The sequence below is a fragment of the Theobroma umbraticum genome, unplaced genomic scaffold (assembly GCF_002168275.2).
Source record: "Theobroma umbraticum cultivar Fairchild unplaced genomic scaffold, ASM216827v3 scaffold_147.0, whole genome shotgun sequence".
Lineage (NCBI taxonomy): Eukaryota > Viridiplantae > Streptophyta > Magnoliopsida > Malvales > Malvaceae > Theobroma > Theobroma umbraticum.
Window position 1 is genome coordinate 8048877 of NW_018397259.1, and position 70008 is coordinate 8118884.

At 31.7% G+C, this 70008-nt stretch overlaps 8 protein-coding genes, 1 long non-coding RNA gene and 1 other non-coding gene across 14 annotated transcripts; 4 read left to right on the forward strand and 6 right to left on the reverse strand.

Moving 5' to 3' along the window:
- Nucleotides 1-4304: 4304 nt before the first annotated feature.
- THA1 (threonine aldolase 1) lies at nt 4305-10536 on the reverse strand. Of its 4 annotated transcripts, XM_021427582.2 has the most exons (12): nt 10437-10536; nt 9327-9947; nt 8664-8810; nt 7696-8143; nt 6663-6774; nt 6308-6358; nt 5975-6046; nt 5763-5895; nt 5566-5624; nt 5170-5270; nt 4670-4736; nt 4305-4577 (listed from the first exon to the last, which is right to left on the reverse strand). In XM_021427582.2, exons 4-12 carry the CDS (start codon nt 8136-8138, stop codon nt 4539-4541), a joined length of 1077 nt encoding a protein of 358 aa, XP_021283257.1. In that variant the 5' UTR covers nt 8139-8143; nt 8664-8810; nt 9327-9947; nt 10437-10536; the 3' UTR covers nt 4305-4538. The 4 variants fall into 4 exon arrangements, with proteins under 4 accessions (XP_021283257.1, XP_021283260.1, XP_021283259.1 ...); XM_021427585.2 differs by lacking the exons at nt 9327-9947; nt 10437-10536 and adding an exon at nt 9045-9274; XM_021427584.2 differs by lacking the exons at nt 9327-9947; nt 10437-10536 and adding an exon at nt 8950-9274.
- Nucleotides 10537-11224: 688 nt separating this feature from the next.
- Nucleotides 11225-17430, reverse strand: LOC110415832 (cell division cycle 5-like protein). Its single transcript, XM_021427579.2, has 4 exons — nt 17043-17430; nt 14097-15810; nt 13256-13537; nt 11225-12270 (listed from the first exon to the last, which is right to left on the reverse strand). Exons 2-4 carry the CDS (start codon nt 15102-15104, stop codon nt 11542-11544), a joined length of 2019 nt encoding a protein of 672 aa, XP_021283254.2. The 5' UTR covers nt 15105-15810; nt 17043-17430; the 3' UTR covers nt 11225-11541.
- LOC149527287 (cell division cycle 5-like protein) lies at nt 15368-17219 on the reverse strand. Its single transcript, XM_089783426.1, has 3 exons — nt 17043-17219; nt 15695-15810; nt 15368-15641 (listed from the first exon to the last, which is right to left on the reverse strand). The coding sequence occupies exons 1-3, from the start codon at nt 17217-17219 to the stop codon at nt 15368-15370; spliced, it is 567 nt and encodes a 188-aa protein (XP_089639552.1).
- A 2171-nt stretch (nt 17431-19601) lies between the features above and the next one.
- On the reverse strand, nt 19602-23832 carry CJD1 (Chloroplast J-like domain 1). Of its 2 annotated transcripts, none has more exons than XM_089783389.1 (10): nt 23576-23832; nt 22860-22962; nt 22658-22762; nt 22434-22511; nt 21647-21702; nt 21213-21270; nt 20843-20968; nt 20615-20710; nt 20356-20409; nt 19602-19985 (listed from the first exon to the last, which is right to left on the reverse strand). In XM_089783389.1, exons 1-10 carry the CDS (start codon nt 23680-23682, stop codon nt 19914-19916), a joined length of 855 nt encoding a protein of 284 aa, XP_089639515.1. In that variant the 5' UTR covers nt 23683-23832; the 3' UTR covers nt 19602-19913. The 2 variants fall into 2 exon arrangements, with proteins under 2 accessions (XP_089639515.1, XP_021282767.1); XM_021427092.2 differs by having other exon boundaries at nt 19602-19972; nt 20338-20409.
- Nucleotides 23833-26986: 3154 nt separating this feature from the next.
- On the forward strand, nt 26987-27059 carry TRNAR-CCG (transfer RNA arginine (anticodon CCG)). Its single transcript has one exon. It is a non-coding gene; the product is annotated as a tRNA-Arg (tRNA).
- Nucleotides 27060-27991: 932 nt separating this feature from the next.
- LOC110415205 (transcription factor MYB14-like) lies at nt 27992-29422 on the reverse strand. Its single transcript, XM_021426779.2, has 3 exons — nt 29016-29422; nt 28790-28919; nt 27992-28556 (listed from the first exon to the last, which is right to left on the reverse strand). The coding sequence occupies exons 1-3, from the start codon at nt 29146-29148 to the stop codon at nt 28082-28084; spliced, it is 738 nt and encodes a 245-aa protein (XP_021282454.1). The 5' UTR covers nt 29149-29422; the 3' UTR covers nt 27992-28081.
- Nucleotides 29423-39125: 9703 nt separating this feature from the next.
- On the forward strand, nt 39126-40860 carry PPCK1 (phosphoenolpyruvate carboxylase kinase 1). The gene is made up of 2 exons (XM_021426985.2): nt 39126-40055; nt 40322-40860. The coding sequence occupies exons 1-2, from the start codon at nt 39278-39280 to the stop codon at nt 40366-40368; spliced, it is 825 nt and encodes a 274-aa protein (XP_021282660.1). The 5' UTR covers nt 39126-39277; the 3' UTR covers nt 40369-40860.
- Nucleotides 40861-50205: 9345 nt separating this feature from the next.
- On the reverse strand, nt 50206-55807 carry LOC110414790 (serine/threonine-protein phosphatase PP1 isozyme 3-like). The gene is made up of 4 exons (XM_021426193.1): nt 55275-55807; nt 52619-53178; nt 51991-52260; nt 50206-50625 (listed from the first exon to the last, which is right to left on the reverse strand). Exons 1-4 carry the CDS (start codon nt 55447-55449, stop codon nt 50602-50604), a joined length of 1029 nt encoding a protein of 342 aa, XP_021281868.1. The 5' UTR covers nt 55450-55807; the 3' UTR covers nt 50206-50601.
- A 7931-nt stretch (nt 55808-63738) lies between these two features.
- On the forward strand, nt 63739-64323 carry LOC149527288 (uncharacterized). Its single transcript, XR_016351178.1, has 3 exons — nt 63739-63850; nt 63953-64045; nt 64313-64323. It is a non-coding gene; the product is annotated as an uncharacterized LOC149527288 (long non-coding RNA).
- Nucleotides 64324-64754: 431 nt separating this feature from the next.
- Nucleotides 64755-65797, forward strand: LOC110415958 (uncharacterized). Its single transcript, XM_021427751.2, has 2 exons — nt 64755-64880; nt 65159-65797. The coding sequence occupies exons 1-2, from the start codon at nt 64755-64757 to the stop codon at nt 65795-65797; spliced, it is 765 nt and encodes a 254-aa protein (XP_021283426.2).
- The last annotated feature ends 4211 nt before the right edge of the window (nt 65798-70008 follow it).

A 70008-nucleotide genomic window follows, 5' to 3' on the forward strand; every position in this document is an offset into this window, starting at 1 on the left:
AATAATACGTAACATTCAAAAAGATAAAATAATTGAATATATAAATGAAATTTATTATATTTAAGAGGTATTTTAATAATAAAGAAATTAAAATTTTGAATAGGAAGATATAGCAAAAATGAGGGGGGAAAAGGGGTGAGAGGTGGAAGGGGAAGCAAAGCAAAATGTACAGTTTTACACTCTTTCAATACTATGTTGAAACAATGTTTAGTAGAAGAAAAAGTTTAGAGACTTTTCACTTTTACCATGCAAAGACGTAAAGATGAGTCAAGGATCAGCCAAGAACGTGAGCAACATTGCTAAGGAAAAGCTAATTTGATTCAACTATTCGTATGTGCAGTAGCCTAGAAGCCTTGATTCAGCTATACAAGAATCACTTTTTGGTGTTAAAGGGGATCATTATCACTACTCTACATCTCTAGAGATGCCTTCTACCACTTCCCAAAGTCACGCTACTTTTAGGGTTTCTCCCTTTGTAAATAACTTATTGTAAGACTATACGTATAGTTTATAAATTACCCATTTTTCCAACTTAAATACAAGATCAATCCTTGCAATTATCCACACATAAAATTTATCATCAAACCGATGGATTTGGTACCATACAATTGTAGTCCACATAATCTTCTTTGTCACTAACAAAAATCAAGCCAAACCCACAAACCCACAGCTCACAACCACCACCAAAATTTATTAAAAAAGAAAAAAAGGATAAACCACCCAAAATGCTACCTAAAATTACCTATAAATTAAACAAAATGACCAATCAAAGCCAAGGCTCATATCAATTTTGAAGCTCTAATATATGTAAAATCACCCAAACTTTATGCTCAAATCCATCTAATCAATACAGGAATAGAAAGTACTTTGAAAACAGCTCATATATATATATATATAAAAATTGAGAGGAGAAAGAGAGACGATGGGATGAATGTGGATAAACATCAACCAACCACTAACTCAAATTCTGAAATGAAATAAACATTAAGATATACCCATGTGTTTAACCAAAAGTCAAATTTCTAGATGAAATTGGTAACAATAATAATATCAACAGTATATATATATATAGCTTTGAGTTATTGATAAAACAATTTTACATATTATAAAATTTTTTTAGATCTAACATTGGTTCTTTATTAATATTAGGTTGTACGACACATCAATTATAAATACTTTGAATCTATATACAACAATATTTATTCCATTCAAATGAGCTCTTTTTGACCAATTTGAGAAAAAAGCATTAACATGATAATTTTAGTTTAAACTAAAAATTAAAAAAAACGGTTTAAGTAGATTATGAAAGAGTTATTATATGATGCATGCTACTAGTATTATTTTTAAAATTGTTTATTAAAATAGTGATGGTGAAATTTATTAATTTCACAAATTAGTTTAAAAAGTTAATATAAGTCTATTTAAAATATATTTTAATTATTAACTAAACATGTGATCATTTTTATTTTTAAAAGTTGTTAAGAATCACAAAAATGCAAAAAAAAAAAAAAGAAAGAGGAAAAGACCATTTCACCATATCCTTTGGTAAAAGAGCATCTAGGGAATAGAGAGGGAGAAACAACAATCTTTTCACACTCTCTTTTCTGCTTTACCCTCTTTCCTCTTGCTCCTAAAATTTTGATAATGGATATTGGTTACAGATATTGGGATTTTCTAAACTAGAATATCTTATTTGGAGTAAGCCAAAGGAGCCATGATTGTCATAAGCCAGGATTGTTTAGAAATAGAAAATAGAGTTCTTCCCACTTAGAGTAAGGAACACAGCTCCTGCATTTGGAATCTCAAGCCTACAATTAGGGCAGCACATGCATGCTGATGACTGTCAATGAACACATAAAAAAGAAAGAAAAGATGGACTCTCCATAGCTGTTGGAACCAAGGAGAGTAGGGGGTAAATAGGCAGCAAAGGTAGGGCAGGTTGCTTTCCAATTAGCTTGTACCAGGAAAGGAAGCAAACCCAAATTTTACCCTCACACATGCAAACTCCCACTGTTTCTTTGGGGTTTTGTTGTTCCATTTTTAGGGTACACTTTCATGCATACAGAAGAAATGCTACTAATCCAGCCTTATAATATCTTGTCTGCTTATCTCATTTGATGTGACAGTCTTTTCTTTTTCTCCTCATTAATCTAATAAACAACTTGTTACATGGGGGTGGAGAAAGGATCTAAAGTAGGTTTCACACTTATTTTTGCGATTTTCTTTGTTGACAAGAGGAGACAACTATACTTTACATTATGTTCAGGTTGAAATTTGGATATCATCTTTGTTTTCTTTAGTATTTTTTGTCAATTACATTGATTTAAGTATCTTTACTTTCATATATTCTTTATTTAACTGTTTTGTTCATTTACATGATCCACTTGGCATGACATAATCGAAAAAAGTCTGTAATTGAACCAATCAGAAAAAAAAATGAAACAGCATCTCAATAGATGGAGATATTTCATCACTAATAATAATAATAATAAAAATGAAATCTTTGTTTAATTTCAACATATATAATTTTATTTTAATCATTAATACATGTATATATATATAATAAAAAAAATGTCAATCACTTGGTTTGATTTATGAGAAAGTAGAAGGCATCTCGCCCTGTCTATTTTAACCTTAGATGATTGTCGTTTTGTGTTTTGATCATATGAATGACTCGACATTTTAGGCTACAATGGCTGAATGACATGTCCTTCATTTCCCTTTCTTTCTTTTTATTTTTTTAAATAGATTTTTGTTTTTCAACAAAGCTGAACGACATATGCCAGACCACAATGGGTATTACTTTTTACCAGTATCTAATTCAATTTATAAAGTAAATAAATGGATTTGAAATTTTTAATATAAAAAAATTTACTACTCAAGAATTAATTGGTTTTAAAGTTTGAGTAATGACCTTTATCTATTATTGACGAATTATTCAGTAGAATTCATAGTTTTTATGTATAAGCTAATACTCTTATATCGATTTATTTAATTCCAATAAACTTTTTAAGTATTTTAGTTGGTAAGACCGATTAATATTAAATGTTATTAAATATATACAAAATAATTATCACATTCAAAAAAATATAAAATTACACGAAAACCTACATATGATGAGATTTAAAATCTAAAATTCGATAAGTTTCAAAATCTCTTCTTTATCGTCGAGGCAATGGTCATCCGACACGACTTAATTTTGTTTATATCTTAATTTGAAAAAATGAATAGAACGAGTTTTATGGTTAATGGCCCATTTGTATAATCTCTTTATGATTTTAATTGTGAGAAAGTGTTTTTGGTACATGAAGAAATTTGAAACGTTATTTTTAATTGTGAAAAATTTTTAAAATTTTACTTTTATTTTTAAAATCAAAGTCCTATTTAAACAGATTAATGGTATCAACCAGAGGAGGCTCCTTTTACTTCTCATATTTCTTATGAATTTGATTATTGTAATTACATCTAATAAATAAATAAATTAATCAGTGAAAATAAAGTTAAATCATTATCACTTACGATGAGAATTACACTTAAAACCCGATATTTTTTTTTTCTTTTTTGGTCATTAAAACTCATGAAAGATGGTCAATTTTGGAAGCTACAAACGCTCAGAAAGTGATTAAATTTTGCTATCATTGGCAAATAAACAAGTAAGCATTTTAATTGGTAAACAATGAAAAGCAACAAAAATTAGGAACCTTCATAGCAATCCGTAGGCTTTCATGGGGCAGTGACTCCACCTGCAAAAAAAAAAAAAAAAACCCTTTCATGGTTGAAATCTTCAAGTTTAAGTTTGTCATATTGCAAACTACTTAGACTCAACACAAATATTCTCTCTCTCTCTCTCTCTCTCTCTCTTTTTATCTTGGTATGGTCAAAAATTTAAAAGCTTGAAGGTTAAGTTTGTCTTGCTTAGTTGTGCACAAAGGTAAAGCACAAATTCATAGCCTTATGGCATTCCTAAGTCATTGTCACTCCATTACATTTACACGCTTGTTCATCTTACATGCACGTCTCAGAATCTTCAATCACGCACCTATACTCCAATCACTGTAGACTAGTACAATCTATTAATAATCAGCTTGAGGTGAAGTAAATCAATTGATGATATTCACAGGTAAGCCAGGCCCAATGTCAAGTCATGTTTAATGGGGCTTTTATGTCTAAGGCCACGCACAAGAAATATTCTTGGTGAGAGCCCGAGAGGGGGCCAACCTCCCCCATGGTCCCTAAATCCTTACATCTGTACTTGGTTCATTTGCCAATTCTTTCATGTAAAGTTTGAAGAAATGTTCACCAAATATAAGAACACTAGGCTTTATTATTATGGCATTGTCCTTGGTGGTCTGGTTTACCAAGGTGAAGAGACAATGATGATGGAATCTAAAGCTTAATACAAATGCATGTACATAATTATGGCATCTAGCAGAGTTCAAAGATGTTATGATAATCTCTGATCATGTTCCTGAGTTCAAGAGGTTCCAATGAAACATCGGGAAATGATATTCGAGTAAGAGGGTTTGGCAGTTTCCCACTTAGTTTGCATTTTCTTCGTGCACTCCAGTTAAAGCTTGCTGCAATAGTTAAAAGAAGGAAGAATACGTAAACAATAAGATAATGGAAAAATCATCAATGGGACAGGAGGCGAGAATGATGTTTTGAGAACCTGAAAGCATGACAAAGTGTACTGCACATCACTTGATGAAATTTGGTGGTGGAGGACAATTCTCATCCTGAATGAACAAAAAGACCAGCATTAGCCAACTATCTACCCTTAAAACTCGCAGGAAAGGCTAGTCTTGGAAGCCTTATTTTACTCTTAAGATTGAATACTAGCTCTGATAGTACTTTCGAATTTCAATAAGGTAAAACGCAGCTAATATCTAGATTTGATACTTTCTGTTTTAGCTAGTTGAATTGAATTAATTGTTTGCGGTATGAATATCTGTACATCCTGTAATTCTTATGTACTCCCTGAACGTTCACCAGTATGTTACAAGAAATAAGTACATTTGGTACCTTTTGATGGGGGGAAATTTCAGATATGTTACTTCGTTTCGAGTAATACATTCAAGTTTAATTAATATCTCAGGAATCAAAAGCAAGAAGAATATATACAGATAAGTTTTCCAGAATCCTGGGAGATCTTTGAGGGAGTATACTGACCTGGCTGGGCCCTCTGGCATCACAAGTACACCATGTTCCTCCAAGTTCTTGTATAGTTTCTCTGCTGTGAGTTTTGATCCCTCCACTATGTCAAAATATATCTGGTGACATAAGGTAATAAGAATCTAAGCATGGTAAGCATTGAAAAGCATTTTTGTTTGTACCAGTTGGCAAGTAATGTCCTGCAGTATTCTGATGCAACTTTTATTTGAGGAATTTTTGTTATTATTATTATTTTACATTTGATATTCGTTTTTTCTTGGCAAACACTGGCTAGTCACTTCTATTACTCTTCAATAGATTGAATCACAACTCCAACCACAAACCTTCCAATCCAGAGTGCATAGCAAAAGAATAGATTGTCATTCATGTAAGTTTAGTAATTAGCATACTCACGATATTGGTTTGCACAGCAGCTACATCCACTCTAAGACCTTTAATTTGATTTAACCCCTCTGAAACCATAGAAAATCAGAATAAAGTCCATGAATATTACAGGTAAGATCAAGGACAGAAAGCACCAGAGAAAAGTAATGACTGTTCTTCCAAACCAAAAAGTTTGGCAAATTCAATTAAGTAAACCGATAGTTTACCTGCTAACACCTTCGCCTTCTTATGATCACCCTCAAGCTTTCCAACATTCTCTTGCAAAGCAACAAAAGCAGCAGCACAAATAAAACCAACCTGCCTCATCCCACCACCTAAGGTTTTCCGAAGTCTTCTAGCCTTAAAAATCAGAAAATGGAGTTTGAGTATAAATTGTGTAGTTTGCAGAGATTTTTAGCTGAAAAACTTTTGCTTTTACCTTGGTGATAAAGCTTTTGGAACCAACAATGACCGATCCAACTGGAGCACCCAGACCTTTTGATAGACATACCTACCACAAAATCAATGGAAATAGAAAAAGGTCTCTTACTATAACACACTGGATACCAGATGAGATAAAATGTCAAAATCCATCATCTGTAGATTAAATAATTTTTCAGAATAACGTTGTAAATTTGGCAAAACAAAAAGCTATAAATTAACATGAAGTATGGGTTAACACTCGAAGGTTGAAATAACTAATAAGCTAATAAGAAAACATGAAAAGATGCAGGAGCTGAAATAACCAATAATGTTGACACAAGAAGCATACCGAGACTGAATCAGCAGCTCGTACAAGCCTGTGAACAGGAACTCCAAGTGCCTGGCAGACCAACACTTTAGTTAGATGCTTGGACAGAGGATAGTTGCCACATATAGATTTATTACACAGACACACAGACAGAAGGCAAGTATTCTTTAACATATTGGTAAAGAAGAATACAGTTTAGGCATATAAGCTGTTTTAATTTCTTGATTAGAAGTTTTCCTCAAAATTTGAACTTTAAACACAAAATTCAGTGCAAGAGGAATAAAGTTCCTTATATGAAGCTTCATATTGATGATAGGCCTTCAAACCATACAAATGCAAGCAGGAATCTGAAGAAATTTACGAATGTTTTACTCACTACGGATGCATTGAAAATGCGAGCCCCATCAATGTGAAGCTTCAGACCATGCTTTGTGGCTAGCTCACCAACTCTGTCTGTGTATGCCACAGACAAGCATCTACCACCAGAGCTGCATCGAGTAAACGAAAACTATTATAAGACATTACAGCCAACAAGGGATAAAGTGAAAGTGAAGTAATTGGAAAGGGAGAAACAAATCATTTAAGAACTTCAACTGACATCAGTTTCTTAAGATACAACTAATTAGGCAAAATCCAGAGCATTGAGAAAAAAGTAAACCATAAATCATGTTGTTATTATCACTTACAAAATTTATCGCATATATTACATATATGACCCATACTTCAATGTAGTGCCAATGCAAAAGCAGTTGATATACAGTGATGTTAATTAACAGAAGGAATACAATAATGTTGCCTTCTATTTAGTTGTCATACCAACTTTCTTTTATCCTTTTAAAATCAAAATGGAGGCCAAGTCTTCACCTTCAGTAAAAGTCTTTTTATAAATATTATGAAATTGTCAATTTTGCAGAACAACTAACATGGACTTAAACTGAGGGAAGAATATACTAATATAATATCTGTAGAAACAGTCCCAACTTGCACCCAGGATACTCCTTTGTCAAAGCTCAGCCTACCCAGACAAAACATGGATAAGGAGAAAAGTTAAGAAACATAAAGGAAGCAACTTCCCTTATATAAGCAAATTGTTGGTTGCGGTCCCTCCAATAAGAGGGTAGGGGTTTCAAGAAATTTATAGCACTGATGAGTTCCCTTAAATACTCATATCCTAAAAGGGATATTTCAGCCCCTGAACGCAAGTGGGAGCAGCAATGAGAAAATTCTAAGAGGAGGCGTGAAGCACATAATTAAAAGCCAGACCCAGTTCTGCCCTATTCAATATAAAATTGTGAAACACAAGGTGGAGGTATAGCTATAGAAAACATAGAAAAATCAAATTATTTAAGTGCATGTGATATTTGTCCAACAGAAGTCAAAAGAGTATCATAAGAAAGAGTAACTCTTACTTCGCATGCGAATTTTCCAAGCAAATCAGCCTTGTAGTTGGGTACACTAGCTCTCCTCTTGGGTCTCTAATGGCGGCTTCAATCGAATTGATGTCCATTGTTCCATCTTCATTATTCTTCACTGGCCTTGGATGTACACCTCCAATTGTTGAAATCCCACCATTCTCATAAATATGGATATGCGAATTGTCTCCAAGAATGACTTCACTTCCCCTTATATCACAATGAACAAGAACACTGATGAGGTTACCCATAGTGCCTGATGGGACAAATAAACCAGCTTCCTTGCCCATGATGTTTGCCACCTCTGATTCTAACCGAAAGGCAGTCGGGTCAGCACCCAAAACATCATCATCAACTTCAGCAGTTGCCATAGCAGCCCTCATTGCTTCAGTTGGTTTTGTGACTGTATCAGATCGAAGATCCACCATTCTGGTCACCATTTTTGCTGAAATTAATCCCAGAAGAAAATTAGTCCATACCCTCCAAAAGAAATAAGGCAGTTCAAAACAATCTAGTACTCATTACCCCAAATCAATAAAACAAAGCAAATTGATCCTTACAATATTTATTTTATGCAACTATTCTCAAATAACATGTGAGACCAATTAGATTTCACAGGAATACAGCCAAAATACTTCTTTTTTCTCATGGAGGACCCAAGATGACCCTCAATTGAAGAGTAAATTTGTCCTAGTTGTTGTTTTTCTAGAGTTGTTCATTTGTTCTGGTCAAAGAAACCAGCAAGGGGTTCAGGATGAGTGATTTCCCTGCCATAACCATTAAACAGGGAACTTTGTACCATGCCAACAACATCTTGAACTAGTCTCAAGGAAACTCAAGAAACCCATCCATTAAAAAAAATTCAGAAAATCTTAAAACCCATTAAAGAACATGCACGTGCGCTCACTTTCCTATCTTCACGCATATAGAGAGAGACAGAGAGATGAGATATGTCCTTATTTTACCTGTTCAAGCTCTTTTTCTTCTTTGCCTAAGAACCCAGAACAAAGCACTCCAAAATTTTCTCTCTTGCTTTCCCAGAAAACTGAAAATTCTCCAACTAGATTTCAGCAAACTTCCTTTGCAGAAACAATGGAGTAGTTCCTTAATCTCTTCAAAAATGCAAAAATCATTAGAACATTTAACAAACAACAAAGAAATACAATAAACATACTACATGCAAAGGAGAGGAAAAAATTACCAATGAAAACAATTTCAAGAACTTGGGATTATAACCCCGCAAACACTCACCTTTTATAGCGAAACTCAAACAAATTGATTTAAACAACAAAATTAAATGCAATAAACCAACTTGACATGACATATTAATACAATAATTTTAATACCTTAATCTTCCCAAAGTTCAGACAGTTTTATACTTCTAAGTTATCAATAAAATAAGATGACTGAAAAAGGGCTGAACAACAATTTAAAAAATCCAACCAAACCCAACTTTGGAAGTTCCTAGATTTATTTTTTCTCATTAAATTTCAAGACTTTTATCTGTATGCATGAATCCAACCAAACCCAACTTTGGAAGTTCCTAGATTTGTTTTTTCTCATTATATTTCAAGACTTTTATCTGTATGGATGCATGTATTTAAGAGTATGAACACGCCTAAACTTACCTACTGTGGTATTGCACTGATTGAGCTACACTAGTCATGCAAAACCTTAGGAAAGGAGTTGAAAGATTCACAAGAGAAACATGAACTTGTACAAGTGGCTAGCACCCCAAGAAACTAAACCTATTGAATTAGTATTCAAATCCCATTATTTTTTTCTTTTAATGATTTCTATATTTGTTGAAAAAGAAAAAGGAAAAACATGGGAGGTTATGATGTTTGATTCTTCCTTTTGATGTTTGGTTGTCCTGAAAGAATCCACAACTATGAGTGGGCCAATCCAGCTTTTGTCTTTATCTTTTAGCTTTAACGATAGAACCTTGCGTTGGGACGGTGCTGGCAATTGGAAAAGGGGAAGCTCTCTTATTACTATCATCAAGAAGAAAATTTCCTTTTGGCTTTTTCCCATTTTGCTGGGATTTGCACGGCCTTGACGACCTCTGGTTGACTTCTTCTTTTCTTGATGGTTACTTCACGTAACTTTTGATTAGGGGCTAGATTCTTTGAATAAAATTTTGAGGAATCTATTAATGTTAGGCATCCACGAGCTTCTGTTTGATTGTAACCAATGAAAAATCAACTTCACATTGGGAAAACAACCCCACACGGGGGACAAAGATAGGCCTGGTTCAATCAGTTTGTACACATGCATCAGAGAAACTCCATACAAACTAAAATAATAATAAATATATCAAAGGATGACAACCATACTCCATACTTTTGCTACCCCAATTAAAATGAGGAGATTGAGCAATATGGCAGTAAAAAGTGTGTATTGTTGTTAGGATGGAATTGATTAATTTGTCAAAATCTTCTCTTTTATGATTTGCTATGTTTTGCATGTATCACATTAAAGTGTGACATCATGCACCTACTAAAAAAATAAAACCCCTAAGGCGGCTAATAGTAATAAATTAAAATGTTTGTCACAACTTGAAAACTTAATGAAGGTAGGACATTATGCCAAGTAATTCAGTCAACTAAGCCAACCATAACCATTTTCAATGTTTGAATGGTAAGAACATGCATGATAACTTCAAGCATTTACAGCATAGAAATAACAGTCTTGAGAAAAGTAATGAGGTTCTTGTGCAATTATAGTTGACATCTTACCTGCTTGAGACTAAGAGGAGGAGAAAATGTTCATGCAGATTGGGAAGAGATACATGGATGGAAAAGGGGGGGAAAGGGATGGTTATTTATGGGGCTAAAAAGGTTAGCTCAAGCAGTCAAAGCTTATCCAACAAGAAGTGTTCGTTTTGGCTTGTAGTTTTTTGGGTGGGATTGTTGTCTTGAATAAGGCTGCTTGGAAATTGGAACTTAGGTGGATGCTGACGAAGTTTGGCCATAGCGAATCAAAACAATAATACTTTCTTTTTGATGAAGTAGTGAAATCTGACTCCTCCCTTATGTGGCCATAACCAGATGACGACTCAATTGGATAGAACTGGCTTTGACTGCTTTCTAATCTGTTCTCAGAAAACAATTAAACAATTTGCTAACTAGAATAATAAAGTATAATGTAGATTGCTAAATCAGATACAACACTTTCTTTTACATTTGGGATGACCCTTGTCACTCAGAAAGCTGGTTCAAACCCTCAGGGGGATAATCTGGGCAAGAGGAAAATGCTTCAACTTTGCTTACAACCTCTACATTGGTGAAAGAAGAGGGATCCTCACAAATTATTGGGGATACAAACAACCATCTAGCCACAACTTCATTGCCTCTTGTGAAAACAGATAACTGGTTTTCGTAACATGCAGGTGAGGCAAGTCCCTCTAAGGAAAGAGATTTGTGTCAAAGCTACCATGGAGAGGTCCTTCATGTTTAAGCCCTGGACCTCCTGGACCTCCAATGAACAGATGATCAAAAATAAAAGAAGGGTGAAGATCATTGGGTCAAAAAGAAATACTAAAACAGTTCCTCAATCTAATAATAATCACATGTTGAACATTACCGGTATTTCTTTTCTAGGTCTCTTACAAGAGAAGCAATAAAAATTATCTGGCACTTGAAAATACAGGGATGCAAACATTACAACAAAAAGCTCTGCTCCAACATAGCTAGCATCCATGGAATTTTTATCCCTCATGAAAGTACAGAAGCAGATATGGATCCATCAAACCCTGAATACTACTTGTTGAATGAGGAAGAATTTCATGATTTAGTCTCTCATAGTCAAATAAAACTCATCACTTGTTCAGAGCTAAAACTGCTATTCTTCCATTCCAGTTTGTTTTTCAGCAGTATCTCCACCCAAGACAGAAGAATTGTCAACCTTGGTGTGGTCAGCAACACCTTCACCTTCAAGCGTTTCTTGTATGCTATCCTGTTTGGTAGAGACTGCATCAGGATTTATAGATTCAGCAGCAACCTCAGAACTTGTTACAATATCCCCAGTCATCCCATCAAGTGTCTTACTGATATTATCTTCTTTGTCTTCCACAACTAAAGGCACATTAACAGACATGCTTCCATCTGTCTCTACATCTATAGTAGCATGCTCTTTTCCTGAATCAACATTCATAACAGCTTTCAGGCTTGACTGCTCATCAAGAGACAAGTCAACATGCTCCGAGGAAGGTACAGGCTCTGAAAGTCCTGTGCTTGGCACAACAGCTGGATTTGCAGCAACGGCAGCCTCAGACAACTCAAAAGCATGATCCTTTCCAGCAGCCTCTTCTTGTTTTTGTGCTTGTACTCTGTATACATTCATGAGGATTTGTATCCTTTCTAACTCAGCTGCGAGATTCCCGTAGCGTCTTTGCAAGGTTTGTTCTAGCTCCTTCTGCTTCTGAACTTCCTCCCAGAGACCATTTATTCTGTGTGATGCTGCTAACTGCTCCTGCTTTTGTAATGCTTGAAAACACTCTAGTTCTGTTCCTGCAGTATCCATCTGCTTAAAGGTTGACTCAATCTGACGCCAAAGAGTTGCAGCCCGTCTCTGGTCATTGAAATTGTCAATTATTTAGTACAAAACGAATTAAAATTTCAAACAAGTTCCATAATGATACCGTTCAAAATAAAAAAAAGGGTTCCATAATGAAAAGCATGAATATTTCCAATATAGATTACATATCTCAAAGAATATCATAATTTAACGAATTATTCTTTAACTACATATTACATTTAGAACAAAAAATAGTTAGTTCATTAATTCATTTTCTAGAAGCTTGATAGGAGCAACTCCCATTTCCATTTAACATATATATAGTTAGAAATCACTAATAAACGGTTTGTTAACTCAGTTTCTCCCTTTCTATCAATACAAATGAAATTTCAAAAAAAAAAAAAACAATTTGTTTCTCAGTTCTGCATTAGAACTCACAAGAACGATGACCTACATTCTGACCAAATACACTACTGAAAAGGTTTCAATCATAAATAAGGTTAAATATCAGAAATCCACCTGAGACTTTTAGAGGTTTTCTATACCACATCAAAAGTCACTAGATTGTAGAAACTATGGAATAAAAAAAACACACTAAAAGAAGATACAGTATAAGCCTCTCCAGAAAATCATAAAATCAACCTGAAACAATTAATAATAGGGAAGAAGTTTTAAAACAACCTTTTGCTCAGACACATTAAACCCTTTTCTTTATACAAGTACTTTTTCCCATGCTAATTGTTCAATCCCAATCCCATACTACTTCAATCCAACAAATATATGGTTCCACAGCCCTACTTCCACAAAGGATCTCAAGGCATCAACATTTACTGGATTCAAACACATTTAAAGAGGACATGCAGTATAATGTCTTCAATAAATGCTATTAAGCACTACCAAAATTCTCAAAGAAATCTAATAACAGAAACTGCAGGATAGAGATTATAACTTGCAAGTGACAAGTTGCAATTAAAATTAAAATAATGGTAGTAGAAACAAATTATTTAAGACAATGATTAGAATATATTCAGTGATGTACCTCATAACCCTGTGTGAGAACACTGAACTTCTTCTCCATGCTTTCTGCCTTCGACTTATCATTATCCAGCTTCTTTTTCACATTGTCAAATTCAGTCTGCAGGGCAGCAAGTTTCTCCATGTTTCCAGCAACACTTGATAGACCATAAGCATTACGAGTAGGGAAGTACATGAGATCGTTTAGGCAAGTATTATGTGCTTCCACAAAATCATCAAGGTATTCATTTTCGTGCCCCATTGCCACACGAAGAAATTCAGCCTCTTCCTTTATCAATGAATCAGCCTGCCAAGAAAAATCCAGTCATTTCTCAGTTTGCAAAAAGGTTCATCTATAATATTACAAAAGTCAAGCATAAAGACCAATAGTGATAACAATAACAATAATCTCAGGTTCTAGCTGACAGGGACCTGAATCTGAAAATTGAGTAGTTGTTGGTGTTCAGCAGTTTGAATATAGAGTACAAGACCTTACGTGCTCTGGAACAAGTAAGACATATGTAGATTGCGACATTCAGCAAAATTTTAGACGCCAAAACATTTATAAGGTGGAAGCAAATGAAAATTGCTTTTCAACTGCTCATATGAGATTTTAGGTGGTTTGATGTGTTCCTTAAGTCCAATCAAACATTAATTAAAAAAAAATCTGTGATAGGCATTGTTCATTGTTCATCACACAACTCAACTCAATTCTATAGCAAGAACCAAAATCAATAATTTTTACATTAACAAGCAACAGCAGAGTATAATGCTAATGTCCCATGAATTCACCAAGGTTCTAAAACATTAACTGCATATGAAAAAAGGAAATAAAGGCAACATAACCAGCGAAAAGCAAGACATACCTCTTTCATTTCATCTTCTTCGAAATCTTCTATACTAGGAATAGATCCATTTGCAGAACGCTTGGTAGCTTTCTTCTTCCCCTTATTTGCCTTTTCATCAAGTGGATACTTAGCATTGTCGTGCTCCAGCAAGGACAGAAGCTCCTTTCTTATCATTTCATCAGCCTGCTCAATTGAGGTTGGAGGAACAAAGGAACTTTTGTCTCCATCAGTCCTCAATAAAGAATCTCTAATCAGTTCAAGGGAAGCACTAGGAGGTCTCGGAAGCTCCCTTTGCAACACTTTTGATCTCTTCTTAAGCAAAGCCTGCAGCCGTGCTTCTTCCTCAGCCCTTTCTCTAGCTATCCTATCAGACATGTCTTCTTCAATCTTCTCTTCTGGTTCTTCATTTTCTTCTGACGGTGGTTGGATGACTATTTGGTACTCATTCTTTGGCTGTGGAAGAGTACCAAGTCCAGATCTCAAGTTCCTTCTTAGATCAGGTTGTCTCCTTTGCTCAAGTTTGGCACTGTCATTCAGATCCATATCTTCGTTTATGTGGAGCTCATCCCTGATGGGAGTTCCTTTAGGGGTCACACCAAAAGCATAGCCATCCCTTGATGGTGTCATTCCAATTCTAGGAGTAAGTCCTGCACCTCCAGGAGTCATTGAAGGAGTCGACATTGGATTTGGTGTTTGGTTCTCCCATTTTTTAGGAGTGACCCCTGAGAAATCTGAAGGGTGCAACTCTGGATTTTCTCCACCAAGTAAGGGTGTCTGTGACTCCCTCAACCTAGCCAGATTTTCAGCTTCCATCATGATAGCATCACCTTTTCCAGCAGGTGTTCTTTGTGGGGTCCGTAAAGGTGTCATTCCTTGCCGTGGTGTCTGGGAATAATTTGCAAGAAGAGCACGAGTTGCACCACTCCCTTCAGCCAGTTCTTCATTCCCTGCAAGAAGATCACTGGCATATCCCATCTTTGCAATCTCCTCCAATTCATGGTCAGAAATCTGAGGTGCCGGAAGCATAAGTTTTGATCTTTTCCTCACAGTTTCTGGGTCATTCAGCTTGTTGGCCTGCAATATAGCTGATGGGGCATCCTGCCTCTGTGCAATTTTATTTTTTGCAATATCCTGCTTTCTTAGCTGTGCTTCTATATCAACTCTTCTTTTTCCCTCAAGTTCTTCGATGGTGGTTGGAAACTTAGGCTGTTCCACAGGTCTATCTTCATCAGCAACATCATAAAAGCCTGGAGGAGGCCTCTTCTCAAAAGGAATCTCTGCATTATAATCTATTCCCTTCCTTTTCCTCTTCCGTTGCCTTGTATCAATTCCAGCAGCCTTAACTCCCTCCTTTTCTGCAAAGAAGCAAGCCTCCTCGCTTCTTCAAGCTGTTTCTCCCTCGCTTTCCTCTTCGCCTTCTTGCCCCGAGTATTAGCTAACCGAGCTCGAGCTTCAGAAAGCATTTCCTTCTCATCCTCGTCCATATCAACAGGATCAGGACGCGCAGGCTTTGATTCAGGGTTCGGGTCAATCTCTCCAGGACGCAATTTCCTTGGGTCACACCTGGTTCATAATTTTCATCCCTAGCACAAGCTGCATCAAGGAGTTTCTCATACCGCTCAAGACACTGAGACGGAGTCCGACCAACAATTGGTGCAATCGTTCTCCATTGTGTTGGCATGAGCTTTGCAAGATGAAGCAGTTTCTCATCCTCCTCTCTTGTCCACTCAGTCTGCATATATCACAAAAACCAAAATGATCAATTTCCAAATTCTTATTTCTTTCAGAATGAATGGAAAGAACAATAGAAACAATTTGATTGTGTCTTCTTCTACTAATAGTTTTTTTCACCCCAAGGAATCAAGTAATAACACTTAAATTAACCATAGTGATCAGCCACAAAGAAAAATGATAATACCGATTATATGTTTAAGCAAGAATCCAACTTGCAATTTGAATACCAAAAGATTCAATTCCCAAATCTTCAACTCTTGTTACATTTGCCATGTTTTTATGCTTTCAGAAATCAGAAGCAAAAAACTACAAATAGTAAAATTTCTAAATAATTAAGATAAAAATTTTTTAAATAACCAAATGCATGGTTTTTATTTATATTCGATTGTGTGCTACATTTTATAACTATTTGCTTATCTTTAGTCAAAAACTCTTTTGGCTTTCACCATTCAAATTTTTCTTTGTATCTTTTACTACTAGTTCTTTTTGGTCAGAATGAATGGAAAGAACAATACAAACAATTTGATTGTGTCTTCTTCTGCTAATAGTTTTTTTCACCCCAAGGAATCAAGTAATAACACTTAAATTAACCATAGTGATCAGCCACAAAGAAAAATGATAATACCGATTATATGTTTAAGCAAGAATCCAACTTGCAATTTGAATACCAAAAGATTCAATTCCCAAATCTTCAACTCTTGTTACATTTGCCATGCTTTTATGCTTTCAGAAATCAGAAGCAAAAAACTACAAATAGTAAAATTTCTAAATAATTAAGATTAAAATTTTTTTAAATAACCAAATGCATGGTTTTTATTTATATTCGATTGTGTGCTACATTTTATAACTATTTGCTTATCTTTAGTCAAAAACTCTTTTGGCTTTCACCATTCAAATTTTTCTTTGTATCTTTTACTACTAGTTCTCTCCACCAAAAAGAAATCAAGTAATAAACACTGTTAATTACGCTTAACTACTTAAACGCTAATTAAGCTTAACTACTCGAACAAAGAAAATACTAATTTAAGCAAGAACCCAACTTTCAAAATCAAAACACTGAAAACCTTCAATATCCAAAACTGATTTAATATTTTAAGAAGAAACCCAACCCTTAACCCAACTAATCTGACCAATATTATGCAAAGAAAATTCAAAACAACACTCAATTTTGAAAGAATCCCATATTAATAAAGCTAAACATAACTAAAAGAAAAAAAGAAAGAAATTTACCTTTTTGATAGAAGGGTCGAGCCACTCATACCACCGAGCCTTACATTGCTTAGCAGATTTACGAACAAGCAAAGAAGAAATTCGAGCCCATTGATTCTTCCCATATTTCATAACCGCCGCTTTCAATATCTCATCCTCCGTGTTCTTCCATACTCCTCCTTTTATCATAATCCTCATCTTCGCTCACCTTTCTTTTACTTGCTCTGAGTTAAAGGATTTAATCGAAAATAAACAAAAAATTAGACTAAAAACTTTTCGATTGAAAAGCTCTGGGCTTTAAGCTCTTTAAACCCTAGCTGCTGCTTCCTCTTCTTTTTGTTTTATTTTCTTTTCTCTTTCTTTGCTTGATTGCAAATTGGTTATAACTGGGAGCCAAAGCAAGAGGAAGGGGATCTTATTCATATTTGTATAAAATTTTGATTTGACCCCTTCAAGTTTGTATAATTAATGTAGGACCCTCAATCCATGACAAAGGTGTGATAGATCGGGCAATTCGTGTGTTAATATGTGATATATATATATATATATATATATATATATATATATGATTGTTATGATTAATATATGAAATACACAATTAAAATAATTAAATTAAAATATATTCAAGTAAAATATAATTTTATTATTTAAATTCATAATAAAAAATTATAAATATCATAATATATATAAAATATAATAAAATTTAATATCAATAAAAATGTTAGTATTTATATAAATCAATAAATGATTCTTAACTATGTACTGAATATTTCTACATAATAAATAAAAATTATTAAATAATTAAGTAACAAACGAATTCTAGATTATACGAATACACAATAACACAATTAACATATTATGCTTTAGATGTGTTAAGCGAATTTGAAATAGTATTGACACGATTAATACATGAAATATGATTAGTTTAAATCTAAACTCGCTTACACCAATGTCGTGTTCATATCGTGTTGTCGTATTATATACAAATTATCAAGTTTAAGGTGGGGCTATTGGCACTCATAATTAACACTCTCCCATTAACAATTTATAATTATAATTTCCTAAATTACCTTCACTTAAATAATTTTTTATTTAAGCTAATTTTTAATTAATTATATTATTATTTATCTATTCACATTACTAGTTAATCTTAATTACTTTCACTTTTTGTTTACGCATTTTTAAACTCTGCAAAGCTTTTTTTTGTTATTTGTGACCCTTCATTGTTTTCTTTCTTTCTCACTAACAATTAATTCATTAATTTTAGATGAATTTAACAATAAACAGCGTCAGATTGATGATGAAAATATGAACTTCAATGAAATCTCTTGCTCTAATGGTGAAATTAGCTCGGAATTGAAGTTAAATTCTTATTTTGGCATGCTTTCTTCTTATAGACTATTGTTTTCCTTGTTTAAATAATTTTTTTGTTTTTTTATTTTAGAAATTTTGCTCAACATAAACTCTTTTTTCAAATTTATTTATATAGAAAATTGTTTCGTATTTGTTTTAGTTGAGATGTACAAAGTTTAAGTTAAAATAAAAAATTGATGGAATAGATAGAAAAAAAAGAAAATTATCATGAATGTTTAAATAAAAAAAAATTATCCCAAATTATCATAAGCAAGATTAGATGCGGGATCCGTAATAATTTCAAATTTTGGTGCAAGTTGAAGTCTCTTAGATTTGAATGCACTCAATAGTTAAAGTGAGTAGCAAACTCATCTCCTAACGATTTAATAGAGTAAATTATCAAAGTCTAGTTGTTTTAAATATGAGTTTAATCGAAGGGTTATTTGATAACAAAATTGACGATTGTTAAATATAGATTCAATGAATAGACAAACATTAAAATATTAAGTAAAATTTAACTTTAATGAAAAAAAATTATTTAAGTGAGGGTAATTTAAGATGGGCATCCGCCTACTGAAATTGTAAACTAACCAAGCTAGAAACGATTTTTGGTCCAAGTTAGCTTGACATATTTTAGTCCGACCCATCCTTAAATAATTATTTTTATTATATATATATATAAAATAATGACTCCAGTCCAAATACTACTGTTTAAGTAATTTTGTAATTTTTTATGTTTAAATCATGTCACCCTTAAATTATAAGTTCAAGTTGTTCCTAGTAATTAATTTAGATTTTTATATAAGTTTTAACAATCAGGATTAGGAAAATTTGTTTTGTTGTTCTTACTTGAAGGTTGAAATCCCAGAATAATTTTTATATTTCAACCCAATAAATAAATAAATAAAATTTTAATAATTAAGTAAAATGAAACTTATAAAAAACATATTATATTGCATTGTACTATACATATCACATACCACATATCCAAGAATATATTTTTGATACTTATCAATAAGTACATTAGAAAATAGTCACGTATCAATTTTTGTAAATTTTAGAACATATCATATGATACCTATAGTATTTTGTACTAGATTAGCATCTATAATATTATTATGTTTAACATTTTGTCATTTTTATAAGATTTTTTAAAAAGTTAAATCTAATTCGGGCCCCAAATCTTAATTTTTCTTGGGACAAAAAATGAAAAATCCATCCTAAGCGTAAGTAAAAGCCAATATAATTAAACTGGAAAAGGAATAAAAATAATTAGACAATAGCAAAGGGAAGAGAGTTTGCAATTGATGTTTTCCGGGCACTGGATATGGAGGATTTAAGACCAAACAGAACTACAACTAGCGACAGGTAAGTGACATTCATGTTAGAATCAAAACCTATGTTTCCCTCTTAATTTTCAACCTTGTAAGATTTGTATCTTGTTTGCCAAAATTGGAGAGCTAAAATTAACAGAAATGAAACAAGCTCCTCAACTATGAACTGCTGAAGCGTGCCTCGATCTCCAACTAAACTCATCACCTATAGTATGATCCCATAATGTACAGAGTGACTGCTGATGCTGTCGTGATTATGAGTTCCTGCACACGAAAACTCATCACTAGGCTGAAGCAGAAGACTGCCCACCAGACTGAACAGAAGCTAATTTTGTATATCTCTAATGTAAGATTCAGCTTGGACTTGCAACCGATAAATGATACATCGAAATTGTAGTTTCCAAAGGTTGCAAAGAACATATTCATACATTTGTTAAACATATAATCTAAGCAAAATGTGAAAGGGCACAACTTTAAAATAAGGCTACAAGTAATGCCATAATTAACCGATGTAGGATAATGCCACTTAAAAGTGTAATCATAATGCAATATGAGGCCTATGAAGTCTAAGGTTGAACGTCAGTTCATAAAATAAATCTATTATTTATGACACAGCTCAATATTCTTACCTGGTTGTTGTAAAGAACAGCAGGTATGTAACTGCCAACATACTCGATCAAATTCAAAAGACCAGTGTATGCCTGTGAGAAATTCAATCAAAATGTTATTGATGAGGGTACAAAGAGGATAAAATGAAGCTAGGAGCAAGATGTTTCGACTGACAAGAATGAAGATGTGAAAGAAACTCATATAATCAAAAAGGAAACATCTAATTTTTAAGACCAAAAGGAGCAAGGTTCTAACTGGTAGTGAAGATGGAATTAGAAGTTGAGCAATATTTCATACCAGAGAGGACAGAGCAACACAACCAAAAACTAGTGCAAGAGAACGAAGAATTCTTTTTCCCATTCGCACTCCCCGCCCATCATCTTCGCCTTCTTCCTGCAGTTAACATCAACGTCAATAATCAACAAAGTGAAGAAATGACACTGCTGCTAGGTAGACGGTACTCGTTATAGGGTACCACAATTTACAAAAAAGAAGAGGCAGTTAAGCTCTTTAAATATGGCTTACTGTAAATGTTGGTGATACTGGTGGTTCAAAGGCCTTCAATTTTTCGAAAAGTCGATAAACAAATGCAAAAGCCAAAAACTGCAAAGGTTTATATTCCGCATTGCGCTTGACTACAATCCAAGCTGTCTGCGTGGAAATAAGTGAAACATGAGTTAGAAAGAAAATGAGAGAGTAAAAGTGTCACAATTATTACAATGTCTAAATCTGATTGTTCATGTGCCTGAATTACAAGTGCATAACAAATATAAAATTGATGGTTTACTACACAGATTTCATATGTCTCCTTTCCTTAGTATATAAAATGTTCTCTAAGGATTCGCTACAAAACTGGAATAAGGCTGCCAAGGATCCATCAATCTATTCTACTTACAAATACAGCAGAAATTGCCAAGTTGATGCGTGTATCTTGTACACTAGACTTGCTGAACCTGAAAGCACACCATAATTCCATGTCAAGAGCATCTCCAATGACTAAGATTACAGAATACCACTAAAGGCGTCATAATGACAAGTGTGGGAGAAAGATCTCGGCAAAAAATAAAATTTTCTCAACAGCCACCACAATTTATCAAAACAAAGTAATGGACCAAACTTCACAAAATTTTCTAACAAAATCTTCCACTTGTAGATTAGTGCAGGATGGCTATCCTTTCTTATGCCCTAACACAAGAGTAGCTCTCTCTTGCTTTCAAAATTATCAGCTGTCATGAATGCACCCATGTGTGGTAAAGACTAAAAATGAATAGACCATTATGGCAGCAAATCAGAAATAACTTAGTATGCTATGTGTAGGTAGCGAAAAACCTTGGCCCCCAAGGTACAATTGGCTGCTTATCAGCATATTTGACATCCTTTGAAACCTGAAATTAAAAAATAAAAACAATAGATAAACAGATCAGCTTAAGAGAAAATAAATGGAACAAAATGGAATACATACAGATGTTATTTCTCACACACATGAACAGAATAAAACCAAGTTGATATTCTGACTAACTGCAAATGTCATACAAAAAAAGATCTTAGTAATTAAAGATTAAACATACATGCCATGAAAGCCTACTCCTCGTTTCATTTATTTACTTGAAGCATTTTAAAATCTCCCTCTCAGATTATGCATAAATATTCAGATGATGCATAAATATATATGTGGATGAACCCATAAAGAAAGCACTGATATGTACACAACCTACTGGTATAGAACATTGAATAGTTTGCATAAAAATCAACCCGATACACTCATCCCAAAAGAAAAGCCGCTGCCCCTTAATGTCTAAAGCCTCCAATCTTTCATCAAATTTTTTTAATCTTACTTCATCTATATATAGTATCACAAAAGCTTAGGAACACCACTTGTCCTACAACAAAAACCTTTAAAACCATGGGAAAGAAACAGATTTAGTGTTCAGTCACGCAAATCTTCTCTCCCATAAAAAACCACATATACACAGTTACTGAACCATTTTAGAAAAGGTGGTATCTAACGATTTGATTCTAAAATCGTCAAAGATACAAATGATTGAAGGACTGAATACATGATGTAGATTTCAAAAATCAGACAAAGGTATTATATTAAGCATCAACAAATAGATACCTTAAAAGAACCGTAAGTCACACCTTTCTTCCGATTCATTAATTGTGCCATCATGAGTTTGTCATATGCCTTCTCAAGCTGGAAATAATGCATTCGAAAACAGAAAAGGGCAAAAAAAGTAAGCAAAATTTCCATATCTATATTCTTTTTTTGGAAATTTAATATGCTAGGATGTGCGCATTCTTTCCTAGCAATATTTTGATTTTAAGGGAGTTGTAACCTACTAGAGCAGCAGTAGCCTCATCACCTCGCTTGTCAGCCTCCTTACGTTTTCTTGTATATACTTGCTTGACCTTTTCAAACCCCTCAATAGGGCTCACGCCGAGAACCTGAAACATACAAGCATTTGAAACACCCAACAATCCAGTCACTAATAACTTGAATTTCAGATCTGCAAATGATCAAACTGGCAAGAGTTTGACACACCTCATACGGGTTTAAGTCACCGTCTGGACTAGAACTCCCAGCTGCAGATGAAGCAGCACAAATCACAATCTTAGTCTTTGGAAAAGCAAATCTCCCGGGAAACCTGATCAATTCAAGGGCTTGGCGCTAATGTTAAACATTCACAGCATTGAAGAACAAAATAAGCTTAAAGTCTAATTATCACATGTTGGTAATAAAGTTCTTACCTAATGCTCTACATGCTTATAGTTTATAATTCTAAAATCCATAAGCCAGCTAACCAAAATACAACTCCAATGAAAAAAGAAAAAGAAAAGAAAAGAAAGAAAACCATTGCTTTATGGAGTTTCAGTGGCAACAAGGGGAAAAAAAAGTTAATTTGTTTTTCTTTCAAATGATATTCGGTTTCCATCAAAGCCAAGTAAACAAATAATTAAAACAAGTGAATTACAATTTGAAAAATTCAATATCTCTTAGACCTTTTTAGCTTCATAAAAATTTCAAAAGCTTCAAATGAAGAGTAACACTATCATTTTGGCTAAATTCAGCTAAATTCAACTCACTACCCAATACCAACAGAACACTATCTATTTCACAACACTAAAATCAAAGCTTTCTTCTTCTTTTTTCCTTTCTTTTCCTCCCCTTTTTCTCTGTTTTCTCAAAACCCACCACCAATAATTGGACAAAAGTAAAAGAGAGTGAAGACAATGAACAAACAGAATCATTACTCTTACCTGAGAAAGGAAGATGAGGACTTGGAGATTGAAGAGTTTGGGATACAATTTTTTGGTGAAACTTTGGGTTTTCGGCAGTGAAAAACATTGGACATTGACAATGCCATTGGATTCGATTTTCAGTTCAAACGAACGAATTTTTACTTTTGTTTATTCAAACTTTTGCAGAGGGTTTTGTAGGGTTTTTTGTGTTACGGACTACAGTTTCAAAGCTTCCTTTCCTGTCTCGTGCTTTTCCAATCACAGCCTGGTCCGGAATAGAGCCATGTCAGCTATTATCTTTTCTGTCCTAATAATAACGGAGTATTAAAAAATAACCTAAGGTATTTTAAAAAATAATTTTTTTATAATTTTAATTATTTTGTAATTAAATTAAATTATTTTTAATAAAATATTTTTATATTTAAGTGCACGGCTTATAACATGACGTGCACATGATATTATATATTATATTAAAAAAATATTATTAAATTTATATAAAAATATTTTACACGTTATAATTAAAAAAATATTATTATTATACGTCATATATAAAAATATGTTACAAGTTATATTGAAAAAAAATATTATTACACACCATATTTAAAAAAATTTATTACATTTTAATGCTTAAAATGTTATTATTATTTACGAATCAAAATTTTAAATCTTCTCAATTTTATTTATTTTATTTATTTTTTTATAACTTGGCAATAAATAAAGTGTTTCTAATATGTTTTTATAAATCAAAACGTAATTTTCTTAATGTAAAACATCTATTTCGGCTAAAAATTGAAAAAAAATTTCTTTGAAATTCTAAGTTTATAAATTTCAAATTCTTGAGTTTATTAATGTTTATGCCATAAATAAATCCAATTAAAAGCTATTTCAAACATCTGTAATAATTTGTACTATTTTAATTTCATCCAAAATACTTAAAAATCAAATTCTCCAAATGACCACTTACCCCAAGTATATTAAAACCATCTCTTGACATTCTAAAATTGCCAAAGAGAAAAATTAGAAGCACAATAGATGAATGTCAAAAAAAAATATTAATAAAATTAAAAAGAGCTGGATAGTAAGAAAGAGAAATCGGAAGTACATATGGATATGAAAAAATTATGATAAATGATTTAATTTATTTGAAATAGTTCCAAAGATATTTTTATCAAGTTAAAGCTAAATATAGTTAAAAATACTTAATTTTTTTTACGTGCTATTTTTTAAATTAAGTTATCAAGATAGTCATTTCTCACAATTTTCTCTTGTAATATTGTAAATCCAAATGCAGATAAGGATGGCAATGGATAGATTTTAATCGGGTACTCGATCATATTAAACTTGATTTATGTGGTTGTGGATAGTTATAAAACAATATAGATAGATTTTGGATAGTAAAATTAATATTCAATAAAGTTTTTAGTAAATTTTGACTTAAAAGTCATATAGTAAAATTTTTATAAATTAATATTTAATAAATTAATAATTTTAATTAAATAATATTTTTGACTGATCCGTACTTAAGATCAATGTGGTAAATTAATAATTTGTTAAATTTACAAGATAATACATTTAAAAATATATATATAAGTCCCATTTAATATATAAATTAATAATCTTTTTATACATAAAAAATTATATATATATATATATATATATACACATAATTCAATTTTGAGGTCTTTGTAAAATGACTTCAATACTACTTGTTTTTTTTTTAAATTGATGTCTTATTGCATCTCATCTCTAACTTTTCTTAATGCATTAAGAAACTCTAATATAGTTTTTTTGTATTGTATAAAAAATCATGCAATGTAATTATTACTCTAAATGCATCTTTACGCGAGACAAGCTTCAATAATCACAATACATACTACATATATTGATTAATTTATTTAAAAAAATAAAAAAATACCTTGATAAATTTATTTTTATTAATTAATGTATAAATTAATAAATTATTAATTTATCGATTAAATAATATATTGATTAATTAATAAATTTTCATTCTTGTTCCACCTTCGAATTCTTATTGTCCAGAAGTGTCGTATGGGGCACACTCCTCATCTGGTTATTTTACAATGAGCTCTGCATATGATCAACTATGGGAGGTTTCTTGTCTGAGCAGTGTAGCAGAGGAAGGTGAGTGGAATTTTAGCTTGGAGTTGGCCAGGCCCTCAACGTATATGTGTGTTTTGATTTCAATGTCTTCATAATAAAATTCTCACAAATCAACGTCGAAGAATGTTGATTGTTGCAACTTGTTCTTGATGCAGATTGGAGGAGGAAACAATTCTTCATTTGCGTTGGGATTGCCCAACTGCAAGTTCCCTTTCTCTTCTGTTATTACCTCAAAATGAAGTTGATAACTTCTTTTTTGCAACTATGGGTGAGTGGTTTTCCTTTAATCTCAGGAATTATAAGATGTATGTTTGTGGTGCTCTTTGAAAAGCTGTATTTGGAGTAAGCTATTGGTATTAATAGAAGTAGAGGAATTTAGAAGTATTTGGGAGCCGCTTAATTCCTATTGAAAGTCGTATCAACATGGTAAAAAGTATGGTTACTGCAATAAATCTTGCCATGAATATACCGAATGTGCTAGGTGAGAATCTACTTAAAAAACAAGAGATCCTAGTGGGGTGGTCACCACCACCATTGGATTGGATTGCAGTTAATATAGACGGTGCCTACCGAGACTCTATCCAAAATGCTGCTGCTACGACTTGGGAAAGTGCAATGCATACTGAGCAGAATTATGGAGTGTATCGTGCTCTTTCTCACGCTTGGGGGAGAGGATTTCGTAAGATTGTATTACAAGTTGAGCAATCACTTTTTCATTTACACATCCTTGTGCTCACTTAAACCATATTCGAGCAATTAGGGAAATCCTATATCGACAATGGGAAGTCAAAGTAAATCAATCGAGAAGGCAATAGAATTGCTGACTTCATGACAAATAGAGGTTTTGAGATAAGGTGTAGTGTTCAGTTTTATGATTGCCAACCAAGAGAGAGGCTGGTACCTTACTTACTAATGATATGTGGGACATTTGTTTTCCTCCTATGATTAGATAAATAAAGTATTTTTTTCTTAAAAATAAAAAAGTAAGTTATGAATGTTGGGTTTATTTTATAAAATTAATGAATTTACTTATTTTTTAAATGCATTTATATAATATTATATTCTACTTTATCAAATTGAATTGTTTAGTTGGGTTAGGTTGAACTCGGGTTTTTAATCAAGCACCACCCAAAGAAATTGTTTTGGATAATTAACAAATATAACTAATCAATTTCTGGTTACATTCAATTAAAATAAAAATTTTAATTTTTTCTATTACATTTTAGCAATAACAGACGATTGTGAGCCTAATCCTAAATTTAGTAATCCAGATCTATGAATGAATGATGGGATGTCCATGGCCAGCTTGTTCGCGTGGCCTAATGGATAAGGCGCTCGCCTCCGGAGCGGGAGATTGTGGGTTCGAGTCCCACCGTGAACGCTTGGTATTTTTTATCGTAAGCAATAAGATGTTGCCACCTAAGCATGTTGAAGCTTTTGAGTACCTTCTTCACAATTCATGAATCATTTCTTCTTTTGGTCATAATTTAATTTTTGTTGTTTTGATTATAGTATAATATTTTTCAAACCTCCTAGCCTGAAACCCGTAAGCTAAAATCAAATACAACATATATTTCACGTTAATTTTATAATGAAATTATAGAAGACTTGTTATGGTAAAAATTGATCCTGTTAAAGTGATGTATATAAATTTTATATAATAATCTATCAAATTAAATCTCTTTATTTTTTAAAATTAACAATGTCAAACCAATCACTAACGATGTTAAAATATTTTCGTTATTTATATTGACATGCATAGCACTTGATTGTAATGATGTAATATTAATTTCACAATTTTCTACATAATTGGATAATAATTGCTCTACTCTATTTATATAAAAGGGAGTAAAGTTTCCCATCTTTGAACTTTTAATCATTATAAAAAATTTAAAAACCAACCTATTCATTATATGCAAAATGCAAAAATACCACATTAGTAACATCATAATGCCACATTAGCATCATATTATCACTTAAAATTCGTATTTGTATTTAATCAATGTTATGTTGGCAAAATCATAACATCATTGTCGGATAACACGTTATTATATTTAATGTTAGATCATCACAAACATGCCACATTAGTACACTCGATTGCCATATTAGTATATATAACGGAAACATTTTAACACTGATAATGATTGAATTAATATTATTAATTTGAGAAGTATAATGACTTAATTTTTACAAATTATTATATAAAAAGTAAATTCATCACTTTAATAGGGTATATGGACTAGATGTGTAATTTGATCAAAAATAAATTTTGATGATTTGAATTATTTCTTAGAACATGCGATAAAAGGAGAATTATGGAGTTGCTGAACTGTGTATTGGCAAAATTTTACTTGTATGTCTGTATAAACACAAACAAACATGCAAAAAGGAGAAAAATGACGTTTAAAAAAAACATGGGTAATTTGCAAAACTACCCAAACTTATCCTATTTTTCCCATGGGCTTCATTCGAGTTTTCCATGAAAAGGTTGTACCAAAAATCCCTGTTACCATCAGCATTGGGGCCATTGTTCTTCATGGTTTCCACCGTTGAAAGATGAGAGTGTGGAAACTGAACTCCTGCGGACTCCTCCACAGCTCCTTGTTGCTCCCTTGTCAAGGCCAATTCTTCAGTCTCCAGCTTAGTTGTTGATGTTGAACTAGTTGGTTCCGGAGAGTGTTGCGAGGAAATCGATGGCTTCATCAGGCCAGGACTTTGATCTCTCTGATGGTGTAACGCTATTCTTGCTTCCTTGATTGCTTTGCGGTCCGTCGATCCGGCTGCTGTTTGTTTAAGTTTCTTCTTCAAATGACCATGCCAGTAGTTCTTGATCTCATTATCTGTTCGCCCTGGTAATCTTGCTGCAATGGCTGACCATCTGTAGATCAAAGAAACTTACATTAAATTTTGTGCTTAAGCATGCTAGCTGAAGTTGGATCATGCCTTATCATATGTAAATTTAATTAAGATCAAATATAATAATAGCAGTAAAACTTTGCCAAAATTGTAGTCTTCAATCACAATTACGATTAAGAAAATGATTCAATATTTCATGTTGGATGCAAATCTAATTACTAGAAAAAGAAAATGGCAAAACCAATCTGTACGCTCCTATTTCCAAGAACTTGATGCAGCTTAAAGATAGTCTCTTGTTCCTCACTGGTGAAGTTTCCTCGTTTAATATCTGGCCTCAAGTAATTTATCCACCGAAGCCTGCAACTCTTTCCACATCTTGGTAAACCTGAAGAAACAACACCAAAACAGGAATCCCATGTCAGGCTCTTTCCTTTTCAAAGAAGCCCCGAGATGAAGAAAATTAACTAGATATAAAATATACCAGCTTGTTTGGGAAGTGCCCTCCAATTTCCATGGCCATATCTTTGAATGTAAGATATCAAAATCCGATCTTCCTCAGGAGTCCAGGGTCCTTTCTTCATCCCCATCTTCTCACAACAGGGAGCCCTTGCCATGCTTTGCCTTTCCCTCTTTTCCCTACTTTTTCTTACAAGGACCCTTTTTGCTGCTCTTTGGCTCTTAATATATTAACAATGGTCAAAGAATTGCATGGTTTTTCCAAAAGAAAACAAGCCCACATAATATTTTTGTTTCCCCTCTAGAGAGATATCGTTGATCACTATATGAATAGTCATTGAAGAACCCTTCAGGCTTATCACTTCTTCCATTTGATTTTGAAGCCAATTGCCGGTACCAGCTTTTTTATCTTTGTTTGTCATTGGTCTAACACTCTTTCTCCTTTGGTTGCTTTTGTCATTAAGATGTAAAATTCCTTCCAATAGTCAAAATTAACATGCGCCATGGGGCAATAATGGTCACCACCAGTCTCTCTTTGGCCGCCTGTCCCCATATCTCTTTTTTGATATTGAAAACCACCAAGTGATATTCAATTAAGAAACATAAAACAAAAGAAACGTGACAGATTAGCTATACTTTCCATCATGGATTGTGTTCATTAGCAACACATTAACTTATCCTTTGATATTAATATTAGCATAAATTCTTGATAGATTAAAATGTTTTTGAAATATTGATAACGAGTTTACTAAATGATTACAGTTTGTTTAACATTGATAAAAGTGATCACGAATTTACTTAAAAGTGATTATTTTCTCTTGAAATTAAATTTAACATTTAATTTTTTATGAAATTAAATAAAGAATTAAACAATTTTTTTTATATATTTTAGATATATAATTTATCTAAATTCAATGACTAAACTACACGACAAATTAGGTCAAATTAGCTCGAGAACTTTCTATCATGGAAAGGTTATATATTCAAATGTGAAATAGTGACACACAATTACTCTAATTTCTCAACTAGTGAATCATCTTGTCAGCCAAAACAAAGGTCAATCCATCATGAGCAAAACATTGAATTATATATTTGGATTTTGCACTTGCAAAGCAATGACTTCATATTGCTTTCTCTTTTCCTATGAAATCTTTCAAAGAAAAACCATGTCAGTTCCTTGAAAATTAGCTAAAGTACCACACCTTTTTGAAGTTTGTTGAAGCATTTCAAACTAAAATCCTGACTTTCACCGACATTGGATTTGGCTGGAAAAAGTAAAGCAAAAGTGCATGACAAACTCCAATAATAAGCCTGTTTTATTGTTGCTGAAAGTGCCACTAATCAATTGTACTTCAAACTCTAGTACTATTTACTTTTTCTAATTGATTTTTTTTTTAAAAAAATTATCCTATAACAATCATTCTTAATTCTTTGTACCATCTTACTAATACCTTTGAAAAAATAATAATATAACAACCGATAATACGTAAAAACTCGAGTTAGAACTCAAACTTGAGATTTAATTTTAATTTGATGATAATCCAATTTAATTGAACCAAACTTGAATTATCAAAAATAAAATTGAACTAAACTTTAGTCAAGTTTCTAATTATGGGTTAAAACGGCCTCATTGTTCTTGGAAGATGGGCTTTTAGAGTCCAATAGGCCGAATGACAAGGACTGAAGCTTGGACAGTAGGAAAACAACTCCAGCCCATAAATCTGAACACAAGGCATGAAGTTGAAGGTTCCAATCTAAGCCAGGGTCGGGCATAACATGGTCAAATAAAGCTTAGCTTAGCCCAACAGGACTATATCAACCTTTTTACTCTAAAGGTTTGTTATTAGGAATTCTTATGCTAAATACCATTTACATCAATATTTTTATTTAATACCTATTAATTACATAGATAGATGAGAGGGTTTAAACCTTACACACATGTCCTTGACCTATCAATCTATCACTAGGCTAATGCCTAGTTGTAATTGATGATGTAGTAGTCATCATTAAATTCATGAATTGAAATTAACAAGTAGTGGCCATGGTATGGCACATTTGGTGTCATTTCATTGACATATAGCTTCAATTATTGCATCCAATTTAAGTAGATGCTTGTCCACTTCTTAGAAAAAATTGAGCTATTATTGTACTATCCTTCTGAATATTTTTCCATCAATTCTGCAAGAATCTCATCATAATTAGTTTCATTTGCACAAGCCACTGATATAGCCCCATAGAATTGAAAGGGGAAGGTGGTATTCTTGCTTATTTATTGCAACTAGCTGTTTGATTCTACCATATTTGATTTCAGCTAATTTATATGTCATTTTTTATGTTGGGTTTTTTCAGAAAAAAAATTTTGGGGAGAAATTAATAGAAATTGAAAGAGACAAGAATGGCAACACAAAATCAAGACTGAGAGTTCACTACATGGAAAAAGGGATGGAACATGGATGATGTCAAAGACAAAAACAACATCAAATTTAGATATGTCATGGAGTTGGGTTAGTTAGAAGAGTACAAAAAATGAATTATTTGCATGCCAGCGGCGCATTTATAAAATTTCCTTGATGGTACTACTAAAATCATTAATTTATAAACATTTTAAAAGACTTCTTAAATTAATATTTTATCATCTTATATTTTTTTTGTCAAAATATTCATCAAGTTCTTGTACTTTTACATTTTGTTCAATTTAGTCATGTATTCAAAATCGAGCTAATTTAATTCCTTAATTTTGAGAATTATTTCAATTTAATTTTTTCCCTAACGACATCCAATTTTATTGTTAAAAGAGATGACATTTGTATTGATGTGATGCTAATTTCGTAATCTGTCATCATTGTCTTAATTTCGTAAAAATTAATTGATGAATTAAACTTCTAATGACAAAAACAAAAAACAGAGAAGAAGACTGAAGGGTGGTCAAAGAGAAGAGTAACTATTATGTTTTATAACTGTGAAAAAGAAACTCCAATTATAAGCATTTTTAGGGTTTGTGTAATGACAATATTATCTTTCCATAAGTATATATTAAAGATAAAATATTTTTTTTTTATAAAAAGAGAATTCAAACGTGATTTTTGCAAAATAGATATATTAATACACAGATTATGAAATCAAATGATAAAAATAAGAAAATATTATATATATTTCTTAATACATAAATCTTTTACACTTAAATATTTGACTTATTAATAAGTATATATATCACTTAAAGATTTATATTTTTCAATTTTTTTTAATTTAGTCTTTAAACACTTCAATTTTATTCAATTTAATCATCGTACTATAAATTCTTTTTTCAATTTAGTCCTTATAACGTGATACAAATTTTTTCTTTTGAAAATTGTTTTTCTTGATTTGTCACGTTAAAATGGCTAGGTGACATCAACATGTCAACATGTTGGTGTCATATCATCATATTAGTGCAACATAACATCACCACATCATCACATTAGTACCATCAGTGCCACGTGGCATTATCACGTCTTCATGTTGCTATCACGTCATCAAAATGTGCCACATCATCATCATTTCAGTACTAGCATCATTTCTTTTAATGACAAGATTGGATGCTATTAAGGGGTGAATTAAATTGAAATAATTATCAAAATTAAGGGATTAAATTGTTTCAATTTTAAATACAGTGAATAAATTAAACAAAATGAATTGATACAAGAACTTGGCGGATGTTTTAACCATTTTTTTATAAAAATAGAAAATATTATAAATCGAACCTAAATATCTTAACTTTTTTAACTTTTGGTTTGGAAAAATTAAATCGGACCTAGATTGGTTGAATCTAACCCAACCAGTCAGTTTAAAATTTTCAACTTTCAAGTGATACCAGATCATCAATTATTATTTTATTAAAAAATTTAAATTTAATTTTTGAATATAAATATACATACATTAATTATTAAATCAAATACTAAAAATGACATGAGATTTAATTTTAAATAAGAGAAAGTTACTGCTATTGTATAATTTAAAATTCGATGAGATTCCATAGGAATATATTGCCAATAGAATGATATCTATTATTACAAGAAAACAAAAATTCAACATCAAAATCAGATCTTATCGCCACCAAACCTCACTATTGGCTTGCAATCAAACAAAATGGGAAATCAATACAAAAGAAATGTAGTCGACATCACACTGTTAATCAATTGAATCTAGCATGACAATTCATTTAACTTAAAACCTCGGATTATCGATAATAAAATTTTATCTTCGACGTGCTAAACCCAACTTAAGCATGCTCTCTCACATATTATATTATAATTGTGCACTAGTATATACTCTACAACAAACAAAAGAGATGCATTAGTATATTAACTAAATTGATTCTATTCACAATTTAATCTAGTTTAATAGAAGGATTGCACTTGGCAAGCGTGGTGGCAACATCATGATTAGGTCAGTACAAACCTAAGTTTAGAGAACCTTTTGAAGTGGCGTTTGTGTTGATCATACACATACACTATTTATTTATATATTAAAATATAAATAATATAATATCAAATAATCCATTATTAACATTGCTGTATTTATTATAACCCGTGACAAATGCTGTTAGCTATAACGTAAGGTCTGACATTGTCGAGGATGGAATAAAAATAATATTGGACGATAATGTCTAAAAATTTTGTAGGCCAAAGATGTTGGAAGTTCGAATTAGTGAGAAAGACAATTATAAGATTTTTTTTGGGTGGAATTTGTTTAATACAATAAAAAATTCATCTGTTTTTATCGTTTCCCTTTCATCTCACAATAAGAGGTAAGGTCATTCATCAATTCATTACTCTAATTTTCTCCAACTCTTTTTCAATCAATCAAGGGCAATACTTTGATTTGATTGGCTCCAGGACAATCAGCAACTATTTAATCACTTTCTAACTCACTGCATATATGGAAGTTTAGTAGTATTAGGTTTAACGCGTGAACCTCATGAAAATGACAAGTAGATTAGTGGTGGTGGCATGGCACGTTTGGTGTCATTCCACTTGGTGTCATTCCACTGGCAAAGCTTAATTTATTGCTATGAGTCAAAGCAAATGCATATGATCTTCATTAGAAAAATAGAGAATGTTGTATCAGTATCACTTCCCCTATTGTTCTTCACCACTTCTGCAAAAAGTCATACACTAGCTGATGAGTGGTGGTGGGGGATGATTTGCACATGAAAGAGGAGAAATTAATAAGCACACAGAATTCGGGTATCTGCTTCTGGTATTCTGGCTTCTTTATTGCAGCCTATAGGTTTCTATAGCATTTTTGCTATCATTTCATGTGATTTTTTGTTGGTCCGTTTTTCCTTTTGAGAATTCTTGGAATTTACTCAGGCTTTTGTAAACTGTTTGAAAAGGACAAGCATTGAGTTGTAAGCAAAGTTTGTCTGGAATTTGAACATGGTGATTCCCGAAGTACAACAACATGACTGAAATCCAAGTCTTCCTCCCATTCAAGAGTTTTCTATTGAGATGACAAGGGTTTTAGGCTTCTTCGTAAGATAATATGTGTAACCCTTTCTTAGAACTTATTTCTTAACTCTAATGGAAATTACTTATCGAAAAAAAGATTTTAAAAAGATGGAATTGTCAAGAAAAAGGGTTTACTTTGATTTAGTCTGCAAAGTTTTTAGATCAAAACTAGGATCTTATCCATACCAAAGGGTTTCTATATATAAATTTATTTATTTACTTAGTTCCTAATAGTATATGGATAAAGATTGTCTAAATCTTAATTGCTTGGCCCCAAAGAAGTGTAACAAAGCTTTTGCACTTACATATAGTTCCCATAAAATATTGCCAAAATAATTTTTTGCAAGATGAACTATGGAGAGCATCAGAGCAACAGAGAAGCAGAAGTGCTTGGTGAATAAATATATAAAAGGAAATACCTTATCCACCTATTTAATTCAATTCGATGCCCTTAGCTTTAATTATCAATTGTCCTTGCTTTGCACCTTTTTGCACCGTTCGCCAGGGCACTGATTAGTACCACTCCTCCACAAAGGTAAATGATCCCAATCTTCTCAACTCCACCTTACTTATTTTTCATTTCTTTAGGCTCCCTAATGTATCCCACAAAGCTTGGTTCCATAGTCCATATCCTTTCTTTCCCTTCCCCTTTTTTTCATGGTATCTAGTTCCATAAGCTAACGAACTATAAATGAGTCCCTTATTATTGAAAAGTTGTGATAGTGGAGACATACCTACCTACCTTGCTATCTAATTAAGCTATTGAAAAATTCTAACTCGATTATTTGAATAAAAGATATAGCGTAGTTATCATTTTATTTATTTAAATGATTATATCACTTGCGAAATTTGAATAAACTTCTATTGAGAGATTACTTTTTGATCCTAAAAATTACAAGTCATAAAAAAAAAAACAAATGCAATGATGTCATGGATAATTCACATCAACTTTAAGAGCATTTGATTTGGTAAGGAGAAGGCATTTCTTACAATTTAAATGACTGTAATCACTTAACCACATTTGGTTGGTAAAAGAAGAATGTAATGTGGTTACAATTGTACTTATATTACAATAATTCCCTTCTCTCATGGAGTGAAAGTGGAAAGTTACATTTTTTTTTTTTCCAAATTGACCTTTTCTTCTCCTTCTTGCCTTCCTCACTTTCTTCTTTCTGTCTTCGTCTCCTTCTTCCTTCTCACCTTTTTCTCTTACTTCTCACCTTACCCTCTTCTCTTTCTTTTTACTGTCTCCATGAAACCTGTCACTAACATATTTGGGTCAAATTTCATCACTAAATTCGAAAATTAGAAAAATTGGAACTTTAGGTTTTATAAAACCTTAATTTAAATTTTTAAAAAATTTGACAGAGAAAAATTTAGGCTTTTGATATTAAAAATTGAGAGAGAAACATTTAAATGATTTAAGATCGAATAATTTACTAAGGAATTGAAAGGATTTGAGAGGAAAGGATATTTGGTGCAAGCGTGGGAACGCTTAAAATTGAATATCTATCGATAAATTAGACCATCTATTGATAGATTACATTCAAACTTTAACAGTTGCTATTTATCTATCGATAGACTATTTATCTATCAATAGATAATATAATCTATTGATAGATAATATGATCAATTGATAGAATTTTCTATCTATTGATAGATTTGTCTTCGGATAATGTTTTTTATTTTTAATTTTTATAAGTTTAAGGTGAAAATAAATATTTAGTAATTTATATATTTTAATATTTAAATAATTAATATAAAAATATTATATTATTTTGTTAATGTTATTATTTATTATTTTAATTACTTAAAATCGAAAAGTTAAATTTTATATTAAAAATTATAAATTTATTCAACTTATATGTTTTTTATACATAAAGGTAATTTTATCAATTTATATTACATTTCTAGTAAAATGCTTACAAACCAAACACTACAATATAATTTTTTTAACAATCACATTTTCTACCATCATCCCTTTCTCTTATTATACCAAATGTTGCAAAGTTATACTCTCAACAATCACATTCTCAATAATATACCAAATGCAATCTAAATATAAAAATTTACTTATCCTCTTCAACTAATTACAATTACTTTTGGGATTATTCAGCGTTTCTATTTTTGATGAATAGATTGGGCTTAATGCTTATTACATCTTTCATAAAGGATCAACATCTAAATTAAGAATTCTTTCCTTTTTGCCTTCTTTAAGAGGGCAAGGGCTATCAAATTTATGCTTGCCAATTGTTCGATAAAGATGAAATTTCACACTTCTCCTTAGTCTTAAGTGTCACTAACTTTCTCTATCAAAAAAGGAATTAACATGTCACAAGTTTTATTGTAAGAGTGAAGCAATGAGGAAAAGTTAATTCTATCCATTGGATGTCTACATAAATTGAATATGAAGATGTGAAAGGACTTTGTTTTTATCTTCTTTTTGTGAATTAGAATATATATATATATATATATATATATATAAACAATGATGATTTGGAAACAATGAATGGACCCCATTTATGCAGACATGACACATGGGGACATGCCCTGTAAAAGCGCCAATGTTAGATAATTAGATCAGCTAGAGTTTATGGACAAAAGATAAGCAATGATAGAGTTTACTAATAAATTATACGATTGAATATTCATTATTAATATTCTATATATTATGAATGGAGTTTTAAAATTTTATACGTTAGATTAAAATATTATCATATATTTTTTATTAATTGTATTAATTTAAAAATTAATTTAAATATACCTTAATGGAGTTTTTGACAACTCTCTAATCTCACTTGTGAAGAATATAAATTTTATTTAATAATAATCTTATTTTATTTCTATTTCTTTTTTAGATATTCTCTCCATTTTATTTTCTTATTCATAATTTTTTATGTCTCGAAACTATATTATCTTTCTTTTTTTTAACATTGAATATTTTTATCTTGCATATTTCAAAACTATTTTTCATGATTTTTCAAAAGATTTTGACATTAAAAACCGTGAAAGATTAATTTTATAAAAAAAATAATATAAAATTTATTTTTTTTTATAACTTCATGAAAATCAAATAAAAACAATGTAGGATGAAAATAGTACTCTAAATATACTCAGTTGAATTTGTCAAAAGGTTTCCCAATTCACGTAAATATGCAATAAGAATCATCATCATCACATCATATCTGAAGCACAAATCAGAGATTTATACCAAATCATTTTTCTTAACATTTGTTGAAGACAAAGGAGGATAATTAATACTTGATTAATCTCATTTAAACAACTAAGTTATTATGGTGGGAAGGGACAATGATGAAGGAAAAGAACTGATGGATTAGATTATCAGTTCTTTCCTTCTCTTATAAATATTGATTGAAGGAGTGAAATGGACACTGAAAATCAGTATCATCAAGCAAATTAAAGTTTCCATATCGTTTTTTGTATATATATATATTTGCTCTTGGTTCAATTTTTCTCTAATCTTTCATGACAACCCTACCAAGTAAATACAAAAGAAAACATAGTATTATAAGTTTTTTTTTATAATTCATTCTGATGTGAAAGCCTATTGAAATTGAATTTTATGAGGATAATATATATATATATATATATATTTATATGGTTGCAGCACAAGAAAGGCTATGTGAAACTATGTGTTAGGAGTAATATATTTATTTAAACAAATATGCGCAAAGAGTAAAGGTACCATAGCTGCGGAGCTTAGCCAAGGGAGGAGGATATAGGCAAGCAGGTTTTGTGTATTAATTATAACCAAACTTTCGTTTATGGTAAGCAATAAGAGGTTATAGATATCAAGTTCTAGTTTGCTATAAATAATTCCCCTGTTGTTTTGATAGTTGCTTGGTTTGGTCCTATGCCTCCATCAAAGTTATGCTTGGTTGTATAATAAAAGCCAAAAAAGCATTGTAATATGACCATTCACCCCTAATGGAGTCCTAAGTTAAAAGGAATAAAATGAAATGAGGGAGGAAAATGCTTGGAGCCCTAAACATTATATGACTGATGATTCTTTTTATTTACAATGTTTATATAGTATTTAGACTATGATTTCCATGGAAAAATTTGACAATATGAAACGGTAGAGTATGGAATTTACACTAAAAAAAATAAAAGGAAAGTGAAAAGTCAGATTCCTTGCTTGCATGTCTTTGACAGTAATGTGAATTTGGCTTTACAAGTTAAACATCCATGCTATTGCCATGTTTGCATTGCTTGCATTAATGAACAAATATATATATTCTTTTATGTATTATTCCTTTATTTTTTTTCTTTTGTTAATAATATGCTAAAACCATTTTTTTAATATTTTTTTTGAGAAATTATTGTAAAAAATAATTGTATTTCTCTCCCCAAAAGGCAAATTGTATTTCCCCACTTATATATATATATACATATTATATTGAGAAAACACAAAAAGAGCCAAAAATAAGCAGAAATAAAGGACATGGCAGTCAATGGCAATTACTCCCAATAAAAAGAAAAACAAATTCGAAACCAAAAGAAAGAAGCATTCCAGAAAGCTAGAAGGACTCTCACCTTTCACATTGGGATACAGTTTTTCCAAACAAACAAACAAACAAACGTGTTGAATCTTAACTGGCTTTCTTCTGAATCCCTCCCCTCTCACCGAATATTCCTCTCAACAATTCCTTTCTTCCTTGTCTATAACACCCACACCTAAAAATAAACTCTTCCAACCAAAAACAAACCCCAAAAACCCTCAAAAAAAATTGAAAACAGAAAGAAAGAAAACCCAAGAACCCCAAAAGGAAAACCAATGAGTGAAACATTCAAGAACAAGTACCAAGTGTGTGAAGAGATCGGAAGAGGTCGGTTTGGAACAATATCTCGAGTGTTTTGTCCTATCACCGAAGCCTCATTCGCCTGTAAATCCATTGACAAACGCCTTCTTACAGACCCCACTGACCGAGAATGTCTAGAAAACGAGCCTAAGATCATGACCCTTTTGTCTCCTAACTCGAACATCGTACAAATCCACGATACCTTTGAATCCGAAGACACCCTTCAACTCGTCCTCGAGCTTTGCCAACCTTACACTCTCTACGACCAGATTCTGCAACCGGGCTTGTCGGAATCCAAAGCCGCTTCTTACATGCAACAGATTATGTCTGGCTTAGCTCATTGTCACAGGTTTGGGATTGTTCATAGAGATATTAAACCTGATAACATTTTCTTTGACTTTAGAGGTAAGTTAAAGATTGGAGATTTTGGTTCTGCTACGTGGTTAGGGGAACTTGGCACGGTCGATGGGTTGGTGGGAACTCCTTATTATGTTCCACCAGAGGTTGTGATGGGCAGAGCTTACAATGAGAAGGTCGATGTTTGGAGTGCTGGTGTCGTTTTGTATGTTATGTTAGCTGGTGTTCCACCGTTTTATGGTGAGACAGCTGAGGAGATTTTCGAGGCTATTTTGAGAGGGAATTTGAGGTTTCCTACAAGGATTTTCAGATCAGTTTCGGCTGAGGCGAAGGACTTGTTGAGGAAGATGATCTGCAGAGATGTTTCGAAGAGATTGTCCGCAGAGCAAGTTCTCAGTAAGTTCTTTTTTTCTCTTACTTTTTAGGGGTTTTGGTTTTGATGTGATATGAAAAATTGGGATGATTTGAAGCTTTCCCTTTCTCTTCCTGATTCTGAGAGGAGAAAGGAAAGGAAGTTTTCTAGTTTGAATTATTGAAGGATTTTGTCTTTTTGATGGAGTTTGTTTCTCTGTCAGATTTGATCAAGTTTTCCTTATCTAACAAATTCTATCAGCATCCAAAAAAGGAACAAATCGTTAATCCTTTTATGTTCTGAAATGCAGGGCACCCCTGGATCTTGAATGGAGGGGAAACAACTTCAATGGACTGATTTTATTTTTGAAAAGAGCTCGAAATGATCAGTCAAAAGCAATGCATAATAGCTTATCAGTATGTAAATAGTAGCCCTGCCTATCAAATCCCATAAGGGAGGCCCCCAGCCTTTCTTCTCTACAAAGTATCAAAAGTCAAACAAAATTTCCATGATGGATGCTTCCCACTGAATCCAGTTTTCCAATGCCATGGAGGTGACATAGAGAACAGAGTTTCTTCACATGGGGCTCAACCACCAAGAACCTACCAGTCTTTGTCTAGTCCTTTTTTTGGTTTTTTTTCCCCTTGTAATATGTTCTTCTGTTTTCTTTTGTGTTCATGTTTCAAGAGAGAAGCAAGCGAGTGCATATAGATAACTAGTAGGTTGAGAATCCTCCTCTTATACTTTTCTTTTTGTTAATGAAAGTATAAAGGAAGTGAGAAAGCCTTGCAAACAAGTTCTTCTTTTCTGCTTTTTATATATGGGAATCTAGTCTGCCTTTTTTTTTCCTGTGAATATGAATCCTTGAATAGAGAAATGCAATCCTTCTTTTGATAGAGGCATAATAATAGCATGTACTTGGGCATATGCTATAGAAAATTGGGTATGGGGGGGTTTGCAAGGGAATCTGCATAATTCTAATCAGGCATGTAATTGTGAACTGGCAGCTGGCTGTTCTTTCCACATTGACATTTGTCAAAGTAATATGAAATGAAAAGCCTTGATTGCATATCTTTGTCCACCCACCAAAGTCATCAGTAGGAGTTTTGCCTACTAAAGAATCAAAAATAATTTTTGGGTGACAAGCTTTGCATGTTAACATATGCTTGGTTGATGCCCTTTTCTCTCTGCTCAGTTTAAAATTTCTTAATGCCATTGTATTCATAATAGTAAAGGAAGAATCGTTTGCATATAGGTTTGCAGTGACACACATAGGAATCTCACGTTGGAACTCTAATATTTCCACATGATAATTGCAAGGAATTCTTTGCATTGAGGTTTGCACTTAACGCTAACTAGCAATGCTCAAATTTCAACATTGGAACGCCTACTTTCAACCTTGAAATGCGAAGGAATTCTTTACACTGAGGTCTGCAGTGACTACTGAGAGAAATTGTCAAACTTTCAGTTTGAAACTCCCTGTGTCCCCTACATTAATGCATAAAAAAACAGTAAATTTTACACCAAATTTAAAGTGTAATTAAGATGGCAGGTACATGAAATTAATGAAAGAAAAGAGTGGAGTACTCATTGTGGCTTATTACTTAACCCTCTTAGATCATGTATGCCAACAATCATCATAAAACCAATTAAGAACACTCTGGGTGTTTATTTTCTGCAGGGTCCCAAATGAAATTCCCGAGCAGATACCAAACACTGGAATCTTTACCATCTGGCATGTGAAGGAGGGGAAGAGGATGCCAACGTGGTGAGATTTGAAGGGAACAACATGCGGTATTAAATTCTATCCATTACAAACTTGTCCTTAGACGACAAAGTCGTCATTCAATTTACTGTTGCATGGTCCCCAAAAACCCGTTTCATTCAGTGGTACAGACACCCACTAGAGCTTGCGTGTTCTTCTAGGTCTGCAACAGTGCTGGGTTCCTATAGAAAAACAAAAGGAAAAGTATACGTAGATCAGTACGCCACCATATCAGATGGTCGTTGATATTTACTTAAAGGCTGACACGCAAAGCGCCTTTGATAAGTTATCAGTCTTTTTCTTAGTCAGAAAATTTTTTGGCTATTTTTATTTGAGGAATGGACAGGATTTGATTCATCCTCTTTGAAATTATTTAAAAAATTTTATTTAATCTGTAAAATTTAAAATTTTTATTTAAAAATTTCGGATTCTAAGACGATATATAATAGATGAGATTTTATAAGACAAAAAAAAGTCATTTTTTGTTATATAATTAAAATATAACAAACTTTCGTACGTAGAAAATTACTATTTAGGGACTCATAAAACTCAATTCTCACTCTTATTTATAATAAGGAAGTTTTCTTCTTTTTGATTAGAGCAATTAACATTGGGGTTATACTATATGCTTTGTGTACATACATAGGGCTTCCACATGGAAGATCTAATTGATTGTTATGAAATAATTTTGGTCCAATAATTGTTAAGACCTACTCAATTGTAAACAGTTTGGGTCTGCTTATACTTTAACAAGCATGTAGCATAAGAATTAGGAATTCTTGGGGAACAACTTTCTTGGCAACCAAACAAACTCTGTCCTACATTTCAATATCTAATCCATATACCTTCCTCAATTAAAGAGGAGTACCCCATTATTGTTTAAAGACAGCAACACCATCAAACCTTGCACCTACTCCATGTGCCTGCTTCAAGATTTTGGTCCTACCCATGTGATGCTATAGTTTTTGGTTATCAAAGATTTTTTTTTCCCTTATGGATATTAAATCAATACTAAAATATTTGTGGCTCAAAGGTTCAAGCATGGTCATCCTCAATATTCATGACTTCTTTTAAGGTCAAATTATAATTTTTTTTAATAGTGTCATAATTTAAAAAATAATAATTAAATAATATTAATATTTAAATTATAGAAAATTTTTATTTAATATTTTAATATTAATATATAAAATTTCTTTTTATGAATATACTTTAACTTTAAGTTTTTAACCTCACTCCTTATAAAATTATAAAAAAAATTAATAGATTCATTAATATCATTAATTATATAAAATTATAATATAAGTAATATAATAAGTAGAAATTTTTAACACTTCAATGAATAAGTAATGTCATATGACACCACTTGTGCTAATGTAAGTCCATCTCAAACTTCTTTTGTCGTTGACAGCTGATTTTTTTATACACATATTTGGGGTTCAATTGGCTTATAGTGAAGCACCAAAACCCCTTAAATCATAGCATAATTTAATTCAAATTAAATCTCTCAAAGAAAGAAAGAAAAAAAATTAAAATTTGAATTTAATTAGTAAATTTAATCAATAATAATGAATGGATATAAATCATTAGAGAAAAGCAAGCTCTTCCTTGTACAAATTGAGTTGCAAGTCATCCATGAATCATGCCATGCACTTGGCATGCTTCAGCAATGCTTTGGAATCTATACTTAAAAAAACCAATTTCCATGTGCTTGTATCCATGCCATTTTTGTCTATTCAAAGGACAGCAAACTTTTGGTGAACTTGGTTTCAATATGCATTTGATGTTAGGTTTAATTATCTTTCATACATTGTCACAAGAAACTATTTACTCAGAAAACAGTCAAAATAAGGATCAGCAGACAGACGTGTAGCCGGTGGTGAGCTACCAGGCGTTTAGGTTTCTACTCCATAGGAAACAAGATCCGTCTACATTAGTAATTTTTGGTAAGGATCTATCAATCTAGCGCTGTTTTTGAGGAGCTTACGTGCCTGAGACTTGCTTACAGATGTGGACATATCAGTGTGGCTGCAGATCAGCAATCTGACAGTGAAATCAGAAACCCTTTTTCTTTCTGCAACTAGTCATAAAATAATTAAAAAATGCCATTTTCTTTGACAATCGATAAGCTATCCTCAGTCATTCTACATTGGATGCTGTCTTTTGTACGTATTAACATTTTTCTTTTCTATATTTCAACATAAAGATTATAAGCGAAGGAAACATCGTGGATTCTAAAATAACATTTGATCGACGAAATAGATAAAAATAAAATAATTATTATATAATTTAATATGATAATTAAAATAGAATAAGAATAATTATTATGATTTATTTTAATATTTAGTTAATAATAATAATTTTAAAATAAAAAAAGATAAATATAAATAAAAATACTTTTTATTTTATATGTAATTATTTATTTTTATTTGATTTTTAAATATTAATAATTTATAATTTAATTGAAATATCAATAATTTATCATTTAAATATTACATATTTTATTTAATTTAAATATTATTATTAATTTTTATTTTATTTTATTTTGTAAATATTAATATTTGATCATTTAAATATTAATATTTTATTTATAGTTTAATCATTAATATTTTAAAATGTTAATAATTTATTTAATTTAAATATTAGTATGATTACTTAGTTTATTTTATTTTTTAAATGTTAATAATTGATCATTTAAAGATTAAAATTTTATCATTAATATTTTAAAATATTAATATTTTGGTTAACTTAAATATTACTATTTTAATTCAATTTTTATTATTTTAAAATATTAATTTTTTATTATAAATTGAAATCAAGAGAGAGAAGGAGGAGAGAGAAAATATATTTTATTCAAAAAGAGTTGTAATTTTTTAAACTTGTAAGAGGTATTTTAATTTTTATTATTTTTTGAGTTATTTCTCAACTATAGAATAACTAATACCATGAGAGATTATAGTATTAGCTATTTCTTAATTTGAGAGAATTTTAGAGAATAGCCATTCGACATAAATGGTTATTCTTTGAGCTATTTCACAACTAAATAAAAGAGCAAAAGCTCCTTAGAAATAAAAGGGGAATGACTTAGCCATTCCCTCAACTAAACATACTATAAATCTCTAGAATAAATCTCTAACATAGTAACAAGTAAAAATATTTAATATTTTAGTGAATAAGTGGTTTCATTATTCACCTTTTTTGGATTTAATTGACTTATAGTGAAGTACTAAAATCTCTTAAATCACAGCATACTTTAATTCAAATTAAATCTCAAAAAGAAAGAAAGGAAAAGCTTTGAACTTTGAATTTAATTAGTGAATATAATCAATCATAATGAATGGGTATGTATAGATCATTTGAGAAGCAAGCTCTTACTTGTACAAATTGAGTTGCAAGTCTGTCATGAATCATGCCATGCATTTGGCATGCGTCGGCAATGCTTTGGAATCTATACTCAAGAAAACCCATTCCCATGTGCTTAAATCCATGCAATTTTTAAAAGGACTGCAAACTTTTGGTGAACTTGCTTTCTACATACATTTGATGATAGATTTAACTATCTTTCTTACAGGTATAATCAATAAAATAAGGATCAGCAGACAGACATGAAGCCGGTGGTGAGTTACAAGATTAGGTTTCCACTCCATAGGAAACAAGATTTGTCTACATTGACACTGTTTGGTAAGGATCTGTCAATCTAACACTGTTTTTGAGGACCTTACGTGCCTGAAACTTGCTTACAGATGTGGACATACCCGTGGGCTGCAGGTCAGTAGTATGACAGTGAAATTGGACGCCTTTTTTCTTTCTGCGACTACTCATAAAATAATAAAAAAATCCCATTTTCTTTGACCATTAATAAGCTATCCTCAGCCATTCGCTGCCCCCTATAATTTCACATTGGATGCTGCCTTTTGTACGTGTTTACATCTTTTTTTTTCTATATTTCAACATAAAGTTTATAGGTGGGAGTGCACACCATCGACCCTAAATCTCTAGAATATTTACTTAAAAATAAAACTGTTAATTCAATACTTATATTCACAATTTCATATGAAAAAGATAAGAAATAAATAAATTAAAGAGTATTTCAAGATGATCAATCACGTTTAAAAATGAAATTGGTGACGATTGAATTTTTGATTTTTCACGATATGACATAACAAAGATTATACGATAAAAATTAACACTAGTGAGACAGAAAAGATTTTCCCAAATCTATGAATGAATGCTAACTTGTTAGAATAATGATTCATTTTGATAAAGTAAATTTGAAAGGTGGTTTCAAAGTTATCGATTAGCTGTCCGTGCGAAGGAATATATGGAAAGGAATTTCTGTACGATTAGACCACGGAAGAGATAGGTTAGTCTAAAGTTAACCGACCTTTGGTACGAAGTGGCGTTAGCGATAAACTTGGAACAAAAGGAGGAATAGATTGAAAAAATAAATAAAGTAAATAAAGTCAGATGTTCCACCTACAACTTAGGAGAATAAACTTTCAAGGGGAGATTTGTATGCTGTTCACAAAATTCCTTTTAAATTTGAAGTGCGTGAAAAATGCAAGGAGATATGTGATTGCTTTTTAATTAGAATCCTCTTTGTGAATTTGCTGAATTGTTTTTGGAGGTATATCAGTATATTTTTCTTGTATGTCAATAAATTTTTTCCATGTCTTTCGTTATTTTTTAAAATGTCGTGATTTATGAATTATTGTAAATTGTTGAATGAATTATAATCATGGTTTTTAATAATTTTTAATTTGATTCTGTTTTGATTTGTGACAAATTTAGATTTTAAAGTTTAAATTAAAATAATTAAGAGTCTCATACCTTTAGACAAGAGGGTCCATTCAACTTTATTTAGCCTGTCATAATGTTTTTCCTTAACCGGTTTCAATTTCAATAATGGATGTACCATCACGAGAGACAATGTGGGCCTTAGACAGGACAGAGGACCTAAACTTGGGAGGATATATATGGAATTTGAAATGCCAATGCCATATCCTTTTAACTTTAAAACACAAATATTCATATACGTGGTATTGTTTTTTTATTTGGTTGGATATGCAAATCCAACAGGGCTCACATGCTTTGGGGTGATTAAGGTTAGGTGGGATGAGAGTTTTAGATCAGTGGGACAGTAGATCAAGGGAAGTCATCATAATTAAAGCTTAATGGGTTCAAATTTGGTGAGATACCATATTTTTCCTTGCAGGTAAGATGGTCACCCATGATTTTCCTAGTAACTTATTGACTACGAAGCTCAACCTCTTTCACTGCTTTTGACTGTTGATTTGTATCCCAAAAGAAAAGCAACAAGAAAATTTTCTAATCTGGTAGAGATTTCAACCCCAGATTATGGGTTAGAAATATAATGATTCTACAAGCCAATTTTCTTGGGAAAATTCCGGAGAAAAGTTAAACAGAAGAGAAAAAGACAAAGTTGCCTTGGGTTTTGGTGTAAACTTGTGCATAACTTTTCTTCACATTAAAATAAGGAATTGAGAGAAGTGCTTTTGCTTATACCTGAATTGTTGTATAAGTCAAGTCATTTTTTCCATTTAATATTTAGGGGTCCCATATGGAATATGCTTTTGTGCCATGAAGCATCTTTGACTTATTGTCGCATGAGGCAGCTTGGAAATTGCTGCCCAAAGTAGCTGTGAATGAGGCTCAAGCTTCTAGAAGAGGAAAACAAGTACATCTTTTACTCAATGTATAGTGCATAGACTTAGGACCACTATGAATCTATTTTGTTTTCTTGTCAAATTATTAATGAAATTAAATGTAAAAAAGAAAACAAAAATAACTAAATTAAGTTTAACTCTCGTGATAAGTGTGTAAGACGGAATTTGGATAAAAATCTTAATTTCGAACCAGTAAAAAAAGGGTGTTAGTCAACAATTATGTATAAATGAGTTGAAACGATAGAGGATTTCATTTAATAAGTAAATTATTTGGTCTAAGATATTTGGAAACTTTATAACTAACATTGAACTTGGACTGTTTTTCAATAGAGGAATTCCAATTGTAATCTTATTAAAGTCAAGGTCCATGCTTTTTGGGTTGTCACTCCTAAGGACTGTCTTTGGTATTTTCCATTTCTTTTTTTTTTTCTCATATAACTTATGTGTTGGGCATGGACCATCAAAGTGAAACTTTAAAATTTATTTTTCAGATAATTTATTTAAAGAATCAAATTCAAATATTTTCTTCTCATAAAATTATAAATGAAATCACTTAATCGATCCGATAAATTGGTATGCACTTTTTTCTTTTCAACTTAGGAGAAAATCAACAAAAGAATTGTGCAAAAAGAATATCAAACTCCCTCACATTCACCTCATTTGAGAATTAATAAAAAAACAAATTAATGACAACTTATATATATATATATATATATGTATAGAACCTTAAAGGTTTTCAACAGATGGAAGCAGCTAAAATAATGGATGTGAATATTCTCCGAGTGAATTTCCTCAATTTTCTTTTGTTTAATTTACTTAGAATTTGATTTGTTTAATGATTTTAAGAAGCAACTTGATTAAAAAAAAAGAGTTCCATTATGTTTTAACACAAGGACAAGAAAGTTAGGTGCAAGTAGCCATTTGATATATATAGTTTAATTAGTATAATCTTCTGGACTCATACGGACTTATCTCACACTTAAACACTATTTCAGCAAACATGAGAATGTGCAATATGATAAGAATATATATATATTCAAAATATACTACATAAATGAATAAAATAGGAAATTAAGCTTCTAAGGAGGAAAAATGTACCCTTTTTTTTTTTCAAAATTTCTTTTTAAATCATAATTAAAAATAAGATTTTTTTAATGAAAATTATATTTAGGCTAAGAGAACTTGTAGTATATTTGAAAATATATTGAATTGAGGTAAAGGAATGGCCCATAACATATCCATTTTATAGATACGCAGGGTTTGGAACCACTTGTGGCGGCTCAATAATAATAAGCATAATAATTGAGAGATGCATCAATTATTGTACATAAGAAAACAAAACTGATGTCATGAAACAGTGATATAATATTACGTATAAAATATTAAAGTAAGACATGTTTTATATCTCATAAGCAATGAATAAATATGAGGCAGCAATTTTCAAGCTGCCTCATGCAATTTAATGTGAGCTTAAAGAAGAAAAGTCTTCAAATAATCAACTTCAACTTTCATCATATAGGACAGAAAAACCTGAGAGATTTGATTATTTTGTTGTTGTTTTTGGTTAGTATTTGTCCCATTCTTCTTCTTTTTTAAGTTTTGGACCACATTTCCTGCAATGAAGAATTAAAATTCAATTTGATTTCCAACTAATGAATAAAAACCAAAGAGCCATCCAAAAAAATTAAAGGATCGTGTGAAAGATATTTGCATTTTCCATGTCAAACTTGAGCTTGTGACTTCACCTAAAGGCTTAAGTCATTGATGATGATGGCCCCAAAAGTCGTGGATGGTGCCTAAAAACCCATTGGGTTTGACTTCAATTTTTTGTACCAAGTTGGGTTTTCTTTGTCACGAATCAAATAATACTTTACTGTTAAATCAAATGCTCCAGTTCTAAGCACCGCCAAGGATCCAAATTTCTAAGGATGTGTAACGTGCCAGCAGTTCTCTTTGTTCTCAATTATGTATTTTGGTTATGCTTTTATTTCAAAAGATATGTTTATTATGTAGAAAAAAATCTTTATTTACAAATTCAAAACTCATCTATTTCTTACATACGTGGTCCATATAAGAAAGAGACCGAACTTAAGAGTCTGAATTTACCTCAATTTTGACATATCTCATAAAGATCTCCTGCCAATCAAGAGTTGAGTATGCTCTAATAGCATTTCTCACAAACTCATATTTTTAACTCAAAAAATATACTTCTTAATTGAAAAAAATCTTTATTTATAAATTCAAAACTCACGTTTTCAATTCAAAAAATATTTATTAAATGAAAAAAAAACTCTTTTTATAAATTCAAAATCCACCTCACCTTTTATTGACGTAAAAATTTCTCACTCTTTTCTCATAAGTCAATCTTGAAGCATTAGAGATCTTAAAAGAGAAATGAAATGAGAAAAGAAACTCCCTTACTATACCCTAAAACTCCAAAAAGGCTAGGCCTTTTAAGTTCAAATATCATATTATTGTCTAAGAAGGCATAAAATTTTGTAGTATAAGGATTCAAAATATGCATGGCTTCTGCTATGAAATGCGATGATAATTCACCTTAAATCACATTCATCTGCAACTACAAGAACATCTGTGTTAGTACTATTTTTACTGTTGTCGCATTCAACACTCTAACAAAAGCTATCAGGGTAATCCTACTTAGCAGTTTTTCAAGTTCTGCAGCAGCCTATAACAAGTTTATCAGCATCAACATATAAATTACCCATATTGCATGAAACAGAAAAGTTTTCAGAGAATGAAGCATGAGATTTGTACCAAATCAATTTTGCTGTCCTGAATCACCAAGAGTACGCCATAACTGTTCTGACACACTTCATGGTCTCAGAGCAGAATGAGTAAAACCTTAACCTCAACACGCTAATAACTTATAGCAGCAATTGTAGCAGCTATTAGTGTACAAGGAGGAAGAGAAGGAAATTACAGCCTTCTTATCTTCAAACCCAAATTTATATCAGAGAAACAATCTTTTGCATCAGAGTTTCTAATGATTTTTCTCTTCCAATTTTTTTACAATTTGAGCATATCATATTGATATCAAAAGGACTTCAAGATTTCTTTACTGCAATTCTGTTGTGTTCATAACGTAACAGGGCTCTCGATTCTACCCTCGAAATGCTGCTCTCATACCTTTGTACCAAGAAATGACTGCAATGAAATAAAAAACAATTAGGGTAGTTGACAAAAATTTAATGGACTTGGTAAATGCCACCGGTAGAAATACTGGGAAATCTAAGAACTAATTCAGTACCTCTTTGTATAAAACACAAACAAGCAGATGATTCAAACTAGAATATTTCACAAATACTTCTCTCCAGTTTCCTATTTAAAGTTCCAAAAGAAGAAGAAAAAAGGTGAAAAAAAAAAAAAGAAAGAAAGAAGGAGATACAGCAAACCAAAACCCTTTTGGTGGAAGCTATCACATAAACCTATTCAAAGAGTTGCACATTCAATCTTTTCACCTAATTTTTCTTCTTGAACTCATTTTCTCTGTATCTTGCACCCCCCATACTTAGCCAGAAGCAGTACTAGAACATGGCGTACACATGAATTTCCTACAAGGAATATAATCCCTATCTTTGACTATAACTATATTCAGCATTAACCAAAAGTATTTTATGTTTGGAGGTCAATACACAGAAGTAAAAGGAAAATTCTTAGACTGAATGAGAGACATAATGAGTTAATCTGTTACTTGATAAGCACTTAAAAGATTATGAGAAATGCTTCAATGTTAATATGAGTAATCAGGAATCCTTGCTAAAACCATAAGCATGATGGGGTCTAGGTACGGAACACTGAATTTGATCCCCATACCCAACTGGAACTGAAGTTAAATCAAACAGATTCCAACGGGATAGGCCTATCCGAAGCCTAGGGGCAAGCCCTCTATCCCATTCTTCCAAATGAGTACTTTATCATTTTGTACAAACATAACAATTGTCTATTCATAGCATCAAAAGTTGGGGCTAAACAGTTCCTGCCAGAGATTATAGTCTAACTTGTTCAATGAAAACCAAATTGTAGCAGGAAAGGACAGGAGTACAAATGCTGCATTCTTGTTAGGAAAAGTTAAACAAAAAATCTGGTACTTAAATCAAAGTCTCTTTTGCTGTCCCACCAGCCATAGTCTACCTTTTAAAATCTAGCTGAAAGATCGAAGTTCATGCAAATTGAACCATTTTCAGTCCCTTTTACAAAGACATAACAAATTACTTCAATGACTATAAAAATTGAAAAAAAAAAAAGAAGAGAAAAAACAAAATCAAAACTTAAAATTGACATTAAGTTAAATCCAATTTAACCAACTATTGACTTTGTAATGTATCCAACAACTCTAATAAAAGACTAAGAACGCAATAACTTATAGTCCTTAACATATATTGTCTGTATTTAATCTAATAACATGTTGGAGGTACAATGAAAGAAGTAAGAACCACAAGAAGTCATGTAGTCAGTGCCTATATTCCATTAGTTAACCTACATAGATGAAGATCTACTCATAGCATTTACCTTGATTCCTGCTGGAGAGTTTCCAGGCTTTGCTGTGGTAGTGCTCCCAAAGACTCCTGTTGAAGGGTTCCCAGGCTTGGCTGTAGTTGTGCTCCCGAAGTTAAACTTTGACTTCTTATCTGCAGGCTTCAATATTTGAAAGGAGCACATCAAAGTCTCGTCCACACTCATCATGGCTCCAGCATTATCAAACTCCCCACAATAGTTAGGTGCTGAAAATATAGTTACAAGTTGTCGGTTGGCAAAGAACTCATATCCATCCTCCACAACCTGCAAATAGTATATTTAAAAATTCCTAAATAAGGGCACAAGTAGTTAAGCTGGCAATCATATCCTCTGTGGTTAACAAAAGGAGTAAGCAGAATGTATCAACAGGGACCAAAACCAATAACAGATGAAGCTGTAGTTTGCAACAGAGTGAAAAGGTATGACATTGCAAGAAGGCAATGTCAGAAGTTCAAAAACTGAGGATAAAAGTAATTGCATGGGCATAAAATAGGCATACTTCTCAGAAGATAAACAACACCAAATGATATATGCATTGGCTCCTGCTGATACATTCTTCTTCAACCTGACTAACAGCAGAGGATATGTGGAACATAAAGTAAGCTGCTAGAGCAAGTAAAACCTGGTGGGCACGGCAAATGAGATCTAGGTCATGTTTCTGTAGAAACTCTGACACCTTGTCAGGACCAAAAGTATATGAAACTCCCCGGTCGTTCATTCCCCAACCTTGAACATCTTTACTGGGATCAGACCAGAGAAGATCACAGAGCAAACCAGTGTCCGGTACATCAGTTGGGCGCTGTAAACTTCTAATTTGGTCCAAATTATGCAGATCAGGAGAAAGGCCTCCATGCATGCACAGAATCTTCTCATCAATTAGCGCTGCCACTGGTAGGCAGTTAAAACATTCTGTGAACGTCTTCCATAGCCTAACATTAAATCTTCTCTTACACTCATCATAGAAACCATATATGCGGTTTATGGAAGCACATTCATGGTTACCCCTCAAGAGGAAAAAATTTTCAGGGTATTTTATCTTGTAAGCAAGAAGAAGACATATTGTCTCCAGACTTTGCTTGCCTCGATCAACATAATCCCCCAAAAATAAGTAGTTGGCATTCGGAGGCAATCCACCGTACTCAAAGAGCCTTAAAAGATCAGAATATTGACCATGGATATCACCTGAATGTCATAAAAAGGTTTCATACAGGAAAGAAATTTAGAAGTTTTCCCTACTCTTAGCAAAATAATTATTTGGACAATAAAAATCTCATATTACAACTAATATGATGAAAAGGTTTTACCCAAAATGCTACCTCTTACATTAATAACACTTGTAGCATGACTGTGCTGCACACAAGTCAATTTAAAATAAATTTCTTAAAAAAGTTCATTATATCATGAATATGTAGTAGTACTCTATATAGGATGTTGTCCTTTTTTAAAATTTCAAAAATTGCCTATAATGAGCATGTATGTTTGTGTATCAAAAATGATATAAGCACTCCACATGTTTGAAATATCAAATGAGATTAAAACATCCATTTATAATGTGTGTGTGAGAGAGAAATATGTGCAATGCAGATATCTAATCCATTGCATCATCACTAATCAGTGGCCCTGTAAAATGCTCATGCTACACCAAGTGAAAATTACTACATATCAGAACCAAACGAGTAGCATTTTTAGTGCAGAAGATCAAAAAATCAAACATCAATGGTTGGCTAAGTTGGTTATGCATCAAATTCGTCAAGTAAACATAGAGCAAACATTCTAGACTTTTAGTTGATAATAAAAGAGCTCTGAGACTAAAGACAACCAGAACATAGAGTCCTTCCAGATTGGTCAGCCAGCCCACAGCATGAATTTTTAGTGAAACTCAAGCTTGATAAATTAAATATTAGATCATCAAGGAACATTCATGCAAATTCTTAAAACAATTCAATATGGGACAAACTGTTCAGTAGAAGTTACAAAAGAATCACACGCCCGAAATTCCATAATTTTCCACCAAATTCACTTTCATGCATGCTCCTATGAGCATGCTCTCTCTCTCACACACACAAAACCGTAAGTAAGATAAACCCATGCCAGAAGCCAACTTCATGGGGAGGAAAAGATAGTATGCACTAATCCCTTTAAACAGTTTCAAACTAGACAGTTCAATGCAATTCTGCAGACACTCAAAATCCCAATTTCTCCACACGTCCACCAAAACAAAAGGGGAAACAGGGCAAACATATAGACATGGAAGGCATATGAATTGCTAAGCATGCTACTTGTGCAATGTCACAAGTAACTGACAGAAAAACAACAAATAGTGCAGTTGCAAGAAATTAACTTACCACATATGCGAACACTGACTAGACCAACTTTCAACAATGTCAAATTAGCAAAAGCAGAAAGCTTAAGCAATTCAAGTCATATGCTTAAAAGAGTGTCATTTATTGAAGAAGATGCATGTGTAGGTGCATAACAAAAAACACTGGGTCACATGCCCAAATACAATCAATCCAAGACCGCAAATTCAACAAAAACAACTCTGAAATTCAAAGCATAAACAAGTCTTATTTCAAATTAACCACTTTGATCTAAACTCATTTGCATATCTGTTCAGTGCAACAAATAAGCATGTGCGAGGTTGCTAATCACCATAAAATTTCCCACTATCCAAATTAAGCAACCAAAACCAAAGCAAAACCAAACCAGGTCATCCATCTGAATAAAAAGTCAATCTTACGCAATGAACACAATACACTCCACTTAAGAGATGAAGGCATACAGACACCATCAAACCAACAAATTAAAACATAAACTGATAAGTCCATCAGAAACAAACTTGGCTTTACCTAATAACCCACCATCCAAAAGTACACAAGTAAACCACACTTACAGCATACATTTTTTTTATTTTTATTTTTGAAAAGTCACTTACAGCATACATTAACAGGGTTTAACATTAAAGGTGGGAAATTTTGACAACTCTGTGATATGTTGTAAAGGAATTCATGCAAGATTATGCTACTACATTCCTAGTTAAAGCAATTAAAACCCAAGCTAATAATTAAAAAATGAATCAATCAGAGTCAAATAAATTGCAAATCCAGGAAGGTAAAAATCATAGTATGTTTGTAACTAAGCTATAAGTGAAAAAGGCGGTTCCCATAAAGTTACAAAATTAAACTTCAAATCATCAAACAAACTAAAAATAAGCATATAAGTCACATAAAAAAACCCATAAAAAATTGGTATTTAAAAAAGAAAACAGAAAATAATACCACATATCTTGATGGGTGCTTCAAGTTCCAACAGATTAGGTTGTTGTAAGAAAATATCTTTAGACACCACACAAAGTTGTCGGATCTCCGATTCCGATAGCTGCACTTGTTTCCCCGGTCGACCCCGAACTTCCAAAAGCCGATTTATAATATCATCAAGAACCCCTTGCTCCATTTTTCAGACCTTTTTTTTTCGTTTAAATTTGACAAATTGGGGTCTTCGAGTTAGGCCAGGAGAAGAAAAGTCAACGGTCTTTTTTCTTCTTTTCTATGGGGTGTGAAGGAGGAAAAGGGAAGATGAAGAAGAGGTGCATGCCGTCGGTGACGACGAAACGTGGGCGGTGTCGTTTCGACAAGGAGAGGGGGTGCCGTTTTAGAGAAGTTGAGTCATTTCTTCATCCAAGGAGGGCTTTGGTTGAAGAGGTAAAGGCGAAAAGAAAAGTGGGGAAAATTTCTTTTGGTACTGCTGGCTAATGGCTAGAGGCTAATGGCTATGGGCTGACTTCAGACATGGAAAAGAAACAAAGAAAGAAAGAGAAACACTTTATGTTTGGTAAATTTCCTACAAATCTAATATATCTAATATAGCCAAAATTTTAATGTGTTAAAAATGAAATGATACTTATTTAGTAATTAAAAAAAAACCGTTTTTTATTTATTTACTTATTTTATATATTATAAAGTTTTCTGAAAATTCAAATTATTAATGATAATTTCTTTTAAAAAATAACCATTGGGTCAAATTTGAAGAATATGATAAATAGAGATTATCTTTGTTTTAAAAGATTTTAAACTATTTACAAAAATTTATATAATATTTATTATTTTATTATGTTCATTCAAACTTTCGTAATTTTATTTTAAATCAAAAAAAATTTTAATTAATGATTTACTAATTATAATTATAAAATTTTATTTGTCATTTTATACTTACGTAACAGTAACAATGAAAGTGAAAATGTTTATATCATTATACCATGTCTCTATCTAGTATGATATGTTAATATGTTACGTAACACAAAATAACAAATAACGATTTACTAATGATAGTATGTCAATTTTTAATTAAAAAAATTTATTTAATTTAAAATAAAAATATAAATACTTAATTAAAAATAATAAAAAATTATTTAGATTTTCGTGTATAATTCAAAAGCCTCTTTAGGTTAAAATGGGCTTGGCTCATTGAGTCTGTCCATTTTTCATTAAATATGAGACATGTTGGGTTAAAAAATTTAAGTTCATATTAGAATCGGACCTAAATGGGCCAGTCCACCAAATCAGTGGACTGGAGCAGGCCAGGCCTATTTGTCAAAAAAAATAATTTTAAATAATTTAATAATTTTATATATTTAACTAAATAATTTTATATATTTAACAATATAAAATTAATAATTTAGTTACCAATGGTATTACTTATTTTATATATTTCAATGTCTTTAATCTTGTCAAATTAAAAATTTTAATTTAGATTAAAACTTATTATCTCTTTTTTTTATGGTAATAAATATTAAATGATAAATTAATTATGATTCAGACTTTAAAAAATTATTGCTATCTAAATAAGATTTAAATACTTTACTTAAGAATGAAGATTGAAGAGGATATAAATGAGTTTTGAAATTTTTATTATTTGGTTATATACTTATTTTTATGATATAGTAGTTTGTGTTAAAAATTTAAACTTTATTATGTAATTTATTTTTTTTATATTTGGTGTAATTTATTTATTTGTAATATATTTTTATTATTTAATTTATGAATTAAATCATAAAATAATTTTATTAATAGAAAATTTATCAAGTAGAATTATAAAAATGAGTTTTTTTAAAAAAAAATGAGTTAATCCAACCCAATCTATAAACTAACAAGGAGTGAGTTGAGTTGAGGTTTTGATGGCTCATATAAAAAATGAGCTGGCCTAGCCCAATTCATATTTTCTCAACCCATAAAGGTTTGGGTCGGGTCAACCCATATTGACAGTTCTATCTTTAGGTATTATACTTATTAAACAAAATTAAAATTCAATTCTTAGCACATCAACATTTTATTTTGCTAAAAACAGCACATGAAATTATTTTAATACTTATACCGTTTTGCAAATTAATTAAGAGAATCAATTTTATTTTCATTAACATTAATTTTTGTACCCATTAAAAATATTTAATAAAATATTTTCGTCTATAAATATTTATTGTAATTTTTTGTATTCTAATGGTGTGTTGTTTTGCTCGTGTACTTATTAATAAAGAATCATATGCTTTAAAATAAGCAATTAAATGATTTTTTTTGGGAATTCGAGAACAATTAATGCATCCTCAAATGTAATAAACAAAAAAAAAGAGGAAAAGTTGACCTTTGCTTATTAATTTTGCTAAATACATAAAAAATAATTGGACACTGAAAGGGCAGATGAAGAGAGAAGGGTGGGTACAAATTTGAAATTTGAAGGAAAAAGACGTGGCAGCCCACTAGAGAGGGGGCGCTCTAATGAATTGTGTTTGGGCTAATGCGCAGCCCACACCTTTTTCTGGTGGGCCCTTAAAAGTCCATAATTAATGACTTTATCTTTGATCAATTAAACCTCTTGAAAATAACTGAGTTGCCACTTGTTCTCCACTATCATTCGTGGATAGGATCTCAATTTTTTGTTGGGTAATTGCCCAATAATCTAATTACTCTTTTTGTTGGGTTATTAAGAATATGAAATTTTAATTTGAAAAATTCGTATTCGGATTATAAAAAAAGACAATGAAATTATGAAATGACGAAGGGATATTTTTTAGTGTGTAACCATACATCATGTTGTGAAAAACAAAATGAAACATGGGTTTTAGTTTGGGATAATTAAATATGAGATTTTCTTTTAGTGTATTTGTGTAGCCATACATACTATCAAGTATTGGCTTCATGACTTGATAGCTTAAACTTTTAAGTTCAAATATGGCTATAAGTCATATATTTGGGTGCTTGCTTGGTGGATATTCCTCATTGCATACCATAAATTCTAGTTGTGGGAAAAGGCTACTTGAAATAGAGAGAGAGTCACAGAGAAGAGGTGAAGAAGGCTACCTATCACCACAGTAAGAGCTCCATCATCATAGGAAATGGTTACCTAGAAGCTGTCCAGGACGTCGGTCTCGGACGCAGAGTAGCCTATTATGTTCCCAAATCTCACAATATTGAGATGAAACCACTAAAGTAAATGTACTCATTTATGGTGATAGATCCATAACTAGATAACTTAAAATTTTGAATTCAAATATGTTTCTAAGGCATATATTTAGGATTATACTTGATGGATTCCTCATCCTCACAAATAGATTGTCTTTGCAAGCATTGTATAGGATCAAAGGTAGACATAAAAACAAAAAAAGCCAAGATAAAAGGAGAAGCAAACATATTTGGAATACAAATATATGTTATAAGTATTAAAACTTATATTATTATAATTAATTTACTATTTTTTACTAGAGAAGAAAAATAAAAAAAATAGTTAACTATGATTTATTTGACAAATTTATTCATAAATATTATCCTATGCATACATGGTCAAAACTAGTTTCAAAAATATAATCATTAAGGGAAAATAATTATCATCCTTGAGATTTATTAGAAATACACTTACTCTCCATTAATTTGAAAAACATTCTTATGTTGCATTTTTTCCCCTTTGTTCCCCTCTTTTTCATTCCATTTTTCTTTGTATTAATAAGTTTCTTTATCACCATTTTTTTTCAATTTGATATAATTTATTTTAATTAAAAATAATATAATATATAATTGAATTGAAGATAATTATAATACATAATTAAATTATACCATAGCTTAAGTAATATTTGATTTGGTAGACAATAAAGATGATCTTTAAACTAATTAAATACCATACCCTAATTTATAACTAACCGATTCTCATTTTTTTTATAATTATGAAGACCTTTGGGCAAAAGAAATAAGAAAATAGATAAAAAAAGAAAACAAAAAATAAGTGAAAAAGTGAATGATAAAAAATATTTTATGTTTGACATAGTACTTGAAAAAGCTCTCAAACTATTTTAAAAAAATTCAAATAAACTTTTGTTCCTTTATTGCATTTAATCAAGTTTTTATAATTTTATTTTAAGTTACAGAAGTTCTTATAATTTTATTAGACTCAGCTACTTGTATTCCACTCTAAATTTCTTGCTTATTTGTCAAAAGACTTTCTATGGCATAGTGTTTGGTCCGAGCATAAATAATTGTACAATTACAAAATACAGTATCGCTCAAAAAACAATTGGCATATGACAAATGTTTAACTAATTGTCAACAGTTACGATGCCAATGTGTCATTTTATATTCATGTGACGTTAGTGTGATATTGATATGAAGGGTGAAAAATGCCACATAACCTTATCATCATATCACATTAACATGCCACGTAATCATTATGATGATATGTTATCATATCATATCAAGTGATATAAAATGATAAGTGACATTATGATTATTAAAAATAATCATTAGTTATAAAAATTTATTTAATTCAAAATAAAAACATAAGGTTTATATGAGGGTATAGTTGGAAATCTAGGACATCATCTCTACAGATTGTCCTTTTTATATTTCTATAATTTCTTGTGAGGTTGGTTAGCCATATGTTTTGTATATTGGATGAATGAAATGATTTGAAATACAACTTTTAAAAAGAAATAAAGATTTGATTGAATATAATAAAAGAATAAAAATTTTTTTAAAAATTTTAAAAAATAATTTAAGAACTTTTGTAGGTATTTTATTCTTTTATCTTTTGATTGAAATTTAACTTTATAATTCATGGAAGGGTAGGTGTATTTCTTTCTCTTTGATCATTAGGGAGGTGCATTTTCAATAAAATCTCTGAGGGTTTTCGTGCTTTTACCACAATAATCTAGTTCTTTACCATTGACTAAAACTTTTAACATAATTCTTAAAAAAAAAAAAAAACTTTTAGCATAATTCATCACCTAATCCAATTATATATCTTAAATAGTGTTCACATTAGAGCTTGAAATTGACCTCGTGGTAGTTTGTGGCCGTGGAAATATAAACTCATCCTCGTGTAATCCGAGCGTTATTAATTAGTTTTCGTAGCTTATTAAAAGACCTTGACTTTTCTTGATATAGACGACTATATCTAGGAGGTGGCTAGGTTGTTTATTTTGCCACAAAGAATTCGGAGCTAGATTGCACAACTCTAGAATTCACCGGAAATGTCTGCCAAGCTTTTTTTTGTGATTCTGATCTTGATGCTTGGCCTCCTACTGCTCACTACCGCAGCTGCTTTTGATGAATGCGAAGAAGACAGTCTTTTCAGAATGTGTGTAAGCCATAGTTCAAGCGGGTCAGGATTTCTTCCGCCAAGGTATGGAGGGGATCGAATAGCTAGATTCCAGGGCCCCCGCCATCCACCACCCATGTCATCTCCTTCTTCAGCTTGCTGTATCTTATTCTAAATTTATGCTATAAAATATGGTAAACATGTGTTTGTTTGCTAGTAGAGGAGCGAGTTTCCTCTATGTCTGAAGTGTTATAGTGTCTGTTTAAGTACAAGATAAAATAATTTAAAGAAATGTTATCCTTGGACCGGCACCGGAAATGGTTAGCTCCCATCATGGTGCTCATGGTCGATCTTTTCTTTGTAACAATTGATCAAGTAAGTGATTAATCTTGTCAGCTGTAATCTATGTATAATTAAAGTGAGTCTCTCTCTCTCTGTATCTGATGAAAAACAGATGATTTCTTTTGGTTCTGCATCTCTCAATGAGTTAATTTTGTTTTGACTGTACTCTATTTGCTTCAAGCTTACCCCAACCATTAAGAAGGCCCGAAGCTCAAAAATTATTCCAAACTGATCAAACAACTACTGGAATTCTTTTTCTGCCAGCCTTTTCTTTATGGTTTGTTTGTGTTAAGGAACACCTTTTGGGAATTTCTTGTTGATTATTGGTGCCTAGTCCTTCACTCTGCCTCCATGGAAATTGGTGCCTATTTGTGCTCACGATCGACAACAAAGAAAGGCGGGGGAAGGGGGTGGGTGGGTTGCTTTGTGTTTTGGTTTCATTTCCTTTCTGATTTGGAATTTAGCTTGGGATTTTTATAAGGATTTTGATTATTTTAAAATTTTGATGAACTCAGCTCAATTAGTGCTGGAAATGCTGATAGATTGTAATCTGCTGGAACAAGTCTCCTGCCAAATTTCTAAGTTAGAGATTTGCACCGGCACCTTGTAGCTCTGCTGGATTGAATACATAACCTTACTTTTCAAAAAAAAAAAAAAAAAACTATTGATCATTGCGATTTACCTTTTTTCTCTTTTCTTAATGCAAAATCATATCATTAGAATTTTATCAAGAAAAACAAAGACATGATCTAGTCAATACAATCCGCGTACCCAAGTGATGCCTTTAAAAACTAATTATATACTAGCAACAAATCTAAATTGTGATTAATCCTTGTCCTTACAAGCTCATTTTACAAATCGTTGATTGTCCAAGAAATATTATGAATTTGCCAATATCATAATTAAACATTCAATTATCAATGATTCGATACGTAATATTTTTCTTTTTTTTTGTTGAGAGCAAACGAAATCTGGATTGTAGAGGAGATCATTGTTTTTCGTGAAAAAAAAGAGATTTTATACAAATTGAAAAGATTGTGATACGTGGGACTTAATTTGGCAAGAAACTAGATTCTAAACTTGCACAGCACCATTTGTGGACGAGAGGGCAACCTAAAGGATAGATTTTGAATGAGCAAAAGATTTGAGATTTGAGAGATAGAGAGATTGACAGATAAGTACTTAATATGCGTGAAAAAAAGAAAGAAGAAAAACTAGAACGAATTGTTAACCGCATTCATTGGATCGATAAAAAAAATGTACATATTAGTCATACGGGGAATTTGTTTTATATATAGCAGATAGAAATTGACATCTTTTTTTACTAGTTGCTGTCATGTTTCACGTTATATATATATATATATATATATTTGTATATTTTAAAGTAACTTTGATGAAGAAATATTGTTCTTGTTCTGCAATTTGCAAAAGTTTAAGAAATAGAAAAAGTAAAATTCAATATAATATATAAATAATTTGGGGCGGCTAGTACAGGACCTTGTTAAGAATTGACGAAGACCTTGTTTCCCTTTTTTTTTTTCTCAACCTTTCTTCTTTGGTCTTTTTACATTGATTAAACTCATTGGTTTTAGCTTTATCCGCTGCAAGCTTACACACTTGCAAATCAATGGCAACCAACAACCAGAGCACAGAGCAAGACACTTTCATAAACCCAACGCCGTTAGACGTTGATCCCTTATATCAGGCCGCAAGGCGTGTGTCTGGCGAGTCTGCTGAGAGAACATTGGCTCCTACGGCCGCCATAATCTGTAAGTGCTAAATGCAAACAGTAGTTCAAATCATTGTTGAATATTTAACATGGCAATTTTTAGTACCCATAACCGAAATCTAATTTCAATTTCTTTTAGAAAGATTATTTGGAGTAAGTACTAATTAATTACTATTTACTATGTCTAATTAAATGGCAAAAGCTGAGGACGAGAGGATCCGTTTTAAGTACTATCATCAGTTACATCTAGCTGCACTTAAGGGAAACTGGGAAGCTGCTAAAGGGTATTTCCAGGATAATGTTCCTAATGCATTTACAGAAGAAATATCAAGTACAAGGATGAATGCTTTGCTTGTTGCTTCTTGTAATGGGCATACTAAATTTGTTGAGATGCTCGTAAAGCGTATGCCTGAAGAGGCACTTCAAAAGCGCGGCCCTGGAGGCTACACGGCTCTCCATCATGCTGCCATTGGCGGCCATCTCAAGATGGCCAAAGCCTTGATCAGAAAAAACCCGGGATTGACTCAAATTACAGACAATTCTGGGAATACTCCACTTCTCTGCGCGGTTTTGTTGTTTTCCAGACACAAGCTGGTGCGGTACCTTGCCTTGGCAACAACAATTGAGAAGCCTGAACGCCCCTTCAGTGGTTGTAAGGCTGGCGACCTTATGGTTAATCTCACTCACATGGGATTCCATGGTAAAACCAACAGCATGAAGCCATTTCTTCTTTCAAAGTCAAATCCTATTACTCTTTTGATTCCAAATTAAATGTCTATCTTTCAAATGAGACAAAATTTTGAGGATGAGATTTTTTGTTACTTAATTTGGTAATTTTACTTTTGAAGTGAAATAAAAGTTAAAAAATCTTACTTAAAATTAGTATTTCAATGAAAAGTAACATTAAGAATGTATTTTTCATTTTGACATAATATTATTATTTATACAATTTAAAATAATAAGATTCAGAACCAATGCAACATAAATTGTCGTTATAATTTTTTACATTTATATATAGAATTATTTATCGAGCTTTTCCTTCTTTTTAAGCAGATATATCTCTGTATATAATCCGACGTGAACCGAGCCTAGCTCTTGCGGCAAGTAGTGAGGGTGAAACTATACTCCAAGTGCTCGCTTATGAGCCCGCACACTTTCGCAGTGGAACTAAGCTTAATTTTTGGGAAAGATGGATTTATCAAAATTGTTGGTTTCCTCTTCCTTAAATTTGTAGTGTTTCTTTTTTCTTCAAATCTCTTGTGTTGTCATGATCTTCATTTCTGTTTTTTTTTTTTTTGATGTAAAAAGTTCCAGTACACGATGAGGATGACCCACTTGGAGCCTCAGATCAGGACTTGGTGGCAGAAAAACAATCACAGACCAACGAAGCTAAAACTCAAGGTTTGCAGATTTTACACTCAATCCTCTTGTATTTTAATTAGTCCCCAATCATTGAAAGATTTATGCAGTGAATATGTGATAATTAGTAGCTAGTTTGTTCGGGAATGTTGGAATCAATAAGTAGTGCTCTGCTTCACTATTTTACATGGTAGGATATATACTCGAATTCAATTTTTGTTCGATGACAAGGGTGTTTTATGGTGCAAAAATGGTATTGGAAAATCATCTTGAGAACCCAGGATTCATTTTGTGTTTTATATGTTGCAGCTTATCAAGGGGTCAAAAAAGTTCTTTGGAGAAGAATCAAATATTTAGGTAAGCAACATCGTGACCTTGGGATGTTGCGGTTTATCCCTATTTATTACGTAACTAGCTACTTAATGTGATAATTAGTTACCATTTTGCAGTACCTTGTATTAGCAAGGTTGGAGAAAAAAAGTTGGGGCATGAACGTGCCTGCAAGTTGGTTCATCTTTGTTTAAAAGCTTTATTCAATTATAACGAACGAGTGCGGGTAAAGTATTTCAACGAGCAGGAGATTCTCCACTATGCTGCATGCTGTGGCGTCCTCGAAATTGTGACCGCATCTCTTCATTATTTTCCGGACCTGATTTTCTCCAAACATGGAAGTATGATACTAAAAAATGCTATTCAATGGCGGCAAGAAAAAATTTTCAACCTCGCATGCAAAAACACCGCACTTGATAAGATGTTGGCTACCCAGTGTTACAAGCCTTCCATCTCACATTTAGCAGCACAGCTACCGACGAATCGTCAACTCTCCGTTGATTCTTGTGCAGCTTTGCAAATGCAGAGAGAGGTGCAATGGTATAAGGTTGGTAAATTAACTGACGTTGTATTATTAACGGTTAATTATACATTTGGTTCCTGGATTATAATAGTAAAATGTTCCATTGATACTTAACAAAATGAAAAGTTGTAGTATTTGATTGTGAATTTACTTTTTAAAGGTAACAGATCGATGTTTTCATTATAATCGGACTATAACAAATGTGCAATTAGCCCTATTATTAACTTGATTCGTTGCTCTTTGCATTTTTTCTGCTTTTCATTGGTCACTTAGAATGTTTACTGAGAAAATGTGTCTGGTAGGCGATAGAGACTATTCAGCATCCAAGAATGAAGCAGTTGACATCGGCGAAAGGGAAAACGGCTTTTGATTTTTTCTCGGAAAACCGCAAACAAATGCGCGAGAATGCAGAGAAATGGATGAAGGATACCTCAGATTCCTGTATGCTTGTGTCTACTCTCATTGCTACAGTGGCGTTTGCTGTAGCTTTTACAGTTCCTGGAGGAATCAATGATCAAGGAATTCCGATTTTCGTCAACAAGACATCATTTAGGATATTTGTCTATTCGGATGCACTAGCACTGTTTTCATCAGTCACTTCCATCTTGATGTTCTTATCTATCCTAACTTCAAGCTACAAAGAGGAAGACTTCCACAGGGCATTGCCCGAGAGGATGATAATCGGTCTCGCCTCCCTCTTCGTCGCCATTGCCACCATGATGGTAGCTTTTGGAGCAGCTCTCGTAATTATACTAAGTGAGAGGCTCAAATGGGTTTGGGGTCCACTTATTTTCTTGGCATCGTTTCCGGTGACTCTATTCATCATGCTGCAGCTTCCGTTGTTCATTGAAATGGTTCAATCAACATACGGAAGCATCTTTCAACGTGAAAAAATATGGAAACGGAGTGGGCATCGAGATGCAACTGACCCTCTCTATTAGCCTGACAATGGTTAGTGTATGTGTACCAATAAATGGCTACGAAGATGATTATTAAGTAGCCATAAAATTATAAATGTTGTACTTGTTCTTTGGTGGTGTAAGTTGTGACTTCTTTGCTTGCTTTGATATGCAATGATGATCTTTCACCTGCTTTTGGAAAAAAAAAAAAATTTGCATACAATGCTAGGTTAATCTATACCAGCAACACATAATTTTTTTTCCTTTGAAAAGCGTAATTCGTATTAATACTATCAATAGTTACGACACTACTGATAAGAAATTCAACTACAAATTCAGTGCGACATTACCATCAAATACTGTCTCCTTACTACATTAACACTCAGCTCAAGGAAAAACACACCAACAATGTACAAATCCCATTTTGTGGAAAAAAACAGTACAATCCAATTTTTTTTTTGGGTATTTTTTGACTGTTCTTCCTACCTGCTCCATATAAAAAGGCAAGTGTGGAGAAAAAAAAAAGCAAAGTGGTGCCGTTTTGAAGGGCAAAGTCTACCAAATGGTCTTTTTCAAAGATTTTTTGTTTTACTATTTCCTTTCTACCAATGTGGTCATTTTTTAAGAATTTCTTTTGTCCATTCTTTCTTCCCGCTTTAGATAAATGACTCACTTTTTAATGTATCCACCCACTGAATCTTGGATTTAGCTCCCAAAAGTGATGACTTTATAATTTTTTATTTTAAAAAAAATATTTTTATAGACTTTTTAAGTAAAGATACATGTTCTTGTTCTAATTATTACTTTTTTTATTTTTTTCGTTTTTTAAGATGTCTTAAAATATATTTTTTAGACACTTAATATTCTTTTTTGTGTATTAGAAATTCAGTTTTGTGATTTTTTAAATCTTTTGAATTACAAAGGATTAAATATCTATATTATAATTTTTTTAAAACATTTTAATACAAAATATATCAAAATCAAAATTTTTATCTCAATCTTCACAAAAGACAAAAAGGAGCAAACATTATGAAACACGAAGAAAGTATTAAGTTGCATATTCAAGTACAATAGTGGTTCTATAATTAATTATGAACTGCTTGTGGAGTATAGGAAAATTAGGAAAACATTAAATAAGATTGAGATAAGGTGGTCCATGACCGTGGAAGCGTTGTTGTATTGGATATGGAAAAATGCCAACCTAAATGCTTTAAAAGAAACAAGTAGGATGTTTAAAATTTACATGGACTTGGTACAAAGATTTAAAAAAGGATTTATGAGTGTGAACGTTTCACATTTTATGAGATTAACTTTTTGAGAAAAGACGAAAAATCACGTGTGGTAAAAAACTCAACAAAAAACAAAAGAGTTGCTTTTGCTTGTGCATTCATTGGACCGACAAAAAGTTTACATTTTAGTTATACGGGGAAATTGTTTTATATAGAGTAGATAAAATTTGACATTTTTTTCACTCGTCGTTGCCGTGTTTCACATTCTTCCATTGCCTATACGTGGGAAGACGACCACCCTTTCCCAAAAACAAAAACTCCCCCTTCATTGTATAAATCAGATTAAAAAAAAATTGAGGTCTTTCAATTTACTCATATTTTAATTAAATATGAAAAAAATTTAATATAGTCAACTTTTAATATTTTTATTTTATTTTTGTTTAAAATTATAATATTAAATATAAATAGTTAAATATGATATAATTTTATTTAATTTAATCATCGTACTGTATATTTTTATTTAATTTAACCCTATAACTTGATATAATTTTTTTTTAAAATTTTTTTTATCTGTCATGTGGCACTGGTATGTCAACACTATCACATTATTACATAGTACACGTATATTACCACGTAATCACCTGATGCCACATGAAATGTCAAGTCATTATCTTAATATTATGTTATCAAAATGTGATATGTTATCGCTGATGTCATCTTTTAATGGTAAAATTAAATTTTATTAAAGAAAAAGATTAAATTGACGTAATTTTTAAAATCAATAAATTAAAATTTTTTTATTTTGAATACAATGACTAAATTAAAAAAATAAAAACTTATAAGAATTTGATAGGTCTTTTAATCATTTTATTTTGTGGAAAAAAACAAAACAATCTAATTGTTTTTGGGGGTTACTTTTTGACTGTTCTTACTAGCTGCTCCAAATAAAAAAGGCACGTGTGGTAAAAAACGCGCAAAGTGTGCCGTTTTGAAGGGCAAAGTCTACCAAAAAGTCATTTTTTAAGATTTTTTTGTACTGTATTGATTCAACCGATGTGGTCTTTTTTTAAGAAATCCTTTTGCCCATTCTTTCTTCCGCTTTATATAAACGACTCACTTTTTAATGCATCGACCCACTGAATCTGGGGTTGAGCTCCCAAAAGGGGTGACTTTATAATTTTTTATTAAAAAAATATTTTTATTGATTTTTTAAGTAAAGCTACATGTACTTATTGCTTACTACTCTTTTTGATCATTTTCTCAAGATGTCCTAAAATATAATTTTTTAGACACTTAATATTCTTTTTTTATTACAAATTCATCTTTAAGATTTTTAAAAACTTTTCAAATTAAAAAAGATTAAATATCTATATTACATTTTTTAAAATTTTAATATAAAATATATCAAAAATCAAAAATCAAAATTTTTATCTTAATCCTCGTAAAAGATGGAAAAGAGCAAACATTATGAAAGGAAGAAAGTATTAAATTGAATATTTAGGTACAATAATGATTTTATAATTAAATATGGAAATAAATCTCAACGAAGGAAAAAAAAATCAGAGCATATATCTATCCTTTTGCCCATCCAGATTAACAGTCACCCTACGACTACCTTTTCAACCACAAGAATACGTACTTAATTTTATCTATTTTAACTTTGCTCAAGAACGGAGAAGTTCTGTTGCATGGAAGATACGAAAAGACTAAGAAAAAGGCAGGGGCTTCAGTTTTGCGCGTGAAGGAATTAGGAGAAAGATAAGGCAACGACGAACTGCTTGGGAGTATAGGAAAATTGTGAAAACATTAAATAAGATTGAAATAAGGTGGTCAATGCTTTATAAGAAACAAAAAGGGTGTTTCAATTTTACATACAACAGGTACAAGGATTTTGAAAAAAAATTTTAAGTGTGAACGTTCCAAACTGTATGAGATTAACTTTTCGAAAAATGACACAGACACGTATTTAATATAATAATTATGTGAGAAAAGAGTAAAAAAAGAAGTTAATTGACTGCAGCATCTATTGACCTATAAAAATTGTGTATTTTAGTCATACAGGAAAATTGTTTTATATATAGTAGATAAAAATTGACATTTTTTTACTAGTTGTTGTCATGTTTCACATTCTTCCATATATATATTTCAAAGTAACTTTGTTGGAGAAATATTGTTCTTTGTTCACATATGGCTTAAATTGTACCGTAATTTGTAAAATGTTTAAGGAATAAAAAGAGTAAAATTCAATATAATATATAAATAAGTTGAGGCAAGTAGGATAGGAAGATCAATGGAAAGAGGACAAACATAGCATTTTAAGGTGAAAAAATTGTGAGAAATGATCAATCTCATAAGATTATTTTAAAAATATTTTTTAAAATATAGTTTAATTGATTTTATCCAAAGATAAAAATACTCTTGAAGCTATTTCAGATAAATTAAATTATTTATTATAATTTTTTCTCTTGATTTGGGCATCGGTTTATCGCCCTCCCAATTTCCCTCTCACCATTTAACTATCTAATTTTACTGATTTCTTTCTCCTGCATTCGTCTCCTGTATTCCAAATTTCTCTCTTTTGTCATCTAACTCTCCCTAATTTTACTATCATTGTCACCATTGTCATCTTATTCTATCTATTTTTACAGATTAAAAAACAAAGATGACATTAATATATATTTTTGAGTTTATTGGTTTATATTCACAGAATGCAAAAGTTGATGGGTTGAAGTTATAAATAAAATTTGTAAATTAGAATACTGTTTAGAGTTGTTATACGCTATGTCTACATGTAACAATTTTAATGCACTTGACGTATAACAAATTTTTTGGAGTTAAACAACTATAATGCATATGGCATGGTTTAAACATAATATATAACTTGATTTCTATTTTTGTATTTTACTAGGATATAAAGTTTTAGAATTAAACACCTAAACATGACATGTAACTATGTCTCTATCTTTGTGTCTAATTAGAACATTAACTTTTACAGTTAAATACTTTAAATATGACGTGTAACAA

What these genes read in the sequence shown, in the direction of transcription:
- THA1 (XM_021427582.2), bottom strand. Translation starts at nt 8,138, where the DNA reads ATGGTGACCAGAATGGTGGATCTTCGATCTGATACAGTCACAAAACCA. An exon ending in TTGGAAAATTCGCATGCGAA is followed by an intron (nt 6,775 to 7,695) that starts GTAAGAGTTACT and finishes TACTCGATGCAG; the next exon opens with CTCTGGTGGTAGATGCTTGT. An exon ending in ATGCCAGAGGGCCCAGCCAG is followed by an intron (nt 4,737 to 5,169) that starts GTCAGTATACTC and finishes TTGTTCATTCAG; the next exon opens with GATGAGAATTGTCCTCCACC.
- LOC110415832 (XM_021427579.2), bottom strand. Translation starts at nt 15,104, where the DNA reads ATGCTTCCGGCACCTCAGATTTCTGACCATGAATTGGAGGAGATTGCA. An exon ending in AAGAAGATGAAATGAAAGAG is followed by an intron (nt 13,538 to 14,096) that starts GTATGTCTTGCT and finishes TTTTCTTGGCAG; the next exon opens with GCTGATTCATTGATAAAGGA. An exon ending in TTCTCACACAGGGTTATGAG is followed by an intron (nt 12,271 to 13,255) that starts GTACATCACTGA and finishes TTCAATGACCAG; the next exon opens with AGACGGGCTGCAACTCTTTG.
- LOC149527287 (XM_089783426.1), bottom strand. Translation starts at nt 17,219, where the DNA reads ATGAGGATTATGATAAAAGGAGGAGTATGGAAGAACACGGAGGATGAG. An exon ending in TCGACCCTTCTATCAAAAAG is followed by an intron (nt 15,811 to 17,042) that starts GTAAATTTCTTT and finishes TGATATATGCAG; the next exon opens with ACTGAGTGGACAAGAGAGGA. An exon ending in CCGTCTCAGTGTCTTGAGCG is followed by an intron (nt 15,642 to 15,694) that starts GTATGAGAAACT and finishes ATTATGAACCAG; the next exon opens with GTGTGACCCAAGGAAATTGC.
- CJD1 (XM_021427092.2), bottom strand. Translation starts at nt 23,682, where the DNA reads ATGGCATTGTCAATGTCCAATGTTTTTCACTGCCGAAAACCCAAAGTT. An exon ending in TCCTCATCTTCCTTTCTCAG is followed by an intron (nt 22,963 to 23,575) that starts GTAAGAGTAATG and finishes TGAATTGATCAG; the next exon opens with GTTTCCCGGGAGATTTGCTT. An exon ending in ATGAGGCTACTGCTGCTCTA is followed by an intron (nt 22,512 to 22,657) that starts GTAGGTTACAAC and finishes CATTATTTCCAG; the next exon opens with CTTGAGAAGGCATATGACAA.
- LOC110415205 (XM_021426779.2), bottom strand. Translation starts at nt 29,148, where the DNA reads ATGGCAAGGGCTCCCTGTTGTGAGAAGATGGGGATGAAGAAAGGACCC. An exon ending in GGCACTTCCCAAACAAGCTG is followed by an intron (nt 28,920 to 29,015) that starts GTATATTTTATA and finishes TTGTTTCTTCAG; the next exon opens with GTTTACCAAGATGTGGAAAG. An exon ending in CATCAAGTTCTTGGAAATAG is followed by an intron (nt 28,557 to 28,789) that starts GAGCGTACAGAT and finishes TTTGATCTACAG; the next exon opens with ATGGTCAGCCATTGCAGCAA.
- PPCK1 (XM_021426985.2), top strand. Translation starts at nt 39,278, where the DNA reads ATGAGTGAAACATTCAAGAACAAGTACCAAGTGTGTGAAGAGATCGGA. An exon ending in GTCCGCAGAGCAAGTTCTCA is followed by an intron (nt 40,056 to 40,321) that starts GTAAGTTCTTTT and finishes TCTGAAATGCAG; the next exon opens with GGCACCCCTGGATCTTGAAT.
- LOC110414790 (XM_021426193.1), bottom strand. Translation starts at nt 55,449, where the DNA reads ATGGAGCAAGGGGTTCTTGATGATATTATAAATCGGCTTTTGGAAGTT. An exon ending in AGCACCCATCAAGATATGTG is followed by an intron (nt 53,179 to 55,274) that starts GTATTATTTTCT and finishes TATGACATTCAG; the next exon opens with GTGATATCCATGGTCAATAT. An exon ending in TCATTTGCCGTGCCCACCAG is followed by an intron (nt 52,261 to 52,618) that starts GTTTTACTTGCT and finishes TACTATTTGCAG; the next exon opens with GTTGTGGAGGATGGATATGA.
- LOC110415958 (XM_021427751.2), top strand. Translation starts at nt 64,755, where the DNA reads ATGTTGGCTACCCAGTGTTACAAGCCTTCCATCTCACATTTAGCAGCA. An exon ending in GAGAGGTGCAATGGTATAAG is followed by an intron (nt 64,881 to 65,158) that starts GTTGGTAAATTA and finishes TGTGTCTGGTAG; the next exon opens with GCGATAGAGACTATTCAGCA.